General features: G+C 37.4%; 2 protein-coding genes and 1 long non-coding RNA gene across 3 annotated transcripts; 2 read left to right on the top strand and 1 right to left on the bottom strand.

The window, feature by feature from the left end:
- The first annotated feature begins 25070 nt into the window (after positions 1-25070).
- Positions 25071-26516, top strand: LOC125372272 (leucine-rich repeat extensin-like protein 3). Its single transcript, XM_048381585.1, has 2 exons — positions 25071-25083; positions 26005-26516. The coding sequence occupies exons 1-2, from the start codon at positions 25071-25073 to the stop codon at positions 26514-26516; spliced, it is 525 nt and encodes a 174-aa protein (XP_048237542.1).
- A 7722-nt stretch (positions 26517-34238) lies between these two features.
- On the bottom strand, positions 34239-39778 carry LOC124151968. The gene is made up of 4 exons (XR_006863433.2): positions 39495-39778; positions 36325-36497; positions 34989-35069; positions 34239-34806 (listed from the first exon to the last, which is right to left on the bottom strand). It is a non-coding gene; the product is annotated as an uncharacterized LOC124151968 (long non-coding RNA).
- A 104-nt stretch (positions 39779-39882) lies between these two features.
- On the top strand, positions 39883-71776 carry LOC124151959 (homeobox protein Hox-A5-like). Its single transcript, XM_046524671.2, has 2 exons — positions 39883-40548; positions 69623-71776. The coding sequence occupies exons 1-2, from the start codon at positions 40014-40016 to the stop codon at positions 69910-69912; spliced, it is 825 nt and encodes a 274-aa protein (XP_046380627.1). The 5' UTR covers positions 39883-40013; the 3' UTR covers positions 69913-71776.
- Positions 71777-72089: the final 313 nt, after the last annotated feature.

Below are 72089 nucleotides of genomic sequence, written 5' to 3'. Positions count from 1 at the left end.
TGTATTTCAGAGGTGCATTTTTACTGCAAATTATACCGAAAAGCGTCACTGATGTTCAGAAGCTGTGGGAATATCATCTTAGATTACAATTGTTGGAAAGGGTCTTTGTGATGTTGAAGATGTGGAAACAGAATCTACACTGTTATGTAACTGAAGAGGAAAAACATAATCTTTTTCTTTATCCATTATATTTAGAATTTCGCTCTCTTGATATATCTATATTAATATTAAAATATTCATTATTTGACATCAATATTTGTGACGGAAGGCATGGATATGTTATTCATGTTAGGACAATATTTCTTTTATTTGCTCAAAGGTCGTGGTAAATTAATGAAATGTGCATGTGCTACAAATGTATGTATCATACACTCTTGATAGGTTATGGGTCAGCTGGCCTAGAACAATGAAATTGATTGATAGATATATATTTTAATACCACGTGTTTAATAATCTATGCATCTGATAGTACGAGACAAATACTTCAATAATGACGTATAATATTCCCATTCAGTCATGTTATACCCAAAAGACATCAAACAATGAAGCGATGCTGTTCGTTTAATGTTTTGTGTTTACATGTATATAACTGTCGATATCAGCTGTTGCAATGTGATACTACAATGTACAGGGCATGTTGATTTCAAATAACGTGGAACGTTTTTGTGACTTTGCATTTTCGGCGGGTCTTTCGTAAACCCTGTGATGAGTAATATGTTTGATGATGACGGCGTAGTTGAAATAAACTCTTCGTGATATTTGAAGTATGCGTCTTCGATCAACTTTATCGTGCATGCATGTTGTGCAATAGAAATAGATTTTGGGTGACGCTAACGAAAGATAAGAGCAGGAAAATCCTACCACGGAGCAGTAAAACTTGACCCGTAAACATAGCATGTTTATTGCCTAATGGCTGACTACAAGGGCCGGAGAATTCAACCGATTTTATAGTTTGAAAAGTTATTAGTATAAAGAAAACAAATTCCTTTCTAAATATACATTTATACATATATTCAATTTGTAACTTAAGAAATAATATCCTTGCAACCACTAATGTCACTTCTATATAACCGAATAAACTATTCAGTCAAATGAGTGATGTACATGTGACCGTTATGTACGTGTAGAGTTGGGTGTAACCTTGTAATTTCTCAAGGACATGAAACATACCAAGTCAGCGTGAGAACCTACTAGAAAATACTATAATTAAAAAGAAATAATTCTACATTTGTAACTCTGCATGACTACATATGAAATTATTGATATACACGTCAGTCAACTGAATCATAAACTCGCTATTGTTATACACATGGTTGGGTGTGACCTTTATACTTTCTAAGGACATGATACATATACCCAGTCATAACGAGAAGCTTTAAAATTTCGTGATTAGAAAAAATAATTTCACATTTGTTAATATACATGACTACACATTACTGATATTCAACTCCAGTTGGCCCAATTTAGCGGTGATTCAGGAATTAATTCAGGTAATTGAATTACCCCGGCACGTACATCATGACGGGAACTGGTTATATCATGACAAACGACTATAAATGTTTCGACGATAGAGGGAATCGACCTTGGGTTGTTGTGTTTCAAATTCTCAACGCCTATATCACTGGCACTAAACACCAGCCACCAGATTTGGTGACCTAGTTTACATATTACAGTTCAATTGAGACATTAAACAATAGGACCGCCTCCGTGGTCTAGTGGTAGAGCGTCCGCCCGGAGAGTGGAAGGTGTGGGGTTCGATCCCCGGCCGCGACACACGTTAAAAGATGGTACTTAATGTTACCCGGTCTGGCGCTCGGCATTAAGGGAATAAAACAAGGTTTGGTCGGCTCGAGTGTCTGAGGGGGGTATTCATGTTAAACATATCTCAGTGAGCTAGCACTATAAATCGGCATCAGTCCGGACTAGTACAAGCAGCCACACACACACACGTGCATGCGCGTAGCTACATAAGTGCAATAATCTTGGACGCGACGTTAAACCACTTTTCACCTCACCTCATTAAACAATATCTCATATCCATATAACCTCCTTTAACCAATCACGTGGTGCTACCGTTCAAACCCCTTTCTCAATAGTACTGGTTTTTAAATAATGTGATTTTAGAGAAAGTAAACGCTGTGCATTGATTTGAATTATGATTAATATTTAACACAAAACACGTTCTATGCCGACTAAACTAGTATTTTGCTGTATACAATACAACCATTACATTTTTTGGAGTATACATTAAATAATATAATAATATAATAAACCGTCTCTTTTGAGGTTGAAAATACAGATTTTCCCTCACGGAGGCAAGATCTGAGTTATCAGTGATATTTCTTTTATATACTCACCACCGAAAGAAATGCGAATACCATACATGTTGGTTAATATATGAAGATTTTCTGCTATTCAAGGGACATTAGACTGGATCGATACACAAACAAACATGCTGTGTATGTTGTGTGAAACGACACAAGTGAACGTATTACATGTGACTCCATGACTCGAGATGCACCATTTGCTTCGTGCAGGATTAGCGTGTAAAGTTTGGAAATCACATTCAGCATATTGTGATAAGAATAAAGACACTCTGTGGTAACACTTGTCTGATTGTTAGTTATGTTATTAATTGGTACACATTGGAAACATCTCTTCTCAACGTACATACTTCTCCATGTGTTTCTATTGTTCGCGTTTCTTTTGGCAGTGAGCATATATAATGTTTGCGTGCAACGAGTCGATGCATGACTATCTCGTGCACATGTCTTCCGACGATATTGCACGTGCTCCAAAACATACGTTGAACTCTGTGGTCAGAAGTAAGAAATGGCCGCCAAGCTTTAGGCCGTTACTTACTGCACACCACAAGCCCGCTCGTTTAAAATGTATTTGTAAGATATGCTGACTTGTTCTGGGGGTGAAAAGTACTATTAACATTCTAAAAATACACATTTCGAGGTTTGTGAATACAAACAAAGGGATAAAGGTTTCCCCGCAGAACGGCACAAGGAGCCGAGATGTTTTCTTGTATCAGACCGAGGAATCTGAAACTCATACGTTTATTTATATTGATAGATCATAACATCATTTATTGAATATCTTGACCCATGAAGATCCGGGGTAGAATAGGTCTTCAGCAACCAATGCTTCTGTAAAAAGCGACTATGCTTGTCGTAAGAGGCGACTAACGGGATCGGTTGGTCAGGCTCGCTGACTTGGTTGATGCTCGTCATCAATCACAGGATTATCTACAGACCGCCGTCATATGGCTGGTATATTGCTGAGTGCGGCGTAAAACAACAAACAAACGATTGAATATCGTAGATACCATCGATCTATCCTAATTAGTTTTACATCAACATGGAAGAGGCATTGATATTGGCGACTTCCCTGTATTATATAGCATATCCGTGCTTGTATATTGCGAAGTCAAGCGGCTGCGTTTGTGCAATTCTGTTACGGCTAAAATTGGAAACTTAAGATATGCGAATCGGAAACTGTAATATCATTGCTGTCAACCGAAACATGTTTGTTTGTTTGTTTGTTGTTTAACCCCGCACTCAGCAATATTCCAGGTATATGACGGCGATCTGTAAATAATCGATTCTGGACCAGAAAAAAACAGTGGATGACATCATGAGCATCGATCCACGCAATTGGGATCGATGACATGCATCAACTAAGTAAGTGAGCCTGACTACCCGATCCCGTTAGTCGCCTCTTACGACAAGCATAGTCGCCTTTTACCAATTGAAACATGTATTAGTCATAATGACATCTGTGCGAGAATCACGTCCCTAATTCTGAAACGATTTTAACAAGAGGCCACACGACCTTTGCTCAAAAGTTGTTCGATCAGTGATACAGCATTTAAGCCTCAGTAAAGCTTTCAAACCGTTTACGGTACACATGTTGAGAACATTTCTAACTTCATCGCAACAGTGACCAAACCCTATGCAATTTCCTATTTTAACCTGTGCCATATTCTCCCGTGTTTGTTCATGTGAACAATTGACTTGCCTTTGCATGTGTTTGTGACGGGTGCCATCGGTGGGGCAGGATACGCTCAAGTCTTTGCGAACACGTGGTATCATCACTATTTGATTGCGTTTCATAAACACAGTCGGAATCGTACAATGGACTCTGCTTTTAGCAGAGATTTCTTATCATTATGGAAATGTTTTTATCGGTTGTATTGATATGAAATAGCGTATTAAGCATGTACTATTCACCGCAAGGTCAAGGTAAGTGTATGCCCGTTATTATCACGAGCCTACATTGGCCACGCTGAAAGACGCACACGCAATTTATTTGCCAAGGATCGTCTCAAAGCACGGGTCCGTACACCGCAGTATCGTTCCAAGGACATTCACTCAAATGTAAACTTTTAGAAAACTGTTGCAATATTAATACATTACGTCAAGAGGGAGACCAACATTTAACATTGCTACATATTGGTTAACTAGGCTAGCTCGGAGCCGAAGGGGGCCTACTGGAGTGTGAATTAGAGAATGACATCGGTAGGGGTGTATCTGACCCATGATTTACCTGCGGACGCACTTCAAATATTATACACTCTCGGCACGTTCACTGGTAATTCAGGGGTCAGATTCCCAACACCTCTGTCATTCTGTAGTACGTAATGTTGCATACCAATATGAAGTATGCTTCAAATATATATTGTGATACAGAGAAACACAGTAAATCCGGTACTGTTCCCTGCGAATTCGTCCGGTTTAACGAACGATTTTTGTATGTTTGTTAGAATGGATAGAGCGTCTGCCCGAAGAGCGGAAAGTCATGGGTTCGATCGCCGGCCGCGTCATACCAAAATATTTTTGTTGTTGTTTAACGCCGCACTCAGCAATATTCCAGCCATATGACGGCGGTCTGTAAATAATCGAGTCTGGACCAGACAATCCAGTGACTGAAATGATGAGCATCGATCCACGCAATTGGGATACGATGTCGTGCATCAACCACGTCAGCGGGCCTGACCACCCGATCCCGTTAGTCGCCTCTTACGACAAGCATAGTCGCCTTTTACGGCAAGCATGGGCTACTGAAGACCTTTTCTAACCCGGATCTTCACGGGTCCATACCAAAAGACGTTAAAAGATGTTATACGTTGTAACCTCGGCATTAAGGAACTAAAACAAGGACTGGTCGGCTCGGGGTCAGTATACTGTGTCTGAGTGGGGTATTCATGTAAAACTGCGGCATGGTATCTCAGTGAGCTAGCACTGTAAAATCGGCATAGTCCGGTCTAGCACAAGCAGCAACACATACACACACATACACACGTCGCACCAATTTCACTTCACCACCATGGTTGTTTGGTTGTTGTCTAACGCCGCACTCAGCAATATCCCAGCTACATGACGGCGGACTGTAAATAATCGAGTCTGGACCAGATAATCCATTGATTGACGGCATGTGCATCGTTCTACGCAATCCAGGTACGATGACATGCATCAACCAAGTCAGCGAGCCGGACCACCCGATCCCGTTAGTCGCCTCTTACGACAGGCATAGTCGCCTCTTACGTGAGGCATGGGTTGCTGAAGCCCAATTCTACCCGTCGTCATAGAGCTGGGATATTGCTGAGTGTGGTGTTAAACAACAAACAACTTAACGTCAATCGAATAATCTAGTTTTATGCCACAAGTAACAAATCCCATTGGGGCATCTTCACACGTGGCGAATTGAACCCGTGGTTTCGACGTCCGACGAGCGCCTTACCCACTGGGCTATCGAGTGACCGAGTATGGTTTTACGTAGCTTTTATCAATATTCCAGCAATATCACGGCGGGGGACACCAGAAATGTGGGGAATCGAACCCGGTTCTTCGACGTGACGAGCGAACGCCTGAACCACTAACCGACCCGGGGCTATCGAACCTTCTTAATTACGTTTTGAGTAATACATGTCAACAGAATGGAATGGATACGTCGTGATAAACATATGTACAAACTAATATGTAAGCTGCCGACCTTATGATGAGCATGTGTTGATGAGTCACTATCAAATGGTGATGACAACAGGTGTTTGCGAAAAGGTGAGCGTATCCTGCCCCACCGGTAACACGCGTCATTTATTACAATATTGCTTTATGACATTTGTCTTGTGATAGTGAGAGGGGGGCACCTTATATGGAATTCCAGGGTCGGGGGAAGGGGGAAGGGGGAAGGGGGAAGGGGGAAGGGGGAAAGGGATACCAAGAGGTTTTTTGTCACACTTTGAATCATCTTCGAAATCGAACCCCAACCTGCCGAGTTACGAGTTAACGCTTGAACTACTATACTACCAAACTGCTACTGTTTTATAGAGAAATATATGAATTTTCCAAATAAATGAAAACGTCACTAAAATTTTAAATTACAAAAGAACAAAATTAAAATTAATTAAAACAAATATTGATATTTATATAATAATCTTCAAATCGTTGAATCAAAACACCGTCCCGTCATTGATAACGTTTCGATGCGTAGCGATCTTCTGACTTTGTGAATTTAAAGTCAAATGCAGGTGAGACCAAAGGTTAATTCACTACAGACTTAATTAAGTGATAAAATCAACTACCACGGTACATGAAGTGTATGGAAGTCGTACGATTTGACTACGACTCGCCGCCATCTTGGTTTGGTTGAACGGTGTCAAGGTAAAACGTGGCCTTGTGTAGCAACGTGTACACCATTCCCACCTGTGATTGTCCCGAGGTAATAAACACGAGACACCCTCACCTGCACCCTAGCCTCTTGTTATGGGGGACAGGTACCAACTCTAGCTGTACAACAAGTGGTTGCCACGCCGGGAAAATATTGATTTTTCAAGTTTACGTGAAAGATTTATGTTTTTATTGTACGCTTGAGAAGAGGGCCTCGACATGCTCAAACACAATTTTACAAGAGGATAGAATTTAGGTCAGCGCTTGTAGCCCTTTATTTTGTTATTTCTCCCAAATTTAATTTTTCGCACGGGAAATAAAACTACCAAAATGGCTTAAAGTAGTTGCTGCGTTTGTAACCGCGATTCGCTTCGTGTTGGAGCGAGCATGGAGAAGAGAAAATCGTGCCTGTTTCGTTTTTTCATGTCCCGGTTGTAAATTTTGAACAAATAATCTCGAGTGGTTTGGCCGGAGAATGAATTGTAAATCATTTCCATTAATTGCACATTGACTCGGATATGGTTGTAAAACCCCAAATATAGCTGGAGAATGATAGTTTGGACTTCATTGCTGAGCCCGACCTCGAAGTTGGAAGACGTGGTAACGCCATTTTGAATTGTCTGGCTTAACGCGGGCGTTGAGATTTCAGACCATTACAGAAACTGGTTTGGATAACACAGGTAAGTAACATGTCAACATTTTATGTGTATATTTTACAACATGTCTATTTGTGCCATATTATAGACTTATTAAAAACTTAAAACTTGGATTATCAAGGAAACGAAATGGATACAAGAAACTTCGACTGTGAGCCATTTCGTTTCGTGTCCATTACAACGTAGATTTCGGGTGTTGATTTAACTTTTTGATACTCGTCTTTATCAACCTCAAAATAAATCTTGTTGGATGTTTGAAATCATAATCCATTGTAAAATATTGGCAAAGAAAAAAAGATATTTTATGCCTCAAAACGCTTTGTTGATTAAAATAGATTACAGTTAAAATCGTCTTATTTTGAAAGTTATTAATCAAGTGTGAAATATTCAATGTACGCACCAAAATCAACAGTGTTATTTAGACATAACTACTATAGCTTGCGTTTTCATATACATGTAATTAATTCAAAGTAAGTTATGTTAAAATATATGTTCGCTTTCGACAGCAACTACAATTCGGCTCGGTTAAATCTGTAGGTAACTTGGCTCTAAATTGAAAACACACTAACTTTATATCCTAATTATCTTTAATTGTAAACTACCGGTCATAAGATAGTATACACTTGAAAATTCAGTTTGACCTAAAAATACAAAATTTATGAAAAGGTTACACGGCTCCAGACAGTCGCCGAAACACTGCAAACTTAACGTCCAAAACACAACTATGATACCTAATCAAATACATATCACCATCGAATAACTATTTCTGGTATTGTTTTTCATTTTAGCCGCTATCAAACATAGGTGTAAACTTTCTTTTGCCCGGCAGTTTATATATAAAAACTGCACAACAATAGGACCGCCTTGCAGCCGCGCCTCACATACCACGTCAGCATACCACGTGATTCAACTCCAACCAATGGCGAACTGGATAAAACTGTAGTAGGCGGGATCAAAACTCACAAATAGGTTATTTGAAAAAGTGGGCATGAAACTATCTTTGACTTGATGATTTAACGTGACCTTGCTGTTCACAAGGCAGTTGTCGTATCTTGCTGACTTAAAAGGTGCGGCTGCAATTGTCTGATACATTTTCTTTGAAATACGTCCCTGTAAATTATTCCCATACGCAAAGTGTGCATGCAGATCTCAGGTATTACGTTCTGGAATGGCATACGTCACATACATCATGAACAGTTTCTTTCAAGTCTTTATATGGAGATCGTGGAAACGGAACAATAACTTAAGTTGACTTTCTGTCTGTAGGAATCTGGGTACATTTTGACGAGACCGGTTCAATCAATGCAAATTTAAATTTTAACGTTTTTCTTTGAACTTTCGTGTTTATTGTCTCAGAGTAAAGATACCGGGGATTTAGGACAGCAGGGATGTTTAAACGAGACATGCGTCGATCAAAGTCTTATGAATATTTACATTTAATTTCTTTTCTCTGAATTTAAGACATACGTATAAATGATGTTTTTTGTTAGACAGGTCTAAACATGAATATTCAATTTATGCTCAGCTCCCAAGATTAAAATAAGAACAATTCGCACAGAACACATGAGATGTTACAAATCCCATATTGACTTCACAGTCCGTATTTGCATATATAGGTTGTTGATACATTCTTAATCCATATATACGAATTAAAATCGTTGATTTACAAATGATACATATCGATTACAAAACCATGCCCTTATAAAGTTTAGATGTATATAAATGTTTAGATAATTTGAAAATTAGTTTTATACTTTACAATTTCGATTTTAGACAACGTTTCAAAAATGCTGACATTATTTTAATTTTTAATAATTGTCATTTGAAAAGTAAAAACAAAAGTGTTAGTTTTAATCATGGTGACAGAGTGACAACCCCATTACTCCCTGTCAGGACTGAAGGCGAGATTCATAAATCTGACGATAGTAGTTAAACTCTAACTAAACCATATTTACTGATAACGGCCTCAGGCAAACACTGGATAACGTTTGTATATGGACATGTTGTATAGTTTATTGCATCCCCAAGCATTTATTGCACATGTTATCAGTGTTTGGGCAAGGTGGGAAATCTGGCCTCAGGTTTAGTCACTACACCTGTGAGGTATGCGTTGGTAGGGACAGTTTATATGCTTGCATAATCAGATGGTACTTCGACAATATGTCACTTTTGTTCATTTTTATAACAACCAGCTCTCATGTCGTATGATTCTGAATAAAATCACGAACGTTTAAATATGTTATTTCACTTCTATCATTTTAAGAAGCTAAAACCTAAGTTTTCTTGATATTTCGTAACATTTGGAAAAAGATTTGTGTTTTATAGATATTTGGATGAACATATCCCCAAAAGGCGTTTTAACCTCTCGCTTATACCTTGCATTACAACACAAGAAGAACGTTCATTATTTCATTACTCAAAAACTATTCGTCAGCCAAATTATGTAACCCTCATTTATCAATAATTTATTAATTAAAGGTGTGGGCATCTGACATTGCATACAGAGATGTCCCTTTGTCGTCGACTGAAAGGACTACAGGCTTCTTAATATGTAGTTCTTGTGTCTTCATAGTTTCTTCTCGAATCGACACAATGTCGTTGATTTATGATGGTGATAGGAATCAAAAGTGGAGAGTTTTAGCAAAACTATGTATTTCCTTCAATTAGGAAATATGAAGATATCTTGCGGGGACGGTGCTCAAACGGCTTGTCTCGAGTGTAATTAGTGGTTTCTTCATAACGTTCCCGTTCACTGTGATTAAAGTTCAATTTAATAATTTGCTTCCCAATTCGATTGTGGTTTCCATCTCTTTGAACTCGATGTATCAATGGTAACCGGAGAAAAGGTGAAATTGACAACTGCGGATTTCAGCTGCCTAAAACCTTTCGAGTTTGAATAGAACTCGTGCGGGCCCTGTGTTTCTGGGACAAGATTACTAGGTGCTCAGGGGTTCTATCTCGTATTCCCATCTGATAACTTTGTAGCAGTCGTTCGACTTTCGGGTGGGAATTACCACTGGACCGGTCGCGAAGCCACCCAAATGTGAAATCACTGTTACCCCATCAAGAGGTTTTGATTTCAATCTCTACTTGTCTATTACAGGGCTAATGACAGGCGAGTTTTTAGGGCTTTTAGGGAGTTCTTTTCAGTTTGGTTGGGGGTGGTGTGTTTTTCGCGGAGGGCCGCAATTGACATGCTAGACGATGTTATCTGCAATGAAATGACCACACGAATCGCGCCGGGAGTCGTTTAGTAGGAGGATAAGTGTTCGACACAGTTTTATGAACGACATAAATTTTTACAGGACGCGATAATAGCTCCGGTGACGAAGGAAACGATTCGCTAACTTGATGCATGTGTAATAACTCACATCACTTCATAGGCTTATAAACCCAAATTTGCACGTTTCAAAGGGTTCAACGTGGCCATTTATGACTTGTCAATCGGCCTTAAGATCGGCTCTTGTCTTAAACTGCCAGGTTAACTGCATAGGAGACATTGAGTATCTTCCTACCTCCTGCCCAACTGTGTTTAATGGTTTGAGTTAGGCACATCGAAAAAGCAGATCCTCATTGGCTAAAACGCCGTCACATGACCTGAAATGTCAGAGTTCAGCACAAAACAAACACGGGTCTGTCATCTACTTGGAAATGTGTGTCGGATCACTGAACGTATTTACATTCATTTAAGGTGAACAGTTTTCGAGGTATTTGAAACCCTTTGTTTTCGGTGCCCATTGATAATCTGTTTTTCATTTGGAGTACCAACACAGCAGTGAAACGTACACAGGCAATCGACACGAGTCACGAGCGCACGAGCTGCTAATGACAAATTAACACAGGCACGTGTGGTAAGTGCTTCAAGATGCTTTGCTTTGTATCCTTGTTCATTTCAGAACTGATCATGTTAGTTTCATTGTCACAGCTGACAGTTATCCACTGCTGTGATCCCCAGTTTCTGTGACCTATCTAAGTGCTATCAACACCGCTATTCTGTCTCTGATGTAGGCTTTTTGTACGGCAAATCAACTCTTGACAAGCAAAACGCCCGGTGATTTTTGCCAAGCCCTCGGCGACATTTCACAGACGGCCTTTTGTTAGCGGTGAATGTCCCGGGTAGCATTGACACGGATTTCAATAAGTCTCAATATAATGGCTAGAACTGGTGTTCCAGACTGAATATTCTCCTCTCGGCTAATACGCGCTCCTACAGGGTCAGACCGAACAGTTATCGATCTACATTAGGAAAGATACAAGCTTACACCTATTTCATTGGGCAATCGATCGCCAGGTCTGTCAATTGCCACCCTCTTTAATCTCGTTCTTGTCAATTTCAATGTCGATTTCAATGTGTTTATTTCAGTCCCAGCCAGATGACAAGCATCTGTTTGTGTTTCGTACCTAATTGTATGCTCCGCCATAACAGGAAGCGTGTTTATTTACTCTATTGCCGTGATTAATTCGAGACAGTATTTTAATTATTCATGTCCATGTTTAGTGTTTGCCGCTTAGGTAAGCAATGTATTCCTCGTCGCGGGTGGTCCCGGTCTCCGAATATGCATGCTGATTTCCCATCGCTGCTAATGATCATCTCTTCATAGATCCACGCGTATAAATGACGGTTTGCATCTCTTGTCACTGATTTTGCTTGAAATCTACAAATTTGATTGACATTTCGATGATTACTGTGCACTCAATAACTCCGTGCAACACCTGTTATGGGATCTTTCCGTCGGCGCTAATTGCAAAGATAAACATAGAATTAGGTTAATAAATCAACAGATGTTTATTGTGACTAACATGACAAGGGTAAGACATATTTTTTATCGCAGAAGAGTGGAAACGGTTGTTTAAGATGAAATATATTTAATACTACCTTGAAGCATTAATCAACCAAGGTATAAACAGTTGTATCAGTGAATATCGCCATAATACAATTCTAATAAATCAGGGGCCATTATGCAAGTAAACCCTGTACATTCATGTTGTATTAAATCATTTTGATATAAAACCATATGGTTTCATTAGTTTAAGAAACAGTTCATTAGATTTCTGGACTGATACCTGTACCAATCTATATATTATAATTTGATTAAAAGATTAATCTAACACGTCACTCGTTTTATTTGTAAACAAAAGGAACAATAATATCAAATATTTAATCATATTTAAATTATGTATCAATTCATTCAAAGTAATACTTCCATAATATCATTTTGACAAATTAGATACTGACTATGTTAATGTTTAAGTACAATATTCTTATCTTGTGGTTTTAATTTTCAGTCGCAATTGTTTAATTATTTACAAATGTAGATAGAATGGGAATATACCAGTTTTACAATATTCTGTAATAATCTCAGATGTTTTAATTTACAATTATAAGCTAATAGTTCATTTGTAGACACGAAAAGGTCACGTGTTTCAAGAACTTAGGTTATGCTCTCACGTGACTAAATTAAATGTTCTGAGCAATCTTTAATTTTGATATTTTGCGACGAAAACAATTATTTTCCAAAGCGAGTAAACATGATAACATTAGAATAATAGATATGAAATGAAATGAACTAACCCAAATCTGTATTGTTTTTTTATACTTCATGAAGTAGTAACGCAGTTTGAGTTTGCAATCACTTAAAGATACCGGACCTAAAAGCGATAATATTATTCAGTAATCACCGTTATTATTGTTTGATTTCAAAATAATATTTGCCACAAGAGAATACTTGTTTAACCATTTGTTCGGAGCGATAATATCTTGTTGACGTCGGTATCATCAAACGACGATCTTGAGACAGGAAAGAACTCCACAACGATAGATGTGTATTTCTGAACTCTTGATTCAACTGATACAGTGATTTATCTCGCTTTAGTAGCTTCTTTTTGGATGTGTTTGTTTTTATCCTCAGTGTCTAAGTATATTCCAATTTTCCACAAATAAATAACATTTGCTTCAACCCCACCTTGTCACAGTCCCACTGTTGCGTCGAAAGGAATCTCTTTGAAAATAACATGCATGAATAGAAAAAGAGGAAGCTTTCGTTTTTTGTAATGATTTATGTCGTTTTAAACACGTACGTTTCTCTGCAAAGCAAAGAAATGTCACCCAATTAATCAAAATGGGTCAACTCATCAGTTAGCGGGTTAACACAGTACAACAACTATGTGTGTTTTGTGATGGTAAAATAAGGGAATTACGTTTAAATTCATATGAATTTCGTTACATTTTTCACCAGCGAAAACTGCAAAATTTTGATGAAAGAAATTCAAAGATGACCTGCTCGATAAGGCCGTCTTATTTCCATATACGATCAGGAGTGCCTATAAAACTATCAAGCCAGCCATGATTTAGTATCGCCCTTTTCCTCAGTTCTAACCCTATACTTAAACGCGAAGGAAAGACGCCACAAGACCCAAGCTCAACACAAATAAAAGTGTCACAGTTTACCGTATATAACCATAAAATTTCTCAAGTGGAGAGAGGGTTTTGCAGCTGCTGTAAAATCCAATTGTCCTCACGCGCGGGTCTCACGCGCGGGTTTGCTGCTCATTCACTTATCTGAGAGAGATTGGCCTTTAGCTGTGCCGGAGGACGATGTCTGTTCAGTAATAAACCCCACGAGAATGTTCAATTGAACTCGTTCATATCTTAAGGCCCATTTAGTTTAAATATCCAAATGTGGAATTTGACCTGAGCTGTGGTAAAATTCCTTAACTAGATTCCCAACGGGAATTCAAAGTTTGAAAGACAAACTCGTATCACAAGTGCTTAAAAGGGCTTTTTACGATCACCAAATACCTTGACAATTTCGAAAATATCAAAACTGGCGGGGTACTGCATAAAAATGTCGTTTCTTTTGTAAGATACTCAACATATCCTTTTCCTTCTGAGCGAAGGCAGGTCATGTGCCTGTGTAACAAATAACTTGTACAAAGTAAACGATTTTATTTGCAATATACATTCACAACATATTGTAATTCATTTGCATAATATGGTCAATTAATGTTGCAATATTGATACGAATTCTGTAAACGTCCTTTCGGGTTATCTGCTGATTCTTGAAACCTTACAGGAGTACATGGATTACGGCAAAAAATGCGTGGCCTGTTTTAATGCACTTATATGAGCAACTAAAGTTTATAAGCCATTAACATAGAAAGGCACGGCAATAAACTTGCGTCTAATCCCAGCCTAAGGATATATTGAATGTCCCGGGGCTAGAAAAAACACACATTATTATCATGTCAGTACATGTGGATAAAGACCTGAATAACACCAGCCTTCGTAATCAAATAGTTTGACCCTTGTGTTAAAGAGAATGTTTCGTCTGAGGAATTCAAAGTCCCTCAACGCTGGATTTACAGATATAGTTTAGGCCATATATCCAGGCAGTATTTCTTTGCCATTAACGTATGCAATATGTATTTAATATGTAATTATATCATATATATATATACGTATATTCATATATGTATACGTGTATGTATTCCAACTTGTGCACTCTTTAAAGTTTATCTTTAAAGTGATACAAGGGATATCATATTATCAAGGTTACCATGACAACGGCGTATCCGTTGCTAGGCTACGTCAATGTTGATTCCCCGAAAGTATATAAAAGGGCTGAAAAATAAATAGGCTTATATCTGTACTCTAAAGAGCAGCTAGAAGTCAAGATTACAATGAACGTCATCCTTCCCAAGGGATGTAAAGGTTTCATGTCTATCAGTTTTTGTATTTTCTGGTATACATTAATGGCGTTTTTATGTAGTTTTTGTCATTTTCTTCCTGAATACCAGGACCGATATGCAAAAGCTATGGAGTTAATTTAAATATTCGCAAAGAATATGTTTTGTACAGAACTCAGGTCATCGTGTATCATAGTTCTAATTGATTAAAACGTTGATCGCTTGATCTTTAGTTTGAATACAAAATACACAAGTCCGACTCGATATTGTCTCCGTAGCAAAATTACATGTCGGATCACACACATCATCCTGTGACGATTACAATGACAGATACGCAACATTAATTGAATTGGTGCAGAATTTGTAGGGTCGAATCATTATTAATTTTCTTGACATGTCCTTGTTTCTGAAAGTTTGCAGCTGCAACCAAAACCTCATACCTAAGCCAACATAGCAGTGAGCCCTCGTTGCGTTAAATTGTAATAAATAGACTGAAATAGAAGACTATTATGAAAAAGCAAGGTCTGATTTGAACAGATTCGGTATAACAAAATATAATGTCGCTCTTGTCTCAAACGAACATGACATCGTGTAGGGTGGACAACGATAATTATTCTGTTTTGCAGGCCCAGAGCGATTCTGTTTAACATCACTAAGATGAGAAAACTGACTTACTCCTAAGAGCAGTATTTACCGAATACCTTTTATGTGTTTTACCTTTTATTTTAAATAATAAATATGTAAAAAAAATAAATGTGTAAGTCATTCCATCTGAATATATTACTCCACAGCTGAGATTTGTTGTTAGTAACAAATACTTATCTCCAAAATCGACTTTATGATATTTTGTTGATTCACATCAGTTAAAGCCAAACCTTGGTATCTTGGGACAAACCTAAAAAATATGTCACCTACTGTAAATATTTCAGATTAAAACTTTCAAGTGTACGCAGCTAAAAGATACATACCACTGTTGTTTATATCCCATGTTAGCAGTTCAATCTCATGTGTCGTTCGAGCAAGGATACAACAATTTGCATTAAGAATCGTTCATGCTTTCTCTTACTAAATTGTTTCGTGTTAGTGCAGAAACGAAATATATTCCACATTAGAACAAAGGAGATTTACAAAAGCATTCCACAGTTCCCTTGAATGTTCTAAACTCACATCAAAGTCCGAATATATATTATATACGATCATGGTTAAATTTCATAAAACAGCTTACAACGTCTTTCTATCACTGATACTGCATTCCAGCCATATATACAACACACATTTACAAACCATATCTCAAAAATCTTAGAATAAGCATTCATTATTTCGCATGGTGATATAGATTTCTTCACCTTTTCAGTTGTAAACAGTGAAAGATTAAATGGAACGTGTTGGCCAGACATATTAACGCGAGAATAGACAGACTAACAGTGAAACAATGGTCATAAACCACAGAGTACACTATGTCTGCTCTCTCCACTAAATATTCTAGATTATTGTGTCATGCTTGGATATTTCCGACCTCTATTAGGTGTTTTAAATCTAAAAACTGAAGTAAGTAATCAACTAAGCGTACGTTTATTATATTATGTGATAAAAGAATAATCCCTATGATAATTATCGATAATATCGTTTAGTTTGGACAATGGTCATAAATATATAAATAGCATAACAATAAATAGACAATGAACTACAAGCCGTTTTTAAGTTTCTTACAACCTGATACCGTTGATGGCTTCTCCTAACCGACAAAGCGTCACTAAGTTTTTCGTGTACAAAACGGTTCTATCAATTATGTAAATAATTGATACAAAACGAATTGATTTTTAGAAATTTAAGCACGCGTGTATTCGTTTAAACAAACGTCCCCTGAATTATGGTTCAACTCCTAGCGCGGACAACAGTTAAGTCCCGCAATTCTTCACTGTTATTTTCCTCGGGGACATACATATATTGTTGTTTTGTCTTCAACAACGAAACGTTCAGCACCTCTTTCACTGGGCAACAGGCTTGTCTGTCATTTATGATTAAATAATTAATACGCTGTCATCTCTACCTGTGATCTTTGTGTACTGGCGATCAGTCATTCCGGCACTTTCCGCAAATATTTCTGCAATGTCGGCAGAAACGCTCTTTGAAACCCTGTGTAAACGTCCCGTACAGCGTTTATTATTCATGTGTCTTTTAAAACAAGAAATATGTTTGCGTTCGTCGTGTATATACTAGTTTATTACCGTATTTGCCTTACGATAACCATCATCCACAAACAAAACTATGTATACAGCAGACAATCTTTTTTTTAAAAATTGGAACTAAATGTTCAGATTACATCTCAGTGTGTATGTGTATCTAAGGGGATATGTTTATGTTTAATACTGGTGCATTTATGCTGAACAATAATTGAACTGAATTGCATATTATATGTACTCGAATATGATATATATCACGAGAAAAGGTTTTCATAGTTCAATATAAAAATGTAACTATCTGTATTTTCCTACCATGTAAAAAGAAAAAAAATGTAATTTCAGCATGCACATTAACTAGATCTCACGAAGATGAAGTTTTTATAATCATTCAATCGAGTTAATATTTAAAAGTCGTTAAATTCACACATACTTACCAACTTTACTCCTGTCAATAACTGATATTTATCAAGATAAGCTCGGTATAGGAGTAAGGGAGGTAACTGTGTGAACGTCAGTTGATTAGCAAGGCAACGCCCAACTTCCACTGCTTGTGAAACAGCTCTTACCGATAGCGATATGTGTAATGTACAACAGGTTAACAGAAGTGCCTAAAAATCTCCAAGGCGCACCCGTTCATGAATGTTGGGGTAGATTCTTGGACAGCAACGATTTTGACTTTCTTTGTAGTTTGGTCTACAAAATTAATTTATAAATTACTTAAACGTGTCCAACATTGACTGTATAATATATTTTCCATATATTGTCAGTGATTTATTGCAGCTTTTTCGTTCTCTGCGATAATGTTCGATAACACTGTCTTGTGGTTTTCTTTCTAAGAATAACTATTCTTGTTTTGTTGTGCATGAAATACTTTTTTTTCTGTACAAATGCATGATAGTTATTGCTGTGATGATATGTGTTATGTTTCTAAAACAGAGTTTTGTTCCCATTTATTTTTTTTATTTATTTATTTATTTATTTATTTATTTATTTATTTATTTATTTATTTATTTATTTATTTATTTATTTATTTATTTATTTATTTATTTATTTATTTATTTATTTATGATTGAGGGTGACAGGGTGATAGACATGTAACTATTAAACTCGCTATCCTTTAATATTACTTAATATGATTGTCTATTTGTAGATATGATTTATCTGTACACAAAATGTGTACAACGATGTAGTAAAACATTTTTCCGTACCGAACCTCACAGACACAACACGTTCTGTGCCACACACCAATGCTATTAGTGGTTGCCATTGTGTTCACACATCTCCACAGCATAGTAAGCGAGTCATCACGACTTTTTGTTTTTTTTACAAACATTCTCCCTCTGTTTGTCTTGTTCCCCGAAACATTCATATCTTCGGCAATCGCGTTCAGAAGCAAAACAGACGTGTGTTAAACCTATTTACCCGAAAGAAAACACCCGCTTCAAGATTAAAACCGGAATCCAATTTCTGTCTTCTAAACTTTTCCAAATCCATATAATGTTTTCACGGCTTGTTGGCGCCGTTTTGAACTTGAAGTACACTTTTATGAGAACTGACCCGTAAAAGAGCAATTAAATGGTGCTTTCCTTGCCCTCAACGGTAGTTTGACGACTATACAGGCCAATCAACATATAAGGCACATTTTCTGTATAAAATTATTAATTTCTATTAAATATTTGAAAGAAAAAACCAGCCATTTAGGCGAGTACGCTGTTGTCCATTCAAAGAGTGAAATGCGTTTGTGCGATTTGTTTCTTGTTTGGGAACAAGCAATTGTTTTCATTTTCGCTCAAGCGTGGTTGATATATGGCCCTATATAGTGCGTAGGGCTAATATTGGTTTTATTTGTATAGATTAGATTTATAAAGCATCCTGTTCCTCTATTTATCGTTAAGCAATACAGTTCAAGAGGTTTTGAAACATGACTTTTTGCTCATTTATATAATTTGCCGAACCGACGAAAATACTAAATTGTGAATCAGGGGTAACATTCATCTTCTTTCTGTATAAATAAAGATTGTCTATTTTTTTATTGTGTCAATGACACGTTTATATCAGCGTAATTTTAGATGGAAGTCGTGCACTTGAGAGGAAATGGGGTGAGGAACATTAGTGTGATGGGGTGATTTTACACATACGAAGCATATTGTCAGGAACTGCGGAAGCTAATGCAATTACGCCTTTGCACTATTTCGCTCTGCAAAACATGATTAATATCTTTGAAATACAAAGAAACAAATTGTTTCCAGCTTCAGAAATTAATTCCACCCCGATTTTCGCTGATATTGTCTCAAAGCTACGCCGAGATGTTCATCATCAGTGTCAATTCGTGTAGCATTGTTAAATTGGAAAACTTTCGAAATTGGGCGATAAATATTTGACAAATTCGTACGATTTGACATTATCTCGATGGTTTATAATCTAACGAAGATGCAAATTGTCAGCAAATCGTTTGGTTTCAACAGTGTTCAAGGGAGCATAACGGAAAAATTACGTAAGGCCTATCGTTACGACGGCTTCAAGGCCCAAATCCTCAGTTTCAGTCAAATTTAGAAGATTTAAGAAGGTCTTTAAATCTTTGACAGCAGGGTCCCTAAAGTATCACACACGTGAATTTAAACCTGGTTGCGTCACAAGAAGATTTCTGTCCCTTCCCCGGCTAATGGAAATGCCCCGGTGGTAGCCATCTTATCCACTGCCGCAAAGTGGAGTAATCACGACAGCAGTGATGTCGTAAATCTTACGACAGTCACAAACCGTTCTTAGTATTCCGGCTTTTCTAGGCCCATTTCTCTCTCCGTTTTCTCGCTAAAGCTTTTGCGTGTTTTATCCTCTTTTTCAAAGGATTGTCTTTGTTTCAGGTTCCCCGTTTTGTCAATTTTGTTTTGCAAATACCCTGTCTCAGTGGATTTCTCGATAGAAAGAGTAAAAAGCCAGAGGTTGCAAAAGCCCCCTGACCAATCTCAGCGAGAGATACAGCTATGAGTGCATTTAAAACAGACACATCAAAGCAAATCGCCAATATCCTTTGATTTATATTTAATTAAGACTCTTTTTCCTTATGTAACATTAAATGAAAAAGGACTCGGTCGATTGTATTTCGTTTGTTGGTTTACCCTCGTCTGTATTTGATATAAAATTACCTTTTATCCTTAAATAAAGCTTGTTTAAACTTTTCAAATCACCCCTTTCCTCTGATAGTATTTTCTTGTTTATGTCAAAATAATTTGCATTATTATCTGGGAAAGGAGTGTCGTTTTTCAAACGTCTTTTTCCAGGTCGAAGAATTCTGGAAGAAGCGCGAAACTGGATCTAGTTGTCAAATTATTTTAAACTATAAAATGTCGATATTAGCAATACTTATTTCTTTTGTTGTGCGCTTGAAAAGATTTTAATGAAAGACAAAGGGGAAAAATGTACACTCTTTGTTAAAGCGTAAACCAGACAAGAAACTAATATGATGTCTTTAATTTTTAAAGAAATTCATCCTAGTACACAATGACAGACGTGTTTTCTCTTCTGAGACAGATTCCCTCTCATTATATCCTTTCCAACTCTCACGACCTTAATTCAAAAAAGAACGCAATATTAAGGACCTAAATCAAATATGACATTTAACACTCTTAATCAAGGTCAGATTTCAAACAGAAATATTCAAATGGATGAAAATTTGAAGCCAAGTTCTATATTAGAAGTGACACCAAGTTGTGCCCGGTAGAATGAATTAAAGGCGCCCGTGTTAACACATAACCTAAGATCTTAATTTCGTTCGCATCGTCACTATCGATGTATTTTCTAAAGTTCAAAAGCAGAAGTCTGGAAAATTGACTCAAGTTTAGAAAAATGACCGCTCGTAATCAAACGACCATTACACAGGGGTTCTGACTAGTCACTGGTGTTATTCAATTAAGTGTTCGATCCAATCGAAAAGGCCACACTTTTTATGAGCCGACCCCCACCTAAGTCGACGTTCAGGCAGTAAAATGTCAAGATTAACCAACACACTATGAGTCAAGCCGAATAATAATGAAAGAGTCCCCCCTCCCCTCGTGTCCAACATCCCCCTTCCTCCGCCTCTTTTCTCAAGACTATCGATTTGTTCGGCCCTCATATTCTAACAAAATTCGTTTCTGTGAAATTTGTTTTTTTACGTTTCAGTCCTTAAATAGTCTGTTAGTATGCGCGCGTTCATTGATCCTGTGTTAAATTAAGGTTTATGTCATTGGGGACTTTTTTTCATGTTTGCAAATATAGACGTTTCCCTAAAGGTGACACGAAATACGTAGACCCCAACACGAGACATAAAACACATTTTTTCACGAATAAAAAATAATCATATAATTAACTTTTCACTTTTTACACTGTGGTTATTAAATACACTACATCCAACATATAACTTGAAGTAGCAATAAATTTAAGATATAAAAAGTGTAAAATCAAATGTGTATGAATGACCTAAAAAATCAACGTTTATTTTCCATTTCTGTCTCCCATTCTTTCCCTTGAGCTTCTCAACATTCCATTTTCTCTCATCCCCTTTCACATTTTGATTCCATCATTGCATTATCGGCCCATGCTTCATCAGCCGGGCGCGCCAATCACGCTCTTCTTCCAATTAGTATGGGCACAGTTACGTCCCCTGTTTGCAACCGCACGCAATAACGTTCTTCCTGTATCAATACGCGGCTGACTCACAGCTTAATGTCCTTGAGAAAGTAGTTCTTTATGGGAGTAATTTGATTAGATAAAATAAAGAAATACATTCTGATTGGATGTTAGCTCTTTTAATTATTTAAAACGAAATCCTTGTCAAAATTGGAAGGCTGAAAAATTTCATAACAGCACACGAACGCCTTTTTAATTTGATTTAAAGACTATTTACATAATTTCTCAATGTCTCTAGTCCTCCACTTCTATTGCTTCTTTCAGCAGAAGAAAATGCAAAAAAATGTCGTTTGTTTTAATCATTTTATTCGCGGAAATGAAATTAACCCGATTTTGAACAAAACTCCGTTTCTGATGGATCAATAAGAAACATTTTCAGTAAAAAACTGAACTTATTATACACACGAAACGATTAAATAAATAATATGTAAATACATAAATAAAACAATTAGGAATGAACTCATGCTTGAAGCATTCGTTGAGATAAAATTACTAAAATGAAATTATGTATGGTTTTACATTTTACCAGTTGGATTTAAGAAAGAGACTAATGTTTGAGGTCCGTTGTAAACATGTATTCACTACTCAGAATCTATGACCGAAGTGCCCTTTAACGTCACTGGGCGGGTTACTCCGTTTCATAATAGACACATGATACGAGCACTGGCCTTATACAACACGTTGAGTATAGAGGCTATCTTTAACAAATGGGACAGTTTTATAGGGGTGGGGGTCGAGCGATTAGAGGCACGGAGTCAATGGACGTTAAGCTACGTGGTCAATAGAGACAGTGGGTTACGTTGAAAATAGCCAAGCGACTTTTGTTGTATGAATGACTTTTGAACCGCAGTTCAACCGAGGCTCTTTGATGTTAACCCTGACGTTACGGGTCTCATCTTACTTTATCCCTACCCTTTTCCCAACCACACCCCGAGAACTTTACCCGCTTTGTGACAAGATATAAACCCTTTTAGATTCGGCTAAATAACAATCTATTTAAGATGTTGCATTTGACACGCTACTGTTGTTGCACTATTGTCTGTCACAGGCTGCGAAGGTATTTTGAAGTAGTGCTGTTTTTATGTATGGATACAGGGTGTGCGATCTGTCCTGGGTTGGGTTTATAATTTTCCTCTTTACAGGTATGACCAGTTTATATACACGTCTAACCAGTCCTTCAATAGCCATCATACTGACTCAAATAACCACACATCCTAGCTTCAATAACCACCATTCTGGCTTCAATAACCACCATTCTGGCTTCAATAACCACGCACCCTGGCTTCAATAACCACCCACCTTCGCTTCAATAACTAGACGTCCTGGCTACAATAAGTGACTGTCCTGTCTTCTATATACACCTGTCCTAGCTTCAATACCCATCCATCCTGGCATCGATTACCACCCTTCCTCCCTTCAATATTCACCCATTACGGCTTCACTATCCACATATCATGGCTTCAATATTCTCACACCATGGCTTCAATATTCACCGATCCTGGCTGCAATATCCACACATCATGGCTTCAATATCCATCCATCAGAGCTTCAATATTCACCCTTCCTTGTTTCCATTACCACCCATCCTGGCTTCAATATCAACACGTCGTGACTTCAATATTCACTTATCTTGGCTTCAATATCCACTTATCCTGGCTTCAATATCCACTCATCCTGGCTTCGATATCCACTCATCCTGGCTTCAATATCCAACTATCCTGGCTTCAATATCCATCTATCCTGGCTTCAATATCCACCCATCCTTGCTTCAATACCCTCCCATCCTAGTTTCTATATTCACCATTCCGAGATTTAATATCCAACAATCCTGGCTTCAATATCCACACATCCTGGCTTCCATTACCACACACACTGGACACAATATCCACCAATCCTGGCTTCAAAATCCACACATCCTGGCTTCCATTACCACACACATTGGACACAATATCCACCAATCCTGGCTTCAATATCCACACATCCTGGCTTTCATTACCACACACACTGGACACAATATCCACCAATCCTGGCTGCAATATCCACACATCATGTCTTCAATATCCATCCATCAGAGCTTCAAAAGTCACCCTTCCTTGTTTCCATTACCACCCATCCTGGCTTCAATATCAACACGTCGTGACTTCAATATTCACTCATCTTGGCTTCAATATCCACTTATCCTGGCTTCAATTTCCACTCATCCTGGCTTCGATATCCATTCATCCTGGCTTCAATATCCAACTATCCAGGCTTCAATATCCACTCATCCTGGCTTCGATACCCACTCATCCTGGCTTCAATATCCAACTATCCTGGCTTCAATATCCAACTATCCTGGCTTCAATATCCACCCATCCTTGCTTCAATACCCTCCCATCCTAGTTTCTATATTCACCATTCCGAGATTCAATATCCAACAATCCTGGCTTTAATATCCACACATCCTGGCTTCCATTACCACACACACTGGACACAATATCCACCAATCCTGGCTTTAATATCCACACATCCTGGCTTCCATTACCACACACACTGGACACAATATCCACCAATCCTGGCTTCAAAATCCACACATCCTGGCTTCCATTACCACACACACTGGACACAATATCCACCAATCCTGGCTTCAATATCCACACATCCTGGCTTCCATTACCACACGCACTGGACACAATATCCACCAATCCTGGCTTCAAAATCCACACATCCTGGCTTCCATTACCACACACACTGGGCACAATATCCACCAATCCTGGCTTCAATATCCACACATCCTGGCTTCCATTACCACACACACTAGACACAATATCCACCAATCCTGGCTTTAATATCCACAAATCCTGGCTTCCATTACCACACACACTAGACACAATATCCACCAATCCTGGCTTCAATATCCACACATCCTGGCTTCCATTACCACACACACTGGACACAATATCCACCAATCCTGGCTTCAGTATCCACATATCCTGGCTTCCATTACCACACACACTAGACACAATATCCACAAATCCTGGCTTCCATTCCCTCACACACTGGACACAATATCCACCAATCCTGGCTTCAATATCCACTCATCCTAGCTTCAATATTCATATTTCCTGGACTCCATTATCACGATAATCATCCGTTCTTGCGTCAAAAGTCATAATTCTGACTTTAAATACCCCGGTTTCAATAACCATCACCATTCCTTCAGTACCATGCGTCTTGGATGTAATAGCCAAAGATCCTCGCTTCGCGTCAATATCTATCCGCCCTAGCTTCAATAAGAACTCATCAAGGATGCAATAACCGCCTATCTTGGATTCTGGGAACATCCATCCTGACCTCAAGTCCCAGCAAATTGGGATGCAATAGCCACCATCCTGGCGTCAACAACCACCCGTCGTGGCTTCAATAATCATCTATTTTGATTTCAAACCACCCATGCTTCAACCATTATCCTGGCTTCAATTACCATCCATCCTGGATTTATTAACCACACATTGTCGTTTCAATAATAAGCATCGTTGCATCAATTAACACCAATCTTGGCTTCAATAACCATTCATCCTAGCTTCAACAATATCTCATTTTGGATTCAATAATCGCCTAACATGGATTGAATAAGCATCCATCCTGGATTTAATAGCTACCCATTCTGGTTTCAATAACTGATTATCCTGGCTTCAACAACCACCCACACTGGCTTCAACTACTGACCATCCTACTTCAATGCTCATTCATATAAGCTTTATTAGTCTTCATTAGGCTTAAAAAAAACACCCACCCTGGCTTCAGTACGTTTTCGTCCGATATACTCAACACGTCATTAATCCCAAATCAACACCAAATACACCCAACATCCACTCCATAACCCCACCAACCACCACTTCTCACCCTCATCAAACCCCTTAACCCCACCAACTACCATTTCACACCCTCATCAATCTCCTCAACCCCACCAACCACCTACTCACCCTCATCAAACCCCTTAACCCCACCAACTACCATTTCTACCCTCGTCAATCTCCTCAACCCCACCAACTACCATTTCTCACCCTCATGAAACTCCTTAACCCCACCAACTACTACTTCTCACCCTCTTGAGTCCCCTTCCACCCCACTCCAAACCCCCACCGCCCTCCTCCAAAGCCACTCACAACCCCAACCCATCACCACCTCTCACCCTCATCAATACCTTCCGAACCCCACTCCTCACCCCGACTAACCACAACTCCTCACCCCCGCCAACCACCACCCTCGCCCTCAACAACCCCTCTCCACACACCCACCAACCTGACACCCAACTTTTAACCCAAACCAACCCCCTCCCACCACCCCTCACCCCTACAACTCCCTCTCACCACCTCTCAGTCCCACCAACGCCCTGCCACCACCCCTCAGCCCCACCAACTCCCTCCCACCACCCCTCAGCCCCACCAACTCCCTCCCACCACCCCTCAGCCTCACCAACTCCCTCCCACCACTCCTCAGCCCCGCCAACGCCCTGCCACCACCCCATCAGCCCCACCAACTCCCTCCCACCACCCCTCAGCCCCGCCAACGCCCTCCCACCCCCACAATGTCCGCCTAGTACCATCCTGTTTAGGCACTCAGCTCAGTCTGTGTATGTCACAAGTCTTGGAAGTTTTATCGACCAGTAAACTATTATTGAGTGTGATAGTTCCATGCACGTGTGCGTTACTTGGAACGTAGCGTTGACTCTGGTTTGCACGTGTTCTGTCTCTAGTGTTTCCCTAGATTACATGGAATTTTGTGTTTATTCTTTAAAAACGTGTTTACGTTACGGTAGCGGGGTAGTGTTTCTTCAAGGATGAATTAAGAAGTCTGATTGGGTTATCTTGACATGGGAAGACTCGGTGACAAAGCGGTATTTTAATTGAAAGGACGTGAACTAAATACTGTGACATTTGCTCGGAGAGTGCGGGGTATATCCTGTATCCTGTATTCTGTCATCAATGTTTCTGACACAGAAAAAAAAACGCTGACAATATACATCAGCCATACAGGCAGGTTTCACTATAAATCATCCATATTCATATTCACGAATCTTATGATTGATGTGCAAAGCTAATCTAATATTCATAATTTGTGTAGAAAGTTATTTTGTTAAGAAGCTGTTTTCACATAAAGAACGTACTAACTGGCGAATATCTGTTCTTTTAACGCAATGTTCACGGACCATGTGTTTGGTCTATAACATGCCTGTGTCAATAGTTAGCCTTGAGAAACCATCCCTTTATGCCAGTCTTGAACCAAACCATGACACATTAAACTTATCGCACACTGTTAGAAGCCATAAAACGGAGGCCAGTTTCAAAGAAGAAAAGCGGGGCTTTACCACATAAAGCACTGAAACCAAGTGTCGTCCCTGTGACCCGCATAGCAATTTATGTACAGAACATTGAGGAGAGCTCTATCCAGTTTCACTGAAAAGGGAACTTTAGTTGGGGTGGCTATAAATTTGTTAGTAGTGTATGAGTGACTCTTGGCCCAAAATCTAAAGAAAATCGTCTCCATTGCGAAATATTCGTTAAGCTTCTGCTTCGTTGTTTTCGCCTCGTTAGTCAGAAATGCACATTAACATTTAATTTAACGAATTTTTAAAAACTCTAACCCGCATTGCACTTTTTATATCGAAATATGCTTTAGGGCTATTTAGTGTTTTAAATGCATGGAAAAATGTGCGTTGAGAGAGCTTTATGACTGATAGGGACTACATTAAACCTGACCCCGCGGAGTAATACACCGAGCGTATTACACACGTGCGTATGCCAAAGCGTGTATTGATTCTCCCCGTTGCCCCTAAATTGGTGGTTTGAGATGAGAGCACGAACCTTGTTTAAAAATTCAGGGTACTTTGATGGTACATTTCGCACGTGCTCCTGGTGAATTGGATCTTTTTCACGTATTCGAAGAAACTGAAAAGCATTTTGTTAATATGAAATGTACCGGTTTTCCATTGTTAACCTCCATCTCTAGGCATTACAATGCTTCATCAGCAGTGCACGTCATTAGTTTGTTATATGTGACACTTGTGCTATTAAATTTCACAGGGGCATCAACATTACCAATAGCGAGATATTATTTATCGTTTCACTTTTGAAACTGCAAAGATGAAATGCGACCCTGAATACTTCTTTCTTTACAAAGTTTTACAAAATCACAAAAAGAAAATAGATTTTTTTTATAGAAAATGAACAAATAACAATTTAACAGAACAAATTTTAGTGAATATGTTTTATTTTCCCCTAAAGTTCCATTAATTGTAGTCCGTACTCAACTGTTTGGGGGTTACATTCTTTTAATTTTAGACACAAGTTCACTTAAAAAAAAAGAGATAATTTCTTTCGTTAAAAAAAGAAATTCAATATAAATTTTGTTTTATTTGAACACACACGAAGATTAATGACTGCCTCTTTGTTTCTATACCGAAGGGCCGTGTGGTAGGGTTCCGTTATTTGATAAAAACAATACATCTTTATTCTAAATCTTCTCAATCCGATATCTGAATAAGGGCAAACCCGAGGTCAAATTGTGATCAGAAATCTCTCGGTCGACCACACTAAGAAATCTATTGTGCGAATCCCTTATTTTCCTGGCGTTTTAGGAATTAGGCAGAGATATCTTGTCACACGAACAACGGGCGCGTTGTTTATACCAAATTCTACTTTATTGATACAAGAAATGAAATTATACTACTATAGAATTGCTTCCAAATCTGCGATAATTCGCTTGCATTCCTGGTATCGCAAGAGGCGCTATCCGCCCCTTGCAATTTCTTGAGAAATACGAGCAATTATATCATCCAATCGCCGTTGCGTCCCCCATGTAAATTACATCGAGATATTGATTGCAATATATCACTCGTGGAATAATTTTGCAAATGCAATCCCGTACATCTAAGGGGAAAATCCCACAAAGTTTCTATGATATTCTCGGATTCAAAGGCGATCAGCAGAGAAAGTCGCCTTAATGAGAGATACCGGAAGGTTGTATAGATGGACGCACGTACGTGCGTGTATTAAGGACGGACCTAACCCTCTGTAATTACTTCGGCTTTCATTTTGTTATGCATCTTTGGAACGATATTAAAAGGAGTATTAGTGTCAGAAATTTGTCACCATTATTTTTCCATAGCGTTGATACTTTCCGTTTTGATGTTTCTTTATTTAAATGAAAAATGGTCCTTTAAGAACATCTTTCAAACTTTAAGGTCTAAGGTAAAAAATAATTCATACGATTGACCATACCTTATACAGGTTTCATATGAAAGCCAGACTTTTTTGGGCCTCTATAATCTTTGAGTTCGTTACCCTTAAACATTATAGCATTACAATGAAAGCTGATTTTTTTCTTCCACAAAATATCATGGACAGGTTCCTTGTAAAAAAACGAATTAAAAAGTACATTATCATTTTACAAATTAACTTAACGAGAAAGGCTTTTACCAAAGAAGGTATTTTTGTATCTTAAAAAAACAACACGCATGAATACAAATTCTGAAAAGTTTCGTCAGGAAAACAGGATCTCCTAAACATAACCCAACTTCTCGGTGCAACATTCTGCCCCACGCGTGGAGAAAATTGCCATTTTCAACGCTAATATGCCTTCAACGTGCCAAACAATAAAGAAAAATATCTCCAGATTACTCTATCTACTGTAGGCAAAATTGTCATTTATCATCCTAAAAATATGATAATTTTTCAACCAGCATCTATCAACTTAAAGCTAAGAGGTATCGGAAAATCTAGGAGAGTTGGAAAAAGCATTAATCATATCCCTTACTTCACGGAGAAGCGTGGGGTTGGAGGACACCCAGTTAGCGAATCATATGGGGTACGAATGCGTCTGATGTGAAAATGACCACTCGTGATCTTTTTCATCATCATACTCTTGGGGGCCCGTCTTAATAGACTGCAGTGCACGCTGGGAACATTTTACATATGCAGACGCCTTAGGAATCTCTATGAACCGTTCTAGGATTTTTGCCTGCTGTTAAAGTAATTCTTGTTCCGTTTAAAACTCAGTTACAATTTCATAGAAGACAGAAACACGGTGAATTGCAAAAGATATATAACTGTATTTTGGGGGCTGTTTTCGACCACCTAGGCAGAAATTTGGTGTTGAATTATATTTGGCCAAGTTTTATGTCATAAAATTCAAAATATGAATTTAATGTTTGAAAAAGAGTTTTAAAACATAGAAAAACAGCAAAGGATATAATATTCATGTTTACAACGATACAAAATTTTAATTTCAAAAGTCATATTTATTTTTATAATATCAAATTACAAAGGTTTCTCTTTCTTTTGTTTTTTTATGGTAAATTTAGTTTTATCTCTTTTGTTTTGTATTCGTGTTTTGATCACAGGTAAAGGTATACAGATGTGGACCTGATCATAATGTTTAACCATTGACTCTTTGTTCATCGTTGAATTTGATAAAAACAACAATATAACGAGGCAAATCTTTGAAAAATTGGTTTGTTCCTATTTGTTTCTATCCATAAAAGATAGAGAGAGGGGTGGGGTTTGGGTGGTGGGTAGGGAGGAGTGAAAGGTAAATACCGCTTGAAATAGTGTCAATACCTGACAGTGAAGAAAGTGATACTTGATTTATCTTCAGAGCCTTTTTCGAACGGATTCTACTCCTTGAAATATTATACCGTGTGTATTTAAATTTCTTCAATTATATTGTTTATCTAATTATTCGTTTTTAGTGTTTATTGTCTCAATTCGTTTTAAACACAATAAACTTTTACCCATAAAAGAGACAACAGCTGATGCAACTACACACAGTGGGGCCTATTTGTGATAATAATAAATAATAATAAATGAAATATGTATCAACATATATGAAATATTAATCAAATTCAATTTAAAACAGATTCCCTTTTGCCATAGAATTTCATCGAATGAAATATTCATCACAACGTTTTTACTTACAAGTTTAAAAAGTTAACTGAATAACAATAATAAAAATCTCCAAAGGAAAGTTAACCCACAATACAAAAAAAAGTTACCACGGATTTCAGAGCACTTCTAGCTTTCCATAATACACAGAATACGCAAAATACACATATCGGAATAACCTGCGCTAGCAGCGAGCTAACAAACATATTCATTTGGGGTGTAAGCAATATTGAAACCCCCCACCGTGGACTCTGCCGTCTAACTTATTTTTCATCAAAGCGAAATTCTCAGAGCCGGAACGGCGACCAAGCAAAGTATTTCAAACACAGGGAAAGAACAGCGGTGTATAAGAGCGGTGCTTTAATGTTGAATCTGGAAGTAGCGATTTCCTTGGCAGTAGGAAGACTCGTCATAAATAACTCCAGGCTGCGCTAGAATCCCTTTGGTTGCTCATGCGTGAAATATCTCTGCCTTTTCTGCTGGTTTGACTTATAGCCATAAGTGATACAACAATACGCGAGACATAACATCATTTTGCAAGACGCGATGTCTGTTTAACGTAATATGCACGCCAATAAACAACACGATTTAAGGTCTAACTTAAACGAAACTTTATGGGAATTTGAATTAAAAGTACTAAAATTTCTACACATAATACGTGTACACTTCTGTTATCTGATTTTGGTATTTAAAGTAGTTTAAAAGTTGTAAAAAGTTTATTCTTGGTTTATTTGTATGTATATTGATTTATGCCCCAAAACTGAAGAAATGGGTTGAATGTACCTAATGCATTAATCACTTTGAGGTCAAATGTTAAAATGAAAAAAAAAATCTAATTAGTGTAAATACTTCTATATTGACGCCTCTGTCATCGGAGTTACAAAGGCGTCCAAATTATCAATACTCTTGGAGAATCGCTGCTAGGGTGCTCTGAAAGAATCTATCAATTCTCGTACAGGGGTCGACAATTTTTTCATCAAGCTTTCCCCACTCCAATAACCGAGGTCAGGGGTCTCGAATTAAAAGAGCCCGTTAAAAGAAACCACTACAGTTTTTACATTAACACAAGTATCCGATACCACAAGCTATTTCGTTTGGTTAGAAGAACAATTTTGTATTGGTCATTCTGGCCAAATAGATTGATGGCACGTCGACGAGACCGTTGATTAGACGAGAGTTCACTCGTTCAGTAGAGGGTTTGGCCCAAACACGAGGCACGCTTCGGCGAAATAACACTCTTTGAAAAATGTATTTTTCGTGTAATAACGGTTCTTATCGAAAGTGGAGCGCTATACAAAAAGATAGCCTGATGAGAGTTGTCATTGGCCTAATGAATATAGACGAAGGCAAGCACGAGAAGGCACACGGGTGAAGCGAAGCTATTTGCCGAACTGTGAGACACAATACACCGCCATATTGGATCGTCTACCGTGACGTCACTGTTACAAAGTAGGCCTCTCAGTGAAGGGTTTTTGCAGTATATTACCGTGGTTGTATCTCGCCCGGCCCCCACAGGGTATTGTGTGCGTCTATTTACCAATCTTTAGGCGTTGTATTTGTACGACAAATATGAATTAAAGCTCCTTTTCATACTTAATCCGCGATCGGCTTGAATTCAGATATCCGCATTGTTACCGCACATGTTGACTGATTTATGAAATAGGCTTATAACATCAAAGGGAGGGTAGCTTCGCCAATGAATAGCGTTCGTTCCCAGTAAAGGGCTTCCTTGCTAACTAGCGAACTCACAATCTGGGAAGGGATGGGCAGCACTGAGTCTATGTAAGTTTTTCAAATGATTTTTGTTAATAAATAATTAACGATTCGCACCGAGGGTCGAAATCAACACCGAAGCGGTCCATTTATCTATATTTGATTGTATCTGTTTGTCGGAAGTGATACAATTGAATCAGTTAGCACTTAACACCCAAAACTTCAACGCGTTTATACAATTGATGTGTTTAACTGCTACAGAACATTAGCGGTGTAATATTAACCTCATTGATCGTTCGTTCATTGACATATTAACATTTCTTATTATTATTATTGTTATTATTATAATCATATCCAATTGCATTATTATTATCACAAAATATCATTTTTTAAAAGCAATACGTATCAGAATAATATCTTTTAAAATATCAATTTCTGGAGTAATTAGACTTCAATTTGAATTAAATTTGTAAACGTTTTTAATTTGGTTTTAATCGTTGAGGCAATTCCTGTCTCTACATGGGAAATACCCCCTCACACGAAGGCTCTGATACTACTGCCATTATCACCAGGGTAGGGTCTGCTGATATCTAAATGCAAATCTTCACTTTGTGTGAGGCGAACGAGATTCAAATGGGTGAACTTTTTATAACTATGTGCTTCACAGGGTATGGCAATTTATTTAATCCGGTGGATGATAAATTCTTTTGCTATATTTATACTGATGGAGCGCTGCGTTTTCTTTACGGTGACACCTCAAAGATATTTTGAAATATTTCATTAGCAAGCTTATATTTTAGTGACACTTAACTGGTATGACATTTGGGCGATTTTATCGTAAAGTTTTAGATGTGTTTTGTGCGAGAGTTTATTTGAAATGACGCCGATGTGTGTGGGAAGCATTCTGAATATATCACAATCACTCCATATAACTAGCATAATTGATACACGTATTTTACACAACAGTTTAAACACTTTAAAAGCTGTTTATGTGCAGTATCTAATATGTGTGTGTTAGTTTTCTCCTTCTGATATTTATAATGGTCTGGTTTTAATATGATATATTTAATTTGTGCTTCGTATCACATAAAACATCAACAGAACGGACTGTAATCTGTGTCAAGAACTTTATTTCTAACATTTTTTCCCATGAATATTTAGCGATTAACATCTTCGTGGTAATTCCGGTGATAAATTCCGCTTTAAGGGTTTACATTTAATTTAAAATTAGACATCGTTCCGTTTTCTTGAGATTTTTTCTTGTCGATAATTCCTACCAGAAATCCTTCTCGATAGGCTCTGGTACAAGAAATTGAAATGTATTAGTTTCGTGAAAAAAATGTCAACAAAAAGTCAAAAACTAATCTATTTCAACTACTTCCTTGAAAGGCAGGCAGCACTTCATTACTTCGGAGAAATTGACATTTCAATTTCATCAAAGAAATTAAGCAAGAACACTTTTCTCTGAAGAAATTCAAATTCGTAGCTACTGTCTCACTAGTTTTCAAGCGATTTGTTTTCAACGACATATTTCTATAAGATTAATGCAACTTTTTCCAATGGGAAATTTGCGGCAGTTTCCCCTCTCGGTGTTGGTGAAAAATAATTGCTTTAAACTGTAAAGTTGTAGCTTTTCAAACCATAAATCATTTTGCTGAGCGATTCAATTTTCGTCGATACGTTCACGCTTTTGAGGCGAAAATGGATATAAAGCCTGTCTCTTTTTCCACTTTTATGTCTCTTCGGAAATATCCTTAAAACTTCTGAGAGATTGTTGATAGTTTTTGTACCGTCAGTCGTTTAAGTTTTCGAGAAGAATTTCTCCCGAACAGCCTCTCAGTCTACACAAAACGTCGCTGATTGACTATACAGTTAGGGAGAAGATGTAGTCTGTTTTTTCCATCTCGGCTCTGTTGTTCGAGAACCATATCATGTGTGTTACATTTTCCAACTGTCACTTCAAAGAACGAAAGTAACTGTATTCCAAATAACAGAAATGCCCACAATTTCTTGCACTCATTATATGGCGTTTTCCGACACAGCAAAATGGGAAGCGTGTTTACGACACAGTACCAGAATCCTTGGTGCATTTGCCGTAAAATTTTCAATTTAAAATATCAAAATTTCGTTAAAAAAATAGCCACATGCACATATGTGCGCCAGCTGTACACGGCCAGGCAGTAACAGGCCCGGTGTCGGGAAAATGCCGCAGCATACACGTTGATCGTAAAACGAACTTGGGGTCTAAAACTGTACTTTGATGTTCGGCATTTCTCTCTAGAGCTCAGCAGTAATTTTCTGGTATCTACAACAGAAAATGTATTTCTATGCTGGTTTTTTTTTATATATACGTCGTCAGTTTCGAGACCCGATGATCAACTTTATTCAAACGTTTACAGCTTTTTATTCGTCTAGTTTGAAGCCAGGGCGCTTATGTCAGACCGAACATAAAATATGGTGAAGTTGTCTGTAATAAAAATCGAATACTTGTATATAGTTTTTTTGCTGTTTCTGTTATTGCCCCGAAACAGCTGTAGCAATCCCGAGAGGCCGGGTCTGTAGGCTTACCTATAAACAGAACACATGGGAATTTCATTAGCAGACAGATGATATCGTCGACAGTAATACAAACAAATTACTTCCAACACATTAATTGCATCATATTATATGCTTTGATTCAAAAATATGATTTATTATGTGTTTATTTGAGTAAAACTCTAGAATTAAATAGCCAAAGGTATTTTTTTCAGATATGTTGAAATATATAGTTTTCGTCAAAGTTACCAGAAAAAGCTTGACAATTTGACATATGCCGTCACATGCCCTTGAACAAAATGTCCACTTATTTTAATGTGTGTATTTTTTATCATCTAAGCTAGACTTTCTGTTTCCTAGCGAGTAGAAAACATCCAGTTTACTCTACATATGGTTTAACACCGTATTTGTTTAATTAAAATTTTCAGCAATGCAACCATTTCAATATCACATGTAAATTATTCTCCCGTACAAACCTTCTAATAAAGTCAGTTTTTACTCAATTTCAATATAATGTTAATATCAACAACAATATTGAACTGCCAATCAAGCATCAAGGGCTGTCAACAGCTTTTGAAAATAGACAAAGAATCCCAAAATGAATCCTGCTTTTTTTCCATCCAAAATAGAGACGCATTTCGTGATTTTTCATCATACAATATGTATAGCATGCTGTATGTTATTAAGCACGCTTTATGCCCCTAAGTAAATCAATCATATATTAGCAATAAGTAGTTTTTAATTTGTTTCTTTTTTATTACAAAAATGTAATACACTTTGCCGCTTAGTTTCAACCCAAAGATCACAGACGAAGAACAAAATACAATGCAGAATGTAAACACACACAAATAACCCAAATAAAACAGATTGTCAAAATCACATTTGTTCTGAAATAACACAAAGCCTTTTGATAAAATAACCAACACAATGGAAACAATTGGCTGAACATTTGCCCTAAGGGCTTACGAATATTTATGCGTTTACATTTCAGCTAATCACTAACATATGAATGACTCTTTCATCCACGAATATATGTTATATTATCAGTGTTGCATGTTAAACATGCCCTGTTAGAATCATATACAGAGAAATACCATCCTCCTTGGACATGTTGTACGTTCAGTAAGGTAAGAGCCATTATGAAAAGGATTCAAAGTTCTCATATATTGTTATTTTAATTAAATACATCATGCATATTTGTACATGTCTTTGGTGGTATTTGAAATTGACATTGAAATGTATGACGATCACATTGAAATTGACATACCTCTGTTTCAGTGATATTTACCTTTAGGTGTCCCTTTCGTCACACGTATGATGCATTTGCCATGTTGCTCTGAAACTGACATGCATCCATTTCTTGCATGTTTACCTATGGAGGCTGCACGATGCTTGCGCTCTGTTCATACTGTATTTACCCTGTTGAACCGAGCTAGTGACGTCACGCAACACTGTTCGTTTCTGAGGGTTAATAAAGTATGTTCAATATCATCACCATGGTAACCAACATTTCCAGGGGCATCGCATGATTGGGTTAGATATTGGAGTATTCCTCTACAAGCCTGTCTCTACTTCATACACTTGCCTAGTCAACCCGAGCAATTTGCAAACACACACACGCGCGCACACACACGCTCTAGCACCTGCTCAAGAAACGACTGGGAATATCAAAATTAATACCTTTTGTATCTAGTTTTAATGCAATTGACATCTTTATTTGATTTATTGTTACTAATAATCATGTCATATTGTTCATTAATCTTTTATTTGCATTTATATTTCCCATTTAATACTCTCTCTAGTTAGGAATATTATTTTCCGTTTCAGGGAAAGGGGTTTACATATCATATATATAATAGCTTGGAGGCAGTGTGTTATTCACACTGGTGTAATATATTTAGTGCATACAATATAATACTAGCTATCTTATAACCCGTTAGAAAGTCATCATTTAGGGTGATACTGTCGATATTATAATGTGTTATTTTCAGATTGCTAATATTCAGAATGGGTGAATCTATTCTCTTTCACGGTTCATTCGTTTATCAAACCAATCTTATGAAGTTAGTGCTGTTATTTGAGATTTTTTTGTTACCAATTCTTTAGGTTCCACACTGTACACCGGTTACAGTATAAGTTGAATTTTAATCATAATGGCATTTAATAATATACAGAATATGTAATGTTTATTTATTACCAAAACATGCATGAGTGTTTAATATGAATTATGCTGTAGATTCGCATTGTGTTAGTGCATTATGTGAAGTTTTTTTATTAGTTGATGCATTTCTCCAGCGGATATACTCAGCATTGTAGAAAGTCAAACAATTAATTGAACTATATCATTTGCCTAGTCTTGTGAATTTTTCGCGGTATTAAATTCTGGTGCAAGTTTGATTCACCACATGTAAAATATTGCTGATCAATGTCAAGAATTCAATACCACAAAATTCTCTAGATAGTCGCCATGTTATCCCAGATATGGAGGGAACGATTGTTCGTACTTTTCCTACCATTTGGATAATATTATTAACGACGATCGTTAATATTATATGCATTCCTGGTGATGAATATTTTAAGCAATACGATAATTAATTTAGATGCACGTTGTCCCGTTTGATAAGCAATCGAAATATCTCGTGTTTTAATTTATTAATTTTTATACATATCGTTTTTTTGACATTTTATTCGAAAGAATAACAGTCAGAATTTATACGACTTGTACTTAATCATCTAAAAAAATATATTCAATTGTTTTGTCATTCATTTTAAATTTGTTAGAATTTATTTGTAGGAAAATATGTAAATTGAGGTTTCATTAAAAAACGTTCCCCAAATTGTATTTTAAAAAATATCTTTCAGCTTACTCAATTTAGAGAAATATGGATCACCGAAAAATGTAAACAAAATAATTTCCGTTAAATAGATATAATCTGTTTCGCTGGGAACCAACTATTCAAAGATGTTGGTAATGATTTCAAACAAACATACACTACATTCAACATACTTGACACAGCAAGATGATGTATAACAAACTGTAACATCAATGGATGTATGGACACCTCACACATACCTTAAAGTACCATCATTGTAAATTAATGTAGCTGATGACAGATACACATGACTCAAGCTTTCGGTGTTGTAAATTTCATATATAGTACCTCGATGCTTGTTACACGAGACGGAATGTTGCGATGATACGGCAGTGTTGTAAATTTCATGTCAATAGCGAGAGCTATTATGTCAATATATCTGTCACTGTCCTCACCTATTGCCGATCTTATTTACAACGCCAGTCGTACATTCTCCCCTGCCATCTGAGAATTACGACCTTTTCCTATTTTTCCTTGTTTACAGAATTGTCATCATAATTTCCCCAATTTCTGCTGTTATTATTCTTGTTTATTTCTCCTCTTCCAACATTAGTTTCCTGGATAATAATTGTTTTAACCACACAATAACATTCCTTATGCGACCCGTTGCAAGATATAGATTAATTATCAACTTGTTGGAAGAATGGAATTACTATAAAATGATGAAATATGATGGGATTACATAGGGTCTAACGCTCGCGAAATCCATATATCAAAACTTACACGTTAAGCCACTTACATGAAATTGTTGCAGAGTGAAATTTGAATAATTATGTAATGTAAGAGGATAGGGGGATTTCCCTTGCACTTACGAATTGCATAAAAGATGCCCGTTGCAATTCTACTCCATTTCGTTAAAAACAGCGAAATGTGCTAGCTTTGATTTATTCATTTCGTAATACTGTTAATACATTTGTAAAGGGTGTGCGGTAATTTGTAAACAAGTAGTGCTAATTTCAGCCATTCCTTTAGCATTCCATATGTACCAGTGGCTTTGGTAAACACGGGTTTGACAGGAACCAGATCTACCACCTATCTAGTTCTTCTCAACTCCGCATTCGCTTCATTTAGCTAAAAACTTCGGAAACTATCAATATTTTCAGGAGGATTTATAGAAAATTGTCACAGTAGCGTATGATCGTTTGAGAAATCAAATGGAAACTGATCGCGTTCGGTTTAAAATTAGCGTCTTCGGTAGAAGGTTGGAAAATCTGAAATCAACCTCACGTATTTCCATGGTAACGGAATTAATCAAGCGAATTATGTGACATAATTGTCTAGGAAGCTAACGCAGATTGAAAGCGAGTATCCACACGCAAGGTACTACAGGGTACCTGGGGCTGTACTGGCCCTGATTTTAATCAAGTTCCTTATACGCACAGATTTATATTAAGTCTAAATACTACGAACTAAAGCCAATCAAATCCACAGTCTCTCACGTAAGCAAGTATGCTATTTGAAGAAAAGCATGCAAAAAATAGACAAATTAATATTCTCATTTTGTGGTGGGTTACAAAATGGTATCTAAACTGACTCAACCAAATTGTTTGTTTTTTCATACAAACATTCCTTCATATTCCCTTACAAGTTAAACAAGCCATGTGGTTTTGATAGGTCATGGATATCCGCAGTTTACCAGAGAGAGACAGCGCGGGAGGTTACACGCAAGGTTGTGTATAGTCAGTAACAAAACAACATCTCAACACGCTTCGCCGCTTCAAATATACGTTACTTGTGTTGTCTCTGGCCAACCATCGGTCAAACCGACCAAGCATTGGTCCAGTTCTGGAAACCCTTGTCCACGTTATGAACGATATGAGAACGATCTCTCCCCAAAGTCTTATTTCGGTTAGCCTAGCTGAGTGGAAGGTCGCCCGACTCGGCAGCTCGGCCGTAATGAATATAAGGCTGAATTGAGGGAGTGATTCGGCTACCAGCCGTCGCCAGTTGTAACGGCCTCGCTGATTGGCTGCAAGTCGACAGCGCGTATCACTCTTCATGCAAATGATTTATTTTAGCCGACAGTCACCGAGAAGTCCCACAAATCACACTATTCGGATAGGTCATGTAGTAGGAATTGTCTTTCTATCATATATCCACAAAAATGAATTCATACTTCACGTCACCGTTTCTCCCTCAATATTCTTCGGATAGCCACTACGTTCCAAACAGTTATGCGTCTAATGGCTATGGACTGTATTCATCAAGGTTGGGCGATCAGCTATCTTATCACTCCGGAGGATATGGGGGTACCGAACACGGATCCCTACACTACTATAACCAACAGAAGACGTCCAACATTCAGTACCCAAGTGCTGCGGAAAACGGGTACGAAAACAAGCAGACGACATATCACCAACACCAGGCTCATGTAGCAGACGACACGAATGTGCCCCGGAATTTTCCAGTTGGAGGCACGTATCCACAACCCCAACCCCACCAGAACGTTGAATGGGGACACCATCAGAACGTATCCACCCCATCGCCGAACAGAAATCAGCAAGGGAGCCCCTACACACCTCCTCTTGAAGGAAAACCCGTAACATCATGTTCCCTGTCCCCGAAAGATTCGGACTCCGAGCTCCAGGGAAAGAACTCGGAGCCGTCCGCTCCCTTCTACCCCTGGATGGGGATTGTAGGTAAGTGCCTCAAACCCTTAAACACTCCCTCTTCTCTTTCACTGTCTAGTTATGTCCTTCTGCTCGCAAAGCAAGATTGTTCCGATTTACGATAACGACGCATAAAATAGGACCGTACCTTTTTAATATTCCTCAGCGTGGTACTAAATTCATTTTACGAGACCATTCACCAGGCGAAGAAGCGTCTATACCAGAGACTCGCTTCGAACACTAAATCTTCTTCCTTCTGTAAAACATACGGACCTTAGTTGCATTATGAGCTGTAAAACACCACTAAATATTATAATTAAACGCTACATTATGACCATGTTTCGTAGGCAATAGAGCAGTAGCATTGTAAAACCATATCTTTTTTATTGGCAATGCTCTACATCGTGTGGTCGAAACCTTGAACCAATCCCAATAGCAATAAGAAACTTAATACTTTACAATAACTTGAATGAATTGCCGTGAATTTTATGTGTGTCTGTCTTTAATGCCCTTATTTTATGTCTTCTCCTAAACAAACCCTCTAACAGCTCTCAACTCAAACCTAGCTGCGGGGGATTTTGCCTATGTTTTTTCTCAAGCTCTTATTCTGTTTCACTAAATATTCGAATATCTTGAACGATTTTCACACGTTTCCTTCAATTCTGTATCATCAAATGTAAGGTTTCGATCGAAATGAGCCACGAGTTACATGACCATAAACATTTAAAACTACCGCTGGTGAAAAACAATCCCTGTAAGTCCATAGTGCCCTTGCTGGTTTAAACGGCGTGTCTTTTTTCAATGGATATACATGAATTCGAATATATTGTTTACACTTTTCATATCATGTAACGTAGGGACATCGTACTAAATCGTATTTCAATTCATGTGAGACCACTGCTATCCCTTGTGTTTATAGGTATTGATTAACAATATATTTTAAACATTGGGAGAGAATCTACAAATAATGGCATATTTTGAACAAATATATTCTTGATTATAACAAGCCAGAACTGTTTAAGTGTGTGTTGATAAGTAGCTTATATCACACTATGTCAATAAACTTGAACAAATGGTATAATTTTATTTGTAATAAGATAATGATACTATCGAGCGTTTGTGTTTACATTGTTAAATATCACCTGTATATCGCGAGACAGGAATATAATTGTTGTCAATTTCACGCTGGTGTATATCGCCATACTCATACACAAAGCCAACTCATGTATCAACAACCCAAACAATAAGCTATTTCACTATATAATAGTGTCATAAATCATATCAAATGTCATTTTCATAAATACCGTCAATAGCAAATATTGATACTGCTAGCCTATGTCCATCCAGGCATTGCCCCGTTGGGCAATATATCAACTTTATGACGGAACTAACAACAAATAATACATTCATACCACGACTTTAACATTCTCATTAAATTTGATTTTAACACATGTGACGACCGTGTTTTAAATTAAAGTTAAAAATGTCTAGCTATAATTAGACATGTCCTATATCAAACTATTTTCTTATATTCTGTGTACACGGAAATTCTAATGAATTATTTTTTGGTGTATGTGAAAAGCAAATTTCGTTATCCTTGTGATATGTTGATTTTACTCTGAAAATAATCGTTGATGAAAAACACATGGGGGATGGGGCAGGGGGGTCTGTTTGTTTCTGATTATTTTAAATAATTGTTTGCAGATGGACACAAATCTCGGAAATGTTATCTGGTTTACTTATCTAGGGTATGGCATTTATTGCCTACAGTGTCAGTAGCAATTTTAAAAATGTATATATAGTTAAATGGACGGGGTTACCATTAACCATGTATCCAAATCCTGTGTTAATAAATCTAAATAAATCTAAAAGGGTTAAATATTATATTTCATATTTCTGTCAGTGTGAAGTAATGGAACCTTTTAAACACCACAGGGTGAGATTTGATAATTTCTTCACGCGGTCACAATTATGTTTACTGAGTTCATTTAATGCCATTTAATAAACATCATGGATTGTACATCCCAACATCACCCAAAAAGACTTGATGATGAATCTGTTTGTATTACCGTTACTCACAAATGAACGGCTCTTCTCGTTTAGCTTTTTGAAGTGGCTACACCAAACAAGGTCGATATGGACACAGTTACTAGACTGGTTAATGTATCATTAATCAATAAGTCATAATATCTTTATTAATGTATAAATGTATTTGTAGGCTTGGACGAGAGGTTTTCATACACTGTAAATCAATAGGTGACAGACACACTGTCAGGACATCTATGGTGGAATTCCAAACAGATTCAGTTGTAAGTTCACGCATGTTCTCCTAACCCAAACAGAGGTATTTAACTAAATGTAAATAATTTACTACACACCACATTATACATGGACACAGCTGTCTAAAGTTACAAAACCACTATTCATTCCTGAAAATGTGTTAATTTCCGGACTATTATGAAAACGGTTGGTAGTGTCGTGTTATATTGTGAAATCTACACATGTAGATTTCAGTGCAAGTTATCAAGTGCGATACCTTTTAACCGTTTGCTGTGAACTACATACCCTTTGGGATATCATGACACATGCAATAAACACACAATAACGAAACAGGATATTTGACTGTGTTTCAGTTCGACAATAGCGGTGATACTAAAAATCACATGCAAACTAAACCGAAGAAGGGAACCAAACACACTCCCATGACCCCTTTCTCTAAAATTTTATTCCAACATTTCAAACGATTTTAATTTCCTTTCTTCTCCTTTGTACTTTTTAAATGTCTTGTGTATTTCATAAAAAGAATGCATGTATGAATATTACGAAAATTCTCATGCTTGAAATAACAGTCCAATATAGTTGAGAGATAATTCTTACTATTTGTGCAGCAATGTTACATGTGGCATATCACATATGACATGCGTCAATAATTAGATTTGAAATAAATTCTGCAGAAGTATGGATTCTGTTCCTGAAAAGAACACTTTATTACATATATGCAAAACATGCGTGTCTCTTGTTTCATTTGCATGTTATGCTGTTCGATAGTAATATCCGCAAGGGTATTACATATTCGATCTCGATTTAATGTTACAATTATTTCATGTTGTAAATCCAATGTTAGTCATACTGTTTTATGTAACGTACTCCCCACGACAGGCAATATATATATCACGTGTCACACGTCCACCGATGGGTCTATGAGATGCCGGGACAATCATCCACTGGTAGACAGTAATTGTTACAAATCAGGGCTATGTACAATAACTAAGTGTACAAACTGATCGCCTCCCTCGTTCGGACATTACATCAGACTGGTCACTATGTCCACCTAAATAACGCTCTTCACAAGAGATGACACATTAGGGGTCAGTTTGTCACATGGTCTCGAAAGGTGACCACACCTGACCAGTCCCCGTCTGGATCTTAAGACCACCACCTGTAATAAATTAACCGGATTTAAACCCACCGTTGAAACTCGTGACATTAATTTCAGCCCTTATCGGTCGATTGAATTCGTTTCGTGTCTGGGGCCTTGTTGTTATTGCAGACAACCCCGGCCGATCTAACAGAAGCTTGCTTCAGCTATTGTGCGTGATGTACAAGCTAACTTGTGTCAAATATCTGCCGAATGGATTAATTTTAATAGCCGTTACTGTTTCAGGTCGGGCAGGCGACAAATGTTATATATAATTCATCAAAGGGGATGTACACACAATCAGGGGTCACACACATGCAAAGGGAAGTAGAATAAATCTCAACAGATGTGGATTTCATGCAATGTATCACACATGCTTGGATCATGTTCATCTTTTGAAACAAACATCTCTTACAGACATATTACAAATGTAAGGAAACGTGGACCAAATATAGGAATATTGAACACGGACTGAATAAAGTACATATGTTGAAATACACATCACAATGAAATATACAAGGAATAATAAACCTATTTTAGATGTGCATTTACATGATATATAGATGTATATTACGTTGTCTATTTCATTAACTGAAACTCGTTTAAAATGGTTCAAAACACATAACACAAATATATTTCAAAGGACAGTTACAAAAGAACCATTCGTTTACCTTGAGACTGAAATATACATCTCCTGTAGTCACAAATGCATAAAACATGCATTACTATCTCTGATCGATTTCAGAAATAGATTAAAAGCTAGATAAGCATACCATTGTCCATTTCATTTAATCATTTGTTATCACGATTCTTCTGTGACAAGTGCAAATAATTGTTCGATAACAACCTGGCTTTTCAACATCCATGAGTAAATCTGCATACTATGTCGAGCTGGATACAGTGAGAACTAAGGTGAAAAAACACTCATTATTTATCGTCTTAACAGTGCAGTTGTAAGTTTCACTTTATGCCCTTCATCAATAATGCACTGTATAGATCCCTGTTACTGATTCCCCATGAAGGAGATATTGAGCTTCTCCATCGCCGCTGTTTTAGGAAAATGAGACGAGAAAAAAAAGACGGATGAAGTGAGATCAAAAGTGATTGTGTTACCATTTAACTCAAGTCTGATTTACAGTATGATATTTCCGTGCAGATTCAAACAGGTAAGATTCAGTATAGATATCTATAAGGCATGACATGAGCGTTAAAACTATAGGTGAATATCAGTTGGTATTCGACAAGGAAATCCAAATTTGAGAATATTGCATAGTTTTCTGTAAATGTCGACACTGCATTGAGATCTGATACGATCTGGTATTGATCAATATGATCACTCCAAATATTGATATAATTAAAATTATTGACAATAATATCACACTTCATATAAGACCTGATATAATCTCTGATCCTTTTTCACAAGTTTACAAATCATAGATCTATTGAATGAATCAAATCGTAACTTAAAAACAATTGCAGCCATCTTCTTTATGTATATGCGTAACATTGTGTGGATCTGAGCACACTGCTGACTTCGTCATAACCTTATGGTAAATGCGATGTTTTTTTAATCGTTTTAAACGAAAACACGAAGCCTAAAACGTTAGTAAAAATGGTATCTCAGATATAATAGAATGTTATCTGAGATATTAGAAGGCTGTCTGAGATATAATAGAAGCATGTGGTATCTCATGTTATCAAAACAACACTGACAACGTGACCTGAAAATGTCTTCGTTCGTTGCTAAGAATATCCTTCCTTGATACACACCGTTTCTTGCGATATGCTGTTAACAGGGGTTGTGCTATTGTAGACATTGATTTGGCAGCGTGTGCATGTACACTGATGCCGACTAGCCATGTTAACAGGAAATTATAGGATCTACTTTGACCATAAGACGAAATTAGTGGACCACCATAGCGAATATTGATTTTCGGTGATCATAGAAGAATGCGTTGTGCCGCCACCAACGAACTGAGGAATATAGACCGAGTTATTAGACTGTAGACGCGGGTATCTATGAATACAATCATGTTGATAGCTGTTGTAGTATAAACATTATAGTATATTTCATTATATATGAAATATCATATGCAGTTGATGATGACCTTTCGTGAAGCATTGACACCACCTTGACTTGCTGCTATTATTCAGATAAGTGTATATTATTTCAAAGATATAAACAGGTTAGTTTAATTTTGTATAGATTTAACTTTAACTCTATAATTAGAGTAAGACTTGTACTCCGCCATGATCATGAATGAACACACTGATATAGGAAGTTCCATTACTCTTTTGTTATGAAATCTATTACCAAAGAAGGGAGGTAACTGTCATTTATTAAGGGTAGAGAACAATCAGATCAACTCTAACCCGGACACACAGCTCCCAATCCTAACTTATAAATCAATTACAAAATTGGATTTAAAATGTATTCAAACGAATATGAAATTCGAAGGCATTTCATTCTAAACTACTGAAACTATAGTATTTGCATATAAAGATATAAAGCATAAATAAAACATGAAACTGTTATTGATTCAGTGCAACGTATGTTTGTTGACGTCACATGACAACAGCAAAATGTGCTATTCTTTTAGAATGGCCAGTGGTTCTGAAGACCAACCACAGTTGTGTCCACGTATAGTGGCCTTACATTGCCATTCAAACAACATATCATGTGCCTTGCATGTCACTCGTGAACTGCGCTTGAACATATTTTTTTAAACAGGAAGTTAGCTTAAAGAGAGAAAAGATGAAGTTATCTTGCTATTGTGTTTGAGATGAGGTGACACAGTTACACGTCCCCCCTTATTAAACTGAAAACACGGTACAGAACAAAAAATGCAATTTTAATATGAAAGTTTTTATGAAATATTTTTGTCCTTAACTGCGTTTCAAATTCAATGACATGGTATCAATATTCGTTAGAAAGTTGAAGCGAACCCAATACTCATACGAACGATACCTGTAATTGAAATATGAGGACCTAAAAAACTCGCTTACGGCATTTTGGAATTGCAATCTTACGTTTCTGATAACAACTGTCAACACAAAAATAAAGTAAAATGTTGAAATACGAGGACGTGAACTAATATAGTACACGGCACATCCTTTCAGGATCTAAATCATACATCTTGACATTGGCAGAGCCACAAGGGTTACGGAAGAAGAACAATATTTTGATGGTTTATGAATTTGTCCAGTGTTAATCTTCTGATATGTTCTCCTTTGTTCATCCACAAGGTAAGACAGCTTCCCACAACCTCGTAACGTTTATATGGTGACTAACTTCATATTCACATTTTTAGTGGACAGGATAATAATATCCGTGTGAGATGACATTCTGTGACATAAAATAATGTGGTTCCGTTTGTATATTCTGGAGAATGTACATTAAATTCTTATAACTATGACATTAAACATGTACCGTATGAAATATGTTCTGACATAGTATCAATGCAAGACTATATCTGTCTGACATATAAACGTATCTGTTTAAACACAGCAATGTGTATGTGGAGCAGCAAAGAGTGGACTGACATATAATCCTTAAATTAAAGGTATGTTGGAGGTTAAATATACATTTAATCAAACCTCTCGTGTATTAAGCAACCGTCGGGTATCCTAATTTTGAAGCTGAAAGGAATTAAGAATAAAGATGAGGACGAGGACTGTTTTGTAAAAAAACTAGCATTATAGTCTGTAAGATTTAACAGTACTATTTCAATATACTGATATTCAATGGCGATTATGCTACAAATCACCTTACTCCACACACACACACACACACACACACACACACACACACACGCACGCACGCACGCACGCACGCGCGCGCACACACACACACACATATATATATATATATATATATATATATATATATGTGTGTGTGTGTGTGTGTGTGTGTGTGTGTGTGTGTGTGTGCTTCTTTGGTATATGAGATTGGTATTGTGTGTGTCAGTATGCAACCTGCCGTTATATGTACATACCAGACTCAACTCTGATGTATGTTTTATTGATCGGATCATTATTTATGTATGATCTGTATCAATAATCGCAGATTGCATCGGAATGTACACATTAGTGTGTATAAATGTGGCATCGATACGAGCACAATATATCATGCAGAATAAGCAATAACCATATTTAATAGGCGTACTTATCTTTGTTTGGAAATTAACCAGCAATCCGATCACATGATACCTTGATAATAATGATCGTATTTCTATACAGGGATAATGATTTTGATGAATGAATATAAATGAACAACAAATGGGCGTTATAGTAGCATTGATCTCCGATGCAACAACGCTACTTGATCATGACATTCTTGAGTAGTGATGACGGTCGTGTTATATTGTGACGAATCTCGAGTAGTGATGACAGCCGTGTTATAAAGTGACGAATCTCGAGTAGTGATGACGGTCGTGTTATATTGTGACGAATCTCGAGTAGGGATGACAGCCGTGTTATATAGTGACGAATCTCGAGTAGGGATGACAGTCATGTGATATCGTGACGAATCTGGAGAAGTATTGACAGTCGTGTTATATAGTGACGAATCTGGAGAAATAGTGACAGTCGTATCTTATTGTGACGAATCTCGAGTAGGGATTACAGCCGTGTTATATAGTGACGAATCTCGAGTAGGGATGACAGTCATGTTATATCGTGACGAATCTGGAGAAGTATTGACAGTCGTGTTATATTGTGACGAATCTGGAGAAGTAGTAGTCATAGTCGTGTCATATAGTGACGAATGTATAGTAGCAGACTGTTGTGTTATATAGTGACGAATCTGAATCTTGTAACGACAGTCCTATTTATAGTGACTGTTTGAGTGATTGTTGAGTAGTAGTGATTGTTGCGTGATATAGTGACGAATGTCGAGTAATAGTGACGTATCACGAGTTGAAGTTACACTTGTGTTACATTGGGACGAGCCACGAGTAGTGATGACAGTCCAGTAGAAGTGAGACTTGTTATAAAGTGATGAATTTCGAGTTTCAATGCCACTCGTGCTATTTTGCAATGCCTCTCGAGTGGTAGTGACACTCGTGCTGTTTAGTGACGAAAGTATAGTGGCGGTTAATACGTTCCTCGTCTCTTAATTAGTCGACCCGTGTTCGATTCCAACCTAGTTCCTAATGAAATCATTCTTGATGTCCACATCAATTACAGATTACTCAAATGACGTGAAGCGTCTTTGCAAATTTGCAGCAGTAACTTATAACCTTCATTCTAGATTATAATGTTTGTGCATGTAGCTGTTCTGTGCCTTACATCGAGGGTATATGTCATATCGGATATCATTTGAACGTTATTTCAACGTCACAGGAACGTAAATAAAAGCGACAAAAACATTTTAGTAATAATAAGATATCTCTACTATTGTACCATGCTACATACATGACTATATCATAATCATGTGTTTACAAATCACTACAAATAGTGATAATAGCAGGTGTTCGCGAAAAAGTGAGTGTATCCTGACCAGCCGAGGTCATTCGTCACACACACACGCAAAGGCAAATCAATTGTTCATCCGAGAACACACGGGAACAATTGGCACAAGACCAAACTGGCAATTGCATAGATCATCCTTTTCGTCACTGATGCGTCAAATTTGGAAATGTCCTCCACATGTATACTATAAAATATATTGAAATCTTTATGAATTCTTGAATGTTGTAACCCTGTTTTAACAACTTTGAGCAAGAGTCGAAGAAAGAGCATGCACAAGTGTACCTCAAAGTCTGTGAAATGTAGACACCAAAGGCTGGAGCCGATGGAATATCGCTCAACATAAAGGAAAGCTTGGCTATTGGAAAGTTCGAGTCATCCTCTCACAGAGTGGAGAGGATTCTGTCACTCTGACTTTTTACGAATATATCTAAACACGAAAAAGATGAGGCAGTTTTATGGCCCTTTTTATTTCTAGATCAGGTGGGTAAAGCAGTGGAAGACTATTTGGCTTTTTGACCATTATTGAACGATATCAGATTATCGACATGCCTGAAACCTTCAAGTCGTTCTCATGACGTCGTTCCAATCATGTGCCAGAAGTATGGATATAAACATTTGTATTAATCTGTCCATCGCACAAAGAGTGACATGCCGGTGAACGGATTTCACTATGTCGAGAAAAGCTGCAATAGACATGACGTGGATGTTGTTCGCGAACAATATGTGTTCACATAAAAATAATGTGCATATTTATAATGCGCTAAACTCAAGCCTAAAGCTACATGTCAATGTCTTTATATCTTTCCTTACTGCATATATATGACTGCGGGTGTCGAAAGATTGCTGCATATATTCTGGGAGAAACAAAAGAATAATTTAAAAAAATCGTTTTCGGAAATATATCTGAAATAATCATATTTGGGCATGATGTATATATAGAATGTATGTGGTATGTTTATCACGTAACAAACAAACAGTCCAAACTATTTGTCAGGAGCACAATGCAAAATCCCATTTTGAGACAATGGCAGCTGTAGTTTGGTGTCTCATCTTTTGACTTGCTGGAGACTCAACCTCTACTTTGCATACTGCAATACCACATACTCACAGTTACAGAAGAACTCGACGACAGTTGGCCTGTACATGGATTGTACTTAATTATAACATTGTCAATTACAAAATGTTAAACATCTCCAACACATTATCGCAGATCACACTCAGGAACCTTGCAAACCTTATGGTTAGCAGAAGTACACCCCAATCTTTTGATCTTGAAATTAGTTTTGCAAATTCTGTCTTTTTTTGTGATGTTTTCAGTTGTCAGATGTATTTGTTCTTCTTTGATGTTTCTGATCTTCCTGACAGCAACAGTTTCCCATCATAATGAATGAAAAACTATGAAACCTTGCTATTATTAGTTTTTGAGAAAAAATCTCTATTTTGGCAAGAGGAAATACACATTCCAAATTCACATTGTATTTGTTTGTTTTTAGTGCATGGTTAAACTAACCAAAAAAATGTATGTATAAAATTGAACGATTTGTGTCATGTTACATAAAATCAATAAATTGTAATTACATATTTTGTTAAGCGGTTCTGAAAAAAATAATCTTTTCTCGTATGCAATTCAAATTCACCTTTCAATGCAAACATCAATGAATTGGTACAGTAGCTGTGTCAGATAAGTGACAACTTTGACACGTCTCTGACAGGTATTGAAAGTAAAACAAAGTCGGTTTCAAAGAATTTCAATTTTTGTGTGACATATGTTGACGACAAACATTAATATGTGAAACCTGATCAATGTTTAATCAAAAACATGGACTGGCATAGTTGGCATTGTATATGATAAATGTAAGACCTTTGTTCTATCTGTTGGAAATGGATACACACATGCATTGTTCATAGTCTATATATGTATATTATAACCAGTTTCACATGTATTTTATTCTATTCCATTTCAGAAATATGTTCATAATATCGTTCAGTTAATATATAGTAGTTTACATCATTGCACTGCCGTTGCTTCAGAATAATCTCCAGGCTACAAAAGCAAGAACGATAACAGTGGTAATTGGTTTCACATAATCCTGACTTCACAAGATGCAAATAAAAATATTTCCAATTTCCTACAAAATAATTTGCGACAAAAACTCATAATGCTTCCATTGTCAGTCACACTAACAAGACAGGTAAATTCAATTTCTTGATGAAATCTTTTGAGTTTGGCTTTTAATGAAATTCGTATATCCGCCACCGACATGAAACATTCGAGGAGTTTTTTTAACCAGGAAATATGATAGCTGAGATGTAGAAATCGTCAGGCCAGCTAATCCTACTTTCAATCCCTTATATTTGCAAAGCTGATGAAACTTCTTCACAACTTCATCAATGGGAGCTTCATTCCTAGGATACAGTGATTTATAGAGTTAGGGAGAGTTGCGTAAAATCGCTCTCTCAGCCAAAGGATAATAAGACATAGGGCTAGTCGCAGGGATCAGAAACACCGACGCATCATCGGCGCTTTTGTTAATTTTGATAAAACGATCACAACCCAGAAGACGAGGGGTCAGATGAATGTCTCTTGTCACGCCTGGTAGCCAAGCCCACATGTGCAGCTAAACTCGCCGCTCATAATTTCAAATTGCGTCAGGCACCAGAATGGCTGGAGTGATTCGCATTATGACCCCTCAGTCCATGGGGAGACATTAGCATTAATGAAAAGAACGTAGACGGACGATTCTGATGTAGCAAATTACCTTATGGAAGTCTTGGCGATCAGGATATCAAATTAGTTCTGTGCAACTATTTCCGTGCGATTAACATTGACGAAAATTTTAATCTTGTCAAACCGCATGAAGCGAGGGTGTAATATGATCATTTTTTTGTTTTGGTGATGTAACCATCAATGCTTTACACTAATTTGTGATTTTGATAAATAGAATGGCATCCCGTGATGGTTTCCCTTTCTCTTCGTTTACATTTGATACCAATATCATGTGACATAACCTTAACACAACAAAATTAGAAATCACACAAGGTCAGTTCATGTTTACAGGGATGCAACGTCATCTTAATGAATTTTATATTTGGATTTAGAAACAAAATAACTTTCATAGACAATATTTGATCCTAATTAAATCCACACTCCGCCATATGATGAATTTGGATTACAAGGATATTATTTCAGTGGTTTATATGAAAAAAAATCCAGCATACATTAGCAGCAGCTGCAATGGCCATGTTCCATAAACAGGGATTACACTGACAATAAAGATTACACATCGCATGTTTATATCACACGGTATGTATACATTACTCCTGCTGCTAGGAGAAGGGCTGAGGCCTAAGATTTCACCCAAGCTCCTTAAATTAACTGTACGTCATATGTACCTCAACAAGCCGATATTTTTCAATATTAAATAGGCAAGCCTGTGACATATACGCATAAAGGTGGATTAAATTTGACAGTGAGAAAAGTGCGAGATTCTAACGCGTGTCAACTTCCTCCGGTGCGCCATGTTTCACCGGCACTTAGGTGTGAAAGGTCAGCTACATCGTCGACCTTGACTTACTTGTCCTGGACAGTGGCCACTTTATAATGAAACATTGCCCCTTCCATCGCTCACGGTAATGTGTTTGTGCTTGTGTCGTTATATTCCTTAATGTTTAGTTTGGTGTGTTTGCTGGACTTCGAATTAAAGGGGGTAGGGAGTTTTATCATTGGTGTGTTTACGTCGCGTCTGGTTCTCGATGTATAACAGAGGAAGGGTGTGCGAAGAATATTTGTTGTTTTTGTGTTAAGTCGGGGGTCGTCGCCTGGTTGTCTGTACTTCGCCATTTTCAGTCTGTTGCCTGGTTCTTTGTGTGTGTGGTAGAGTGTGTGTGTGTGTGTGTGTGTGTGTGTGTGTGTGTGTGTGTGTGTGTGTGTGTGTGCGTGCGTGCGTGCGTGCGTGCGTGCGTGCGTGTGTGTGGTGTTTTCCATGTATTGTTCTGATACTGACAACCTCTCATGTGTATGCTGCCTACGCCGCATGTGTGTATTTGACAGTCGTCTGTATGTGTCTGTTTACATCTGAAGGACGTTAATGTGTGTCTGACAGTGGTCTGTGTGTGTCTGTTTACACCTGAAGGACGGTAATGTGTGGATGTCTGAAAGTCGTCCGTGTGTGTCTGTTTACAACCAAATGACGGTAATATGTACATCCGACATTCCCTCTGTGTGTTTTTGTTTACACCTAAAGGATGTTAATGTTTGTGTGTCCGACAGTCGTCTGTGGTGTGCTTTTGTTTACAAGGACGTTAATATGTGTGTGTCTGACAGTCGTCTGTGTGTGTCATTTACTCCCGAAAGACGGTAATATGTGCATCTGACATTCCCTCTGTGTGTTTTTGTTTACACCTGAAGGCCGTTAATATGTGTGTCTGACAGTCGTATTTGTGGTGTCTGTTAACACCTGAAGGGCATTAATGTGTGTGTTTGACAGACTGTGTGTGTCTGTTTACACCTGAAGGCCGTTAATATGTGTGTCTGACAGTCGTCTGTGTGGTGTCTGTTTACACCTGAAGGGCATTAATGTGTGCGTTTGACAGACTATGTGTGTCTGTTTACACCTGAAGGCCGTAAATATGTGTGTCTGACAGTCGTATTTGTGATGTCTGTTTACACCTGAAGGGCATTAATGTGTGTGTTTGACAGACTGTGTGTGTCTGTTTACACCTGAAGGCCGTAAATATGTGTGTCTGACAGTCGTATTTGTGGTGTCTGTTTACACCTGAAGGGCATTAATGTGTGTGTTTGACAGACTGTGTGTGTCTGTTTACACCTGAAGGCCGTTAATATGTGTGTCTGACAGTCGTATTTGTGGTGTCTGTTTACACCTGAAGGGCATTTATGTGTGTGTTTGACAGGCTGTGTGTGTCTGTTTACACATGAAGGCCGTTAATATGTGTGTCTGACAGTCGTCTGTGTGGTGTCTGTTTACACCTGAAGGGCATTAATGTGTGTATTTGACAGACTGTGTGTGTCTGTTTACACCTGAAGGCCGTTAATATGTGTGTCTGACAGTCGTCTGTGTGGTGTCTGTTTACACCTGAAGGGCATTGATGTGTGTGTTTGACAGACTCTGTGTGTCTGTTTACACCTGAAAGACGTTAATATATGTGTGTCTGACAGTCGTCTGTGTGGTGTCTGCCCAGACATGCAGGGCTCTCCTACATGTGTCCGACTCAACGAGGTGTCTGCTTGAAGCTCAGGCCAACATAATATTGACTCACTCACTCACTCACTCACCCACTCGTTTACGTATTCGTTTACGTACGTAGTTACTTACTCGTTCACACACTTGTAATATTGTAATATTATTTTATGTGTATTCTTTTCATATACATTTACCCAGTTTAGTTTCGTGATGTGTCCAAAAATCGATAACTCCGAAATATAAATTCACGGTCGATCTAGCATTTGTAAGGAGAGACCAGGACGACACTCTCACAACGGTGACCCTTGATAATTGCTAGACATTTAGACATGCGACTGTTGTTTATTTGTCATAAATGTCATGTAGATATTGAGACCCCAGAGCTGGTATCGTTATACATGTGATGAAAAATGATACGCAAGATGATGCGGAACATTTCAGAACTAATTTCGGAACGTCTAAATAATAAATTTCATTTTTATAGTTCTGTACGATTCGGCAATTACTCTTCTTCCAACATCCCATTTCATCTATTAACGCATATGCTCAGTCTACACAAGTATGCCTTTCATGCTATATTGGTAATTCAAGATACGAAGTCAATACGTCAGGGTTCTTATATAATGAGCACGTTCAGACTGAGCTTGGCAGATCTATTTCAATTTGCATCACCACAAGCGACGTAAAAGGGTATCCGTTTTCTATAGCATTTGACGGAAAACATCCCCTTTGATATTTTCGTGCCTCAGATTCAGTATAATATTCGGTTTCTTGCAGTATGAATATAAAATTTGAGGCGTGCGTGATAGAAAAACGTCCATTGTGTTTTAGCTGCATTCGTATGCACGAACGACTAACGATTGTTCATCTAGTCTACGACACACCATTGTGCTCAGGTTGTGGTACTGAATTATGAATCAAAACGCTACGGTGTTTATTAATTTCTCTTGCAATATAACCAGTATAATGTTTCCTAAATACGCCGATCACGAAATGTGCATCGGTGTTGAATATTCACGTGAATTTTGTATTAACTGTTAACTCTTAAACGAGAGCTTGTTTTAAGCCCCCACGCAATGCCTTTGCTGCACTGGGAAATCATTCACGCAGTCTTAATGCGCAAACGCAACTCCTATTCGCAACCATGAACGCCCCTTGTAAGTACTGAAATTCGTAAAACGCGTTGATGGTTGATAGAAAGGAAAACAAAAGCGACAAGAGTTGATTGCTTTCACTGTTAATATTCCATTTCGTAGTTTTGGAGTTATCTCCCTTATTTTCAATGGCCGCGTTTCATCTTCATCATCAGTTCCCATGGGCACAGGATGGAGCGTGGCTTCATTTTTTATCAGCTGTCGTTAATTTGTATTATTTTACACGAAAATAGCCATTAATCTGTCATTTCTGTTAAAGCACACTTGCTTGTGTAATCCCGATACAGTCGGCATTTCGTTTCCCTTTGATGATTCCGTTCACACATGTGCAGTGTTAGACATGGTAGGGACATTTGAGTGATTTGTCTACTAGAGAAGATGATGGTTGTCTTGTGAAAGATATTTCATCAGTTTTTTCCTCATGCTTTTTTTCCCTTTCGTTGGTGGATCGCTTATCACATAGAGCGTATTTGTTATTTTAGAGTTTGTTTCATTGATAGCAGTGAAACTGAGTAAGATGTATCTTAGTTTGACGGTTTGAAGGATCTTCATTCTTCTGCAACTACTACAACAACATCCATCCTCTACTACTGTTGCTGCTGAAGTCCCCTACAACTACTTCTGCTGTTGTTTCTGTTTTTAGTATTGATTATTCCACTAATACTGCTAATAATGTCACTACTGCTGCCACTGCTACTGCTGCTGCTTCTGTGTCTAGCTCCAGCGCTATTCCTATGCATTTCTGCCGTCAGTGATGCTTATATCGCCATGCTGTTACTGTTGCTATTGCTGCTGCTGTTATTACTGTTTCATCACTATGTTACTTCTATTCGCGTTGATGATGCTGTTACTGTTACTACTATGTGAATATGTGTTATTCCTGCGAAACATGTGTCATTTTCCTTGCCACATCAATGTGCAAGATCTTCCTCTGCTGCTGATGAGAGTAAATACATCAACGAATACTCCACCAACATCGACTAAAAGACCTCCCTCATCACTAATTATCTTACTGAAGCCCAACAATGAGGAAACCGTTTACTACCTCCATCAACATCATCATCATTGCATTCACTTGCAACGTCCCCGTCAACATCAATACAACAACAATGCCCGCAAACGCCGTTCAAACTAACATCATCTCCAATACTACTACAGCCACCACCACATACTAAATTCCATGACTAGCATGTGTATGTTGGCATGGCAAATAATTTATTTACGGTGTTATCATACAATAAAAGAGGTATTACATTACATTAGAAATATTTCACTTTGCTTCGAAAGAAAATCACCACAATGTAGATTTTAAAATATTAACTCATAAATTTAAAAAAGTGAAATCACCAATATCAATCATTGTTTCAACCCCTTCAAACATTTAAGGAATTTGTCATGATTGAGTTGGAGTCATGTTTTAGTTGCTCGACCATGCTCTAAATCGATTTTGCAATAAATCAGTTTTTAATTTTGTTGAATAATTCATGATGTATTGTTATGGCTTATTTGTAATATCATAGGCCACAGCGAACACCATTTATCATATTTAGAATACTGTCTTAAAAGAATGATTAATAATTCTTAAATATAATCTGCATTGAATGATCCGGATTTGCCAAATGTTTCACTGAAAGTCCTTTACTCTAATTAGGGTGGAATAGTACGAATTATTTTTCTATCAATCTTCAAAACAAGTACATGGTTGGGGATATGCTTTGTGATGCAATGGTTGGTTAGATGGGACCTGGCCTTATTGATCTATTAAAAGTGATCGAGCATGGCTATATGCCGTTTATGGCAGTAACCCAGTCAATTCACAAAAAAGAGACACTAGGAATTGGCTCACACTTGTACAGATGCGGGGAGTCGAACCCGGGACTTCAGCCTGACGAGCGGCGACTTAAATACTAGGCTGCCTCATCGCCATGATCGAGCACAGATATCCAGTTACCATACAAGAGAATATCGTTTGTGATGTAAAAAACTTGTATTCCTGTAATATATGAGAAATACTGCTCGCTTACAAAACACATGGCTTCGTTGTGAGAAGCACTCCACTGCGTTAGCCAGATTAACCGTCTCTAATCCGAACATGCTTGATTTCATTAACTGTATGCTTTGTTTGTTTGTTGTGTAACGCCGCACCCAGCAGTATTCCAGCTATATGACAGCTGTCTGTAAATAATCGAGTCTGGACCAGTGATTGACATCATGAGCATATTTCTACGCAAAGTGGGATACTATGACATGCGTCTACCAAGTCTGACCACTCGATCCTGCTTGTAGCCTCTTGTGACAAGCATTGGTTGCTGAAGATCAGTTCTTACCCGGATGATCACGGGTCCCCAGTAAGCATAACTAAATTACTCATACTACGATATACGTACGTCTACTTCTAAATAATGGTGTCAATTAAAGAATTTGTTCATTACTTTTATTATCAATCCAAAACCAGAAATTGCTACGATATTATGAAATTAATAATTGATGCGTAACCACATCGGTAATATTACCCATCAAATTCTATTACAACTGATAAGTGCACTCGTAGAACGATCAAGTTGTAAGTATCACCGATTAACACAAATTCTTTTAGTATAATTGAATTTATCGCTTACATAAATGGTAAAGATTACCAAATGTCAGTCCATAATAACGTCTTAAATGTGCTCTGGTATCATTCATGTAGTGTGTCATGCATATTGCAGGATCCGAAGCAAATATAGCAACGTGTAACCGTGATGAGATTGTGGGTGAAGCAAGGCTGTCTTCTCCGTCATATCCTATCTTGTTGAATCGTTTCGCGGGGAGCTATAGTCAAGGAATGTTTATGACCCACTCACTCGCCCCTTGCGGAGCACAGAGTAAAGCAAACAATGACAGTTCTATACATTAGGACTGTGAAGTTTTACAGTATTGATGTTGGAGGCTTCTGATCTTGTACAATATGAAACAATCATTATCGACACTTCAGAGGCGTTTGAGGCCTCTAATATAATAAAACAATGACTTTCTGCATTTAGAGAAAGCCGACAATCAAAGCCTGACATTTCGCTCTCACTTTGATGTGTGCTGTGTGCACGGTATGTCTGTGAATATATACACCGCTGATCAAAGACTTCATGCAAACCGTTGCGAAACTCAGGTCGACCACGGAATTGAAGTCTCCCCTTTCGTGATTTGCCTGTGTTTTGGAGGCACGCAACGGCTTGCGTTTTACAATGCGATTGCAATCTTTCTCCTCACGCATCTGCGCTGTTTTTTCCATTCCTAATTCAGTCGTTGTGGATTACCCCTCAGGGACCAAACCACCTGACTGAATCATTTGGCATCCTTTTAATAACGGTGTATTTACAATCATTGTTAAATTTTTATAAGCTCGGTCAGGAACCACAACGCATTAATGAAATAGGGACCTACTTTAGGTCGTGAAAATCATCTGTTTTCCGGTTAGGACACGACGCCTACCTTTCATTTAATCTTTGTTTTTCCACCAAACCAAATGTCCAAAGCTTCAATTTTATGGTTTAAGAGATAGTGATTACGTGTGATGACCCCTTTAATAGCTAATTCAGTGTCACTGATAGACGCTTGTGCAATCGATATACTAGCACATGACATTTATAAACTGATAACGAAAGAACGGTTGCTGAAAGACCATCTGGGCCAATGTGTGCAAATTGTTTATAGCTCTGGTGGCAAGTAATGGTTCGTAGTAACATGTGAGTTAATTTAGTTTTAGGATTAAACTTTTATGGGGATGAAACACGGGTCACTGTCCTGAATACTGATTCATGTACCGAAGAAGCTTCACTGGGAGTGATACCTGAAGCAAGGACAGCATTTCGGAAAATGGGGTATTGTCGCTTTTCTTTGACTAGTCGGGCGAAACAGACCAAGAACCAGCCGCGTTTGTACCGTGGTATGTGGAAACATCAAAGTGCAACTGCTTTACTTAACAGCAAGAATCCTATCTATAGTATCGCCATTCAGCTTTTTCATCCGGGCGATAAACACGTCATACCGCACCCAACCATATGTACATCTAAAGGATTCACAGATATAACACACACAACAGTAAACACGTGGTCTATTTCACCACGTGCATGTCATGGTCTATTTCTACCATAAGCTGTCAATATGCGTATGATGAATGCCCTCTGAAATGTACATCTACGCGAGGATTGCGTGAACTGAGGTGCCTGTTTAAACAGACTGGTGATGATTTGTGGGCGATTTTTAATTTCAGTTTTAGAATATATGTTTGGCATGTCAGTGAACAGCGTCTCTTTTCATGTACGCATGTATGAAGTGCTATTAGCTTCCAAAAGACGCGATTTAATTATTAATTTTTCTATTATTAGAAATAATTATGATATGTCGTAAAAGCCACTTTTAGAAATGCGGCATAATAAAAGAACTGTTTTCGCAATTACATTTTCCTTTACGAGTCATACAGTATTTTAGTTAGTATTTTAAGGATGGTAACTCAATGTTGTCATTTCGGGCCTTTGGTATTGACAGATATACGGATTAGTGAGAGTCTGATTTAGAAAGATGCAGTACATTTTAAAAACTCCAGGTCTGTTTGTGAACGTTAGACAGCGTTTTCTATTAATGAGACTTGATGAAAAGGAAGGACATGCCTGGTTTGTGTTGGAATCATATGAAAGTGCATGTGCCACATTATTAGTTCACACCCATAAATAATTTTCTGTAATGTGAAACTGTGTTGTGAAATTACATATAATGATTACCATCAAGTACGTTGACATCTGCGATTGCCCGCAGAAATAGGCAATAAATTAGGTAGATAAAACACCCGGTTTCACGGTAGACCTGATATAATTAAAGCGGAAAATTGAATATATGTGATTTAGTTATATGGGGATAAAATATACACAAGTGTTGTTAGTCACCATCTGTTAAGGATGCTCTTAAGTTGGAAATGTTTGAAATTTAAACTACAAACATCTGATGCATCTTAATGAAATGGATGTCACCAATTTATCAAACTGGCCCGGAAAAGAAAGTACAAATTTGAAAATTGGATTTGACAAAAAATACAAACGTTATAGAACGTTACTAGTCTGAAAACAGTCGCCGAAACACTGCAAACTGAAGGTCCAAACCTATGATACTTGTATCAAATACATCGCTATCGAATAACCATTTCGTATTTGTTTAATTTTTAACCACAATCAAACACGGATGTATACTCTCTTTTCACCGACAGTTTATGATATATATAATTTAAAGTTTTGATAATCGTGGTTTCTTTTCAGCATTTTAAACCGTTTCTCTGGTTCAGGTGGACCTAGATGAATAATCACAGTCCTGCATTTACACCATGTGAATATAACTCGTAGAGTGAAAGCATTGTGTAGTCATGTACAGGACTGTGATGTTCATTGTGAATCCTAAATAGATTATATATATGTCTTGAATATCATCAATTTGTAATAACGATAGATGCATAAGTGCGAATTAATACGGCCATAAAACCGAGCCTGTATTTTCGAACGGTTGAACATGGGCGTGTGAATGCCTGTTTAAGTGCAACTTTGTCACACAACATGTTTTACATTGACCCTTGTTAATCTCCCGATGACTAACCCGTAAACAGATTCACATGAATGGACAACAATTTAAGACTAATCCTATAACAGTGTTAATGTGTATCTATCAAGGCTTTTCGCCTGTGCAGTAGCTTTCGTGTTGTTAAATACATTCGTGTTCTACTCATTCAGGTAAACCCAGTGCTATTGTTGCCCCCGCGGCATGTTGCCAACTGCTCGGTCACATTGCCCTTTCTAAGATCTATAGACGAAATTCAACACTAGTGCATTCACGCTACAAATCTAGCTGTGAATGATAGGTAACCGATTACATTTCAACAATAACTTTATTCATTGTATAAGTTTAACACATCAGAATAATTCGACTGTTTATCCTCCGGCAACAAGGGTCGTGTATATAATTATCTCACGACAATCCCCAAGGCTGTGAGGATTTGTCAATACATGTTACAAACGCAACAGAACACGATTTGTAAGGAACATATCACAACATGCACGTATTTTATGATAAAAAATAGACATATCTGACAGTTTGTAATATACAAAAACAGTTTAAGTGACACCACCCCATAGCGCTTTAAATGCTGATCCTGTGAATCCCTTGGCTACAAAGGGTTCCGGTTAAATTGAAATTACTTCAGTCAGTGCTGCAAAGGAAAACATACTGACATTTCGTGATTCAAGCACTTTACCACGAAACTGTTAACCTTTACACATCGACTGTAGTAAGTAACACGATTTTATCTGAAATCTACACAGCACCTAGCGGTGGTCGATTTCACCGCACGCGCGCGTTAAACTGATCGATAATGATGAATATATTGCTTCTGTTGGCGCCACACTTGGTACATTTTTAACGCCAGTGATTCATGGGTCATGTTTTATTCAAGAATGATCATGTATGATGTATAGTGTCGGTGTGTTTAAACATAAGACAAAGGATATACAGCACATATATTTCCGTGTAGGGATGTATATTTCACACGTGGGTTGTGATAGAGACATTTGGAGTTCAAATCGTCAGAAGCATTTACAATCTCATTGATGGCCTTTCTTCAGCCATTCAGTTATTCTGTATCAGCACAAGCTATATTTCAGGGCCTTTAAAGAGTCATCTTTCGCTGATGATTGCCGATATATGCCCTTCCGTCTAACAGGTTTGCGAATCGTAAAACTGCTTAAATGCATAGCTGTGATTCCCTCGTTAAGTTATATTCAGCCGTGATGACGGTTCATATATATATATATATATATATATATATATATATATATATATATATATATATATATATATATATATATATATATATATATATATATTGCCTTAACTGCAATTATTGTAAATGAAAGAGATTCACCTAATACATATAATCAAGTAAAGGTAGAGGTTAGATTAATGATTTCAAAGTTGAGTTTAAAAATATCCTACCTTTGTAACTATACAAATAATAATCTCTGCTTGATTAAATTCATCAAAACAATTCATTAATAATCATAAAAAACATAGTCCCGTACAAAATGATGTTATGTGCCAGCAAACCTATTGTGATGACTGTCTGTATGTATTGACATATCTCCTAATCAATTACAGCTGTCAAAATACGCACTTATATTGGTTGGGATTGCAACACCTGTGTCTGTCTGAGCCGCCATTCACACCGTTTGTTTACCTTTATTGAAATCGTTGTGTGATATCATCATGCCAGACAAGTGTCTGGCATGATGATATCACACAACATTTTGAAACTGAGGCCTATTAAGTTTCAAGCCATTGGCCTCAAATATACTGGTACGATTGAGATTTATCACATACTTATTGCCTTTGTAGAATATAATAGTGTTAGTTTCAGCACGAGAAACTGTATACTCTAAGCAAAACGAAAATTCGGAATGTAGTGAAATGTCACACCCTTTATGTCACTTCGAAACCGCTACCCGTATCGAGTTACCAACATATGTTTTGACACATTCCGTTAATTCGGTTTGAAATTGAAATGCATTCAGTGGCGTATAAAACGCCGTAATGAACCAGATCTTCGACACGGCTTGTGTAAAGAATAATGGTTCCATTACCAGGATAATCCCCATCGCAACAAAGAATATAATTCAATCCAAATATTCATTATTTTGTTATGAAATTGATTAGTCGTTCAATGATAATAATAATAATAATAATAATAATAATAATAATAATAATAATAATAATAATAATGATGATGATGATGATGATGATGATGATGATGATAATAATAATAATAATAAATCACATTGACGGAACCAATATCTTAAGTTTACATACACATTAACCTATAATTGTCAATCATGTGCGTAACTATATATTTTATACCAGCTCAAAAAACATTTTTTTATCAACTATAAAAGGGAGAGATTTTGCCTTTGCTGATCAATAATCATGACAGCAGTATCAAAAGCCAAGTTAGTTCTATGTTAAGCAAAGCCTCGTAGTTATATATAAACATCAAAGCAGGTTTTGTATTAGTATGTCCGTATTTATGGCAAGACGCTTTATTTGCTCGGGGCTGTGTTCATTGAGTGATGGATTTGAACTGCAATACACAAGGATGGTATAACACCGTACGGAGATGGTTGTGTTAAATGGCATGAACATGTGGCATACAATTCACGTTTCTTTTAACTTAAAACATGACAGTTTCATTTATATTTGAACTTTCTGTTCCCCTTAAACGACCCATCCCCAAGGCGTTTAAAATTTCGATAAAATCTAAGTATTCACCAAACAATTGTTTGCCTTTGTAAACGGTCCCTCTCTGGAACAGATTGTCAATCACACAACTGGTTTAGGAGTGAGATTGGACAAAATGCAAGATAACATTTGACTTGAAACGTATGTCTGAGGACAAGATACATTTTTGCATATACAAACTGTTACTTGCACCGTCTCACTGCTTACTTGCGGGGGTTAAATATGCATATTTGTTCTTTTCTCTATGACACATATGAACTATATAGTCGTTTATCGTTTTTGCCAATAAGCAAGTATTTCGTATATAGACCACCCCCTTTCAACAAGCCCATTAAGGCCCGAGTCAATTACATACCATCACTGTCAAATTAGAAACACATTTCACATCTCCGAGTCAAGTACTTCTGAAAGCGTATGCACTCTGTGCTCTTTAGGTTTGTAATTTTCTAATACATTTCAATTAAGATTGATATATTTCCAAACTCATTTAGAACACCTATTGGGGGTATGCACAAGAACGCCGTAAAGATAAGAAAAAAACGCTTTGGCTCAGCCGTCGTACACAAGGTGTGTGGTTTGAGTAAGATATACTTGAAATCTAAACGGGATGCCAAATTCGGTTGCCACCATCAAACACGATTATCAGAAACAGGCTACGTTCAGTCTACTTCGAGGACTACATCAAGAAACCACTCTATGTCCTAAAAAATCAAAATGTTCATTTTTAACAAATCAAATGTGAGAAATAAAAAAACCAAGGCAAAACTGATGTTCAAATGTAAACTCCAATAGTTAAACAGCTAAAGAATGTCTTTATTTAATAAGCTGCTTCCATTGTGTTGCAATGCGTCGGAATGTATTTACTTTTTCCCTGTCGTCTTCAACCCAGACGTTCCATTTAGCCAACTTTTGTCCATTACTACCTCTATTAAGTCGAATTAATGCTCTTTGAAAGAAACAATAAATATCCGAAATTAAAAGATTACAGGCGCTCTTCAACATATGCCTTCCATGCTGAATATAGAGAAATTGGACTCTGAGCAAGCTCTGTGTAGAAATTTTCTTAAATGACATCAATTCTGCATGAAAGAAACGATAAATATGGCAAAATCCAGCTATCTCCGAATGTTTTTAATATATGACTTTAAAAGCGCGGTGTGTCAAAAACCAATCCGTCACACGGCCTGGTTGATCCGATCGAAGACACCCCTGAGCTGACGGGCTTTCTCCAGATTAAAGCGCTTCATGCCGCGAATTTCAATATGGCTCATCAGCTTGCTATCACGACCGAGATTTATGTCAGCGTTGGACCCAAGATGCATTAGTCCCAAACCTTCCTGGTCATCAGACGTCCAGCCATGGTCACACATGGTCCAGCCTGCAACCCATCATGGTCAATATGGCCATGATCTCGTATTATACCAGGCCGCGACGTGAGAGGCATACCGCCGCTAAGACACTGCCGCTACCGCTTCGCGCCATCAACGGAACCACGCAATACTTTTAAGTTAATTGTGCCGAATGAAAAATAGATTTTCAAAACGATGGTCTATGGGCTGTTTTATTCAGTGTATGTGAAGATTTGCTCTTATTTTAACGCAGATAAATTTCATATAACACGGAAATAGATAAATGTTATGTGAGATAGTTCATTGAGGCAACGCTGTTAATTCGTCATATCGTATGCATATTAATTCTAAAACAACACAATTATCAACCGAAACAGATTCTATTGAGTGTAAAAGCCAATCTAGTAGTGAAATGTGTATGAATTGATGATATTGAGTGTAAAAGCCAATCTAGTAGTGAAATTGGTATGAATTGATGACTGTAAATCAGTGATGACACCAGGTGTTCGCAAAAGGTAAACGTGTCCTGCCCTACCGGTAGATTTATCCTGTAGTGATGAAAAATAATATGTACATGTATTGGACCAGAGAGCAATGATCATTACTCATAGAACTATGACTATATGAACTCCGACCCGTTTACTAATAAACAGTTGTTTATTATAGCATTAATTTATAATTTAAACTCTTTGAATTATGACTTACACATATCTGTTGGTTCGAATCTCAGATTGGTCCCAGTGTCGATCTTCCTGTAGCAGCATAACCTGCTTGTTGCTTTACCATCTTCAGATTCTGTTTATTCTCAACGAAACCACCACCGGTCGTACATGAGCAAATCAGTAAACAAGAATGACATAGTAAGATGTGTGATAGAGTAAAGTATCACTGTATAAGGATTATACATCACTTTTATACACTGGGTGGTTTTTTTTACTTTAGCGTCACGTGCCGAATGACGTGTAAGGTCTTTACTTCGAAAAGGTACCCGTGAAGATCCGGGTTAGAATAGGTCTTCACAACCCATGCTTGCCGTTAAAGGTAACTATGCTTGTCGTAAAAGGCGACTAACGGGATCGAGTGGTCAGGCTCGCTGACTTGGTTGATGCATGTCATCTATCCCAATTGCGTGGGTCGATGCTCATGATATTAATCACTGGATTGTCTGGTCCAGACTCGATTATTTACAGACCGCCGTCATATAGCTGGAATATTCCTGAGTGCGGCGTTAAACAACCAACCAACCTACCAACTTAGATAAGGATAATTACCTTTAATGGTAAATGTCGGTTGAAGGAACGGCGCCGAGCGTTCACAAAGGTTATGATCGTCATGTAACAACAATCCGATTGAAGAAGAATATCATTTTCTGTTAATCTGTCAATATTTAACCTGTCGCGGAAAAAAGTGTTCTCCATTCTATCAAATTGTGCAAATACGCTTCAAATTAATCAGCTACTGATGTGTAACGGCAAGAATACCTTATCTCAGTGAGCTGTTTATTCTGGAAGGACACCAGCTGAGAATATACCGTTGGTTTAAAAACGACCATGTTATTTGTCTTAAATGTATCTCTAAATGTTATTATGTACGTACTCCTGTGATCATATTACTGAAATAAACCTCTAAATATGGACGCAATGCATCACGTCACATTGAACTTTCAGACCTTCTGAAAAAAATGACACTTCGACATACAACTGAAATTCTGATTCAGTCAACGGTACACCTGGTCACTTACATTCGTAATTAACAGCTGATGATAGGCTTTTTTAAGATAGGAGGATGCGCGATAGGTACAGATACAGGTACATATGTGTACTGATGATTACGTTAGGCATCTGTGGTTAACCTACCGCCGACCAGCCCACCGTTGAGCTGGGCCACCAACCATGACATGTCAGGTAAAACACGATTTACATAAACTGTTCCGGGTGGGAGGTAGATCACAAGATTGCGTTATGAATTTGTTGGGTGGGTTCTTGACGATGTCTTTGGTATCTTTGAACAATTCGGTACATTTAGAGTTTTTTTAGAGGCATTCTTGTTGACTAATACAAGCATTCAATGTTCTTTGTACATGTGTTCATGCATTCAATGATCACTTTATTCAATTATATGTTGCTTGGCAAACATAAGCCTTTTATAGTACAGTTTCGAAAGATCTTGATATGTAAACTACCGGGAAACAGAAACTATAAACGTTAAAATTGGATTCGATAAAAAAAATGCAAACGATATGAAAACATTACTTGGCTGAAAACTGTCACCGAAACACTGCAAACTAAGTTCAAAAACACAACTATTATACCCGTATCAAATACATCACCATCGAATAACCATATCATGCTTGTTATATTTTTAGCCATCATCAAACAAGAGTTTATGCCCTTTTACCCGGCAGTTTATTAAATATTGGTAATTTACACAAATGCGTTAAAACATGCGTTAATAGACGAATCCAGTACAATTAATCTGCTTTGTACAAATAGACATATACGTGTGCATTACAAACATGTATTCCACCATATAAAAACATGGATGGGAAATATTACATCAATCCGTCATAATAAGTTCCGATTGGATCGAGTTCAAAATATATTCATTTTTTTTCTAATGCGCATCCGTACACGACACTCACACTCAATCCATGAACATATAATGGTCTCTTTGAAAAGAACAAAGACAGCACCAGTTTTACAATGTATCCAAACTGATGCAGGTGATTCGGACTCCAAATCTTCGAACAATAGCAATTTATTACCAGAAAACCCATCAAACTGCAGTAAAATCATACTTATTGTCCTCCTGTAAATGCAGAAAATATTCAGCAGTCTCGAGGGACGTCGCTGGTTATTACCACCTTTACAAATTCTTCTCCTATTTTCTAACAGACTCAAAGAAAATCCCATAAATCGAATTAATTTCTGCTACATGTTTTGGTCACTATGAAATGATCAGGGCTATACTGTCTGTTGTATTTATTTTTAGTCAGTGTTGGGCCAGCGACCACTGATTTTACTTCTTTGAATAACAATACAAGGCCATATAAATCTTCAAAGGCTTTGAAGTGCATGAATACATCTCTCAATGCTACTTCACCCCCCTCGCGCTTGTAACAATGCGCACTAATTTATTGCCAGTGTACCGGGCGGGGAAAATAGTCCAAGAATGAATTTCAAAGCGGACACCCATGGTCCACACGACATCATCTGCGTCCGAAAGCCAACCATTGTTTACCTCTAACATCCATATTTCACTCTTTTTTATCTTAGTTAACATAAATCTTGTTTCTGGTCACTGCCTGACCGGTGTCCACTCACGGGATCATGTGCATCCATCCCACCAGGCTCCGGTGTAGTTTACACATGATGGTCAATCTTTGTCTGGAACGGCAAGCAGGTGGGACGGATTGCAGAGCAAACCATCAATGTAGGGGGTCGGTCAATAATGGCCTGCAGCGGTTATAGAAATGCCAGTGGATGCTAATTGAAAACGAAAACAAACACATGAAATATACATGGCAAATATCAATGTAATTGATTGTAATTAGCAGTGTGTGCTTTAAGGACATACCCGTTTTATGAGGCATATCAAATTACAAATTATATATCACTGACTGTTAATGTCGGGATTGATACCCAGGGGATTCACGAGTAGCACGCCCTTCTCTAGGTCAAAAGCTACTTTTAATAATCATATCTTTAAGAATGATTTTAATAATATGTTTCTTTAACGATATAAGTGCTTAATGTCACATCTGAATGCAAATATGACCGTCTGAAAGGGATCAGGTCAAGATTTATGCATACGTTACGCGTTCTTACAAAATTAAGTCTCTTAAATATTAATAGAATTATAATTGCTTTTAATTAACAATATGTGTCGCAGGGTCATAAACGACATATGTGGAATACCCATCTGGAAATGCATGTTTCACTCATTGTGTTAGTGATGACGCTTCAGGATTTTAAATGTGATACACATAGCCAAAATGTTGTAGTATAAATCAAGTTATATGGCGCATTTGAAAATGTCGGATTATGTATAATCATTTCATGAATACACAGTAACAGTTATATGAATGTGAATGAGTGTGAATATGTCAATAAGTCGTACATTATACCTGAAACGATGTCCCTTGAATTCATGCTTTGGTGCAATGTTTATTTATACAAATTAATTTAAAAAAATCTTCTTTTCCAGGGCCTAACTCCGCTCAGCGTCGAAGAGGCCGCCAGACGTACAGCCGATATCAAACTTTGGAACTTGAGAAAGAATTTCAGTTCAATCACTACCTTACAAGGAAACGAAGGATAGAGATCGCGCATGCGCTATGCCTCACGGAAAGACAGATAAAAATATGGTTTCAGAACAGACGAATGAAATTGAAGAAGGAAAAACTCGCAATAAAAGAAATGAACGAAGGTGGAAAAAAATTCGAAAATATTTCAGATGATCTAAGTGACGATCCTGGCAATGAAAATTCAAGGTGAAATTGCTAACTGTTCAGGTGTAAGCTGCCATTTTAAACGGGTAAAAACACGATAGACGACTTCAGATCTTCGCTCATACAGAGCCTGAGAACTAACTGAAGATCATCTACTATAGATATCATTGCGAAAGTGTGAACACGGGTATTATTTTGAGGAGATATTTTCAAGTTCGTTTCCTACAAAGTGTTAATCACTAGATACCTCATAGGTTCTGTTGAAACTGAAAATCCAAAGATGAAACTTTGCCGTGATAGAACCAAAATCTCACCGGATATGACGTAACTGTGTACACCGAAACTGCTGACGTCATGTGTTGGTGTCAATATCAGTCGTCAAATATGCCTTTGTGTTGCAGTAGAGGACATTAGCAGGGAGGAACTGATGCCAAACGTCATGACGTCATAAATGACGTCACCATGAGATTTGGGATTTTTTTGTTGTAGTATGACAATCATAAACTGTAGATGACCGTTAACCCCAAACACATATGTGACCTAGTGCGAACCCTGAATTTTATTCTCAAAATGTCAGGGTCTAAGAGACAAAACGAGAAATATTGCCATTAGTTCATACTGAATGAACGTAAGAAACTCCATGTTGCCATTCACTCATGTATGTTTGTTTACCTTTAATTCCCCTGCATACGTTTCTTCATATCCTTTTATTGAACTCATTTTAAGGCTTCAGAAACACGTTAGCCTTTGGTTGAAGCTCGTGCAGTAACCTATCCTTGGTTATACTTAGCAATAGCTGGCAATATAGTTTTAAAACCACGCAGAAACCAACTGCCTGTATTTAATCACCATATTCATTTGTTTTATCTTATTGTGAAGATATTTCCATGACAAATCATCCTTATTTATTTTTCCCAAACCACAGACAGAATCTATCAAGGTTATGAAACGATTCAAATTGATTCAAAATGAAAGGGACAAGAACGAATTACATGTATATTATATGTACGGGGGATCATAACGATGTCCCGTACCACTGATGACTGTTTGTTATATATGCGGATAACAGGGAATCTTCATATGTTAGTAAATGTCCAATGTCAATTATCACCATCGTATATAACTGGCCTCTCTGTTGACAGTGTCTGTGCAATCTGGATGAACGTATTATGAAGTGTAACATGTTTTATTCCAATTAATATATTTAATGAAATGAGTGCCATTTAACTACCAGACCTTAACTGCTCAAAGGCATACGTTCAAAAGTAGATTTAGTCAGCATTGAATGACAATTTGGAACTGTATAAAATTCGAATTCGTATATTTTTGTCACAACGATTAGGTGACGGTTATATCAAACAAAGAACATCCAACTTTGTCATAACATGAAACTGTTCAATGTGTATGCATGGAGCATCAAAATTAACATTGTGATTATCCGACCATGTAAAAAATGGAAAGATGCTTGAATTATTGGGTAAATATAACGAGAATATATGAATATGTGGAATAACCCATGAACTCTATCGAATGTTTTGCTGTATATGTCCTGTAGAGTACAAAGATAACTATTTAATTGAAGTGGATGTTTTGTTCACGAATTCAAAACGAGAAGGTAATAAAGGGGAACAACTCCTTCAGATACAAATCAAGGGAAATCACTCCAACGAGAATTCTTTTTGAACAAGACGAGAATATTTGTAGTGCATGTTTGTTTTTATCGGTTCAGTGTAAACAACTGGAAATCGTAATCCTATTTTTTGTTAATGCATCTGATATTTTGACATATTCCCTTGCTATATCTTTGTTATGTAAGCTGTCTTTTAACGAGAAAATGTCACTGTGGCTTCATGTCAGTATTGTGAATGTTTAATGTTTACTTTACCTCAAATAAAACAAATTTGACAATAGCTATTTCTTCTGTGATTCTTCGGTTACAGGAAATAACCTCAGCGTAGGCATCGTTCATGTTACTGAGGGTTTGCCGTTAATATATATATATATATATATATATATATATATATATATATATATATATGTAGATGTTTTAGATTTACCAATAGCTTTTCTATATCTACAGGAAACACATACGGTATATATTCAACAATATAAGTGTCTGTTCTGGTTCACAAACAATCAATAAAGAATACTGCTCATGAGTACTTATTATAATAACCCTGTTTCTAGAAATAAGTTTTCATTTTAAGTAACACATATTAATAT

The sequence above is a fragment of the Haliotis rufescens genome, unplaced genomic scaffold (genome assembly GCF_023055435.1).
Source record: "Haliotis rufescens isolate VD_foot unplaced genomic scaffold, xgHalRufe1.0.p SCAF_4, whole genome shotgun sequence".
Lineage (NCBI taxonomy): Eukaryota > Metazoa > Mollusca > Gastropoda > Lepetellida > Haliotidae > Haliotis > Haliotis rufescens.
The sequence above is the reverse complement of the archived record's forward strand: the minus strand, read 5'-3'. Positions and strand labels throughout refer to the sequence as shown.

What these genes read in the sequence shown, in the direction of transcription:
- LOC124151959 (XM_046524671.2), top strand. Translation starts at nt 40,014, where the DNA reads ATGAATTCATACTTCACGTCACCGTTTCTCCCTCAATATTCTTCGGAT. An exon ending in CCCCTGGATGGGGATTGTAG is followed by an intron (nt 40,549 to 69,622) that starts GTAAGTGCCTCA and finishes CTTCTTTTCCAG; the next exon opens with GGCCTAACTCCGCTCAGCGT.